The sequence below is a fragment of the Dreissena polymorpha genome, chromosome 1 (genome assembly GCF_020536995.1).
Source record: "Dreissena polymorpha isolate Duluth1 chromosome 1, UMN_Dpol_1.0, whole genome shotgun sequence".
Classification (NCBI taxonomy): domain Eukaryota; kingdom Metazoa; phylum Mollusca; class Bivalvia; order Myida; family Dreissenidae; genus Dreissena; species Dreissena polymorpha.
This window is the reverse complement of record NC_068355.1, coordinates 1,177,688-1,249,776: the sequence shown is the minus strand read 5'-3', so window position 1 is coordinate 1,249,776 and position 72,089 is coordinate 1,177,688. Positions and strand designations below refer to the sequence as shown.

Sequence of the window (72,089 nt, the reverse complement as noted above, 5' to 3'; positions counted from 1 at the left end):
AACAAGACCTGCATTTGTGAATCACAATGCCCCACCTGAAGCCACACCTTTTTTAGCTATGTTAGAGAAAACATTTAAGTCAAAGGCCGATATTTTCACAAAAAATCAATTGACCGGAAAGAAACTCACACTTCATCTGTAAGTCATGTAGGCTAAGACTCAAATACTAAAAATCAGCTCAATATCTGAAAGCGTTCTGTATAAACCTCAGAAAAACGGTTATTATAGAGAAAATGTCTAAGTCCAAGGCTCATTACTTTGCCAAAAATCAGAAGAAATTTCACACTTCATCTCAAGGTCATGTAGGTAGACTCACATACCAAAAATTAGCTCAATATCTGAAAGTGTTGCGTAAAAATACTCATGAAAACGGAATTCCGGGCGGACGGACAGACTGACTGACAGACGGACCAACTGCTATATGCAACCATACCTTGGGCATACAAAATTGCTACCACTCTAGAACCTTCCCTTGTAAAAAAAAAACCCACTTTCATACCAAAACACACTTAAACCAACATAAAACTGTGTTTTTTCTGAGTTTTTCTCAGCGGAAGTTGGTTTTTGCTATTAAAAGCGAGTTTTATGTGCGCTAAACTGTGCTTAACTGAGTTTAAAGTTGGTTATTTTAAGAAGATGTGTGTTTAAGCGAGTTTTTTTCTGTAAGGAGTCAGTTTTTTTGTGTCAAAAGTGAGCCTTTTTATTTATGAGTTGGTTTATGTGTGTTTAAGTGTGTCTTTTTGTTTTATAAGCGAGTCTTTTACAACAGAAGTTGATCCTTTTTAAACAGAAGTGGGTTTAAGCGAGTTTAAATTGGTCTTTTTGTAAATAATTTGAGAGCTGAAACCAGGCTAAAAGACTCACTTAAACACACTTTTCAATAAGTTGGTCTTTTGTTTAGAAATAATACTCATCAATAAAACAAGAATTCTTCAAATAGGTCTTTGTTTCATGTTTATAGCCATTATATAATACAAGTCAATTGTAAAGGGGCTTTTTTACAGCTTGTTTGCCTTTGTCCCTATTGTAAATGTGTGTGCTCCCCATAATTTTTTAGTGAATATTGGATGAAAATGGCTCTTTCAGAACATCACAGGTTCACAGATGGACAACAAGTATCACTGCCAAAAACTATAAAAATGATAAAACTTAGTTTTATACCTGAAAATGAAAGAGTTCATGTTTCGCTTTGATTTTTTTCTTTATATTTGTTTTTATTATAAACAATATCTTATGATTGTTTTATGTCTTAAAATTTTTATTTTTTTTTAATTTTAAAACAATCTTATATGATTGTTTATATTTGTTTAAAACAGTATTTACTCGTTAAATCTGCATATTTAAATAATTATGGTATTGGAAACATTATTTTGGAAATAATCTATTAATTTGTGTACATAAGTTATGCAAGATTTTGATATTTTCATATGATACCATTGTATCCATTTTCTTAATTTGCAATAAAATAATAAGATGCCAAACATGACCTGTGTTACATAAACAGTCAACAAAATAACAAGACAATACCTAAAAACACCCCTTTTCACACCACTAACAATAAACAGATAACAATCTGTCAGGCATTCAGAGCTAAACAGGGTACTGATTATCAGGGGCAGATAAGGCTACTGATCGGGTTTGCCCAGACATTAGGCTGGAATGAGGTATAAGACTTTTGATTGGTTCAATTTTTTGCACAGGAAATTATTTGAAAACAACAACTTTTGAAAAACAAGCTGGTTTCAGCAATTGAATTGAGCTAAATTAAATTAACATTAAGACTTATAATTGTTCTGTAAAATGTATTGAAATACTGTCAGCATGAAGTATTGTGTGATGAAAACAATGTGTATTTTACTACAATTTGGAAATCAACAATAAGTTTGTTGGAAAAGAAGTTCAACTGTTTTTTTTTGGAATACTGAAGAACAGTTTTAACAGGTTTGTATTGTCATTTCTTCATCCTTTTTTTATTTAGTTTACTGAATTAATTATGATCATTATTATATTTATGTATTGTCACTGGGAAATGTAAATTGATAAGTTAATGTATTGCAACTTAAAGGAAAAACAACACAATTTGAAGCAAAAATAGATGAACATACACATGACAAAGTGTAAATGTTGGGTACAGTGAATTATTGTGGTTGTGTTTTATGATCATTGTCATCTTTATTGTTATTTATAGATATTTCTGGTTACTACTGAACAGATTTCTTTCCCTCATATTTTAATTTTGAAGGTTAAACTCTTGCCCCAAGAGCAAAAGGGGTAATCATACTACCTGATGTATGGACTTTTACACCAGGCTTTTACCCTGCACGAGCTGGCCAACTTGAGGGGAACTGAAGTGGGCAAACCTCGCCCTGTCGTTGAACAAGAAAGCTGGATTTGTTGAGAGGTAAAACTATACAGGTTATTGCATTTTAAAAGCGTCACAATTTTGACCAATGTGACAAAGAATTTTAGAGTTTGAAATGTGATGAAAGTAAATTACAAGCTTTGGAAAATTACCAATTGTAAATATTTTGTCAAAACTCCTTTTCTTTTTTTGGTTCCAGAGTATCATTTAAGCTGAAATCCAGCATGAAACCAGGGAGGTGATGGCCATCGCACAGGCCATGTGCCGACTATTCACTTTCCACCAGCTTGTGACTTGCTCCATGAAGGGAGCAACAACTACAAAGGGGTCACCAAGACCAAGCCTCCCCGCTGCTGAGAGAAATGCAATCATTGGTACTTTTTCTTCATCATAATTTGAAGTACCAATTATCCATATAGAAATTCAATACACATTCTACAAATATTTTTCAGATCACTTACTGTTTACAGTCGCATAAATGATCATTTTATTACATCATTTGTGAAAAGGGGGAGTTTTTATAATCCAAGTGACAGTTAACAATAGTTGTTTTTTTTATTCATGAAGACAGGGATTGAAAAACTTTGTCTGTGTCTCTAGTCACTGTCTCCAGGACAATCAGTAATAAACTCATTTGTGTTGACTTCCTTAATATGCAAATATTTAACCTCTTTTTCTGGCTAGAGTATTTTCTTTTTAAGAACAGATTTTGTTGTTTTTTTGCATGTTTTTAAAATGAATAGTCTATCATATTTTTTCAGATGTCATAGCCAAAACCTTTGACAAGCCTTCGGTTGATGTTGAAGAAAAGATGAGAGGTTGTTTAAGGCATCTGCGGCTGATGCACAAGTAGACTGAAGTCTTTGTAAATAAAATGTGCTGTTAAAATGATTATTTAACCATTGTTTTCACTTTGTTATATAGATTTGCACCTGTTTCAACATCATTAACATATTTTTGTGCTCCCGGTAGGGTCTCATATAGCAGTTGAACTGTCCGTCTGTCTGTCTATCCGTCCGAAAACTTTAGCATTGGTCATAACTTTTGCAATATTGAAGAAAGCAACTTGATATTTAGCATGCATGTGTATCTCATTGAGCTGCACATTTTGAGTGGTGCAAGGTCAAGGTCATCCTTCAGGAAGAAATAAGCAAAGAGAGATAATTTCTATACCTGCCAAATGATAAATAGAAATTTTATTTCAAAGCGGTGCAGTAGGGGGCATTGTGTTTCTGACGAACACATCCACATCTCTTGTTTGTATTTATTCCATACAATCTTACTTTTTTCAGTTCTTTCTTTGTGTTCAATGTTATGTTATAACACTATTATATTTTATTATAACAATGCCATGTCTGTCAAAATAGTTTTATCATGCTGTGTATATGGATATATATGTAAAGTTTTATGTTTTATCGTTTAAAAAAAAGTAATTAGAATTTAATTTATGATATTTTTGTTCTTATCATAAAAAAGTTTTTCAGTTTTCAAGTGGGTGAAAAGTGGGTTTTTACTGAGCATTTAACAGGTTTTAAAGCTAGTTTTAACTGCGTTTAATCTGTGAAAAGCACACATTTAGCTCACTTAATGCTCAAATAAAACCCCACTTTTAACTCGCTTAAGAACAGGAAAAACCGACTTGATGTGTAGAAGCGGGTGTAAAAGCCAACATAAAGAAGGAGAGCACACTAACTTTTAACCAACTTAAGTTGGTAAATCTCGGTTTTAAAGCGTGTTTTAACTGCGTTTAATCTGAGTTAAGCACACATTTAGCTCACTTAACACTCAAACAAAAACCCACTTTTAACTCGCTTAAGAACAGGAAAAACCGACTTGATGTGTAGAAGCGGGTTTAAAAGCCAACATAGAGAAGGAAAACACACTCACTTTTAACCCACTTAAGTTGGTTTAAGTTAGTTTTAGTTGGTTTAAGTTGGTATAAGAAGGTATAAGCGTGTTGGTTTATGTGAGTGAAATCCAGGTTTTACCTACAAAAAACCAAGTCGGTAAGCAAAAAGTGTGTTTAAAAGACACGCTTTAACCCGGTGCCAATACCGCAGGGTTTAACACGGTTTTAACACGGATTAAAACCGGGTTTTGCCCACTTTTTTGACAAGGGTTGCTGCTACTCTAGAACCCAAATGTATTAACAGTCTTGATGAAAATAGGTCAGAATGTTAATATTGACAATTTATTGATAATATTGTGAATTAAGTACAAATTTGATATTTGCTTAATTTAAATTACCATTAATAGAAGTAGCTTAATATGAGAACATAGCCATAAAGTATGAACACTCTGGTGCCGACAATGTGTAAAATATAAATGTGCACACACACACACACCCACACACGCGCACACACACACGCACACTGTATTGATTCCTACGTTAAATGTTGAACTGCTGTATCTGCTTAGCCTTTTTCTTCAAGACAAAATAGTTTCATGCTGAATGTTCTTTCAACACATAGCAAAAGGCAATGCTGAACCCCATTATTAAATGAACCCAATGAGAACTTTGTTAACACTATAATAGATAATCAATTCATGAATCTATTATGGTAAAAGTGTCTGATTGTTTAGTAGATTGCAGGGTTTCTTTTTTGTTGTTTATCACAAATATGAAAATTCCATTAATTTATTTGAGCCCACTGTTAATAACAGTTACTGTTCTCAAGAATTTATTGGACAGGTTAAGTATTGTCAAAACCTGGATTGGACAGCTACACCAAGAAAGCATTATTGTTATCCCCCGCCATAGGTGGAGGGATATTGTTTTGGAGTTGTCCGTCTTTCCTTCCGTCTTTCCGTCCGTCCGGCACTTTTGTGTCCGGAGCCATATCTTGGAAGTGCTTTGGCGGATTTCATTGAAACTTGGTATGAGTATATATATGGATAAGAGGATGATGCACGCCAAATGGCATTGTAAACCATCTGTTAATAACGGAGTTTATAATGGCCCTTTGTATCTTGAAAAAATGCTTTTTGTGTCCGGAGCCATATCTTGGAAGTGCTTTGGCGGATTTCATTGAAACTTGGTATGAGTATATATATGGATAAGAGGATTATGCATGCCAAATGGCATTGTATGCCATTGGATAATAACGGAGTTAAGGCCCTTTGTATCTTGAAAATTTGCTTTTATGTGTGTCCGGAGCCATATCTTGGAAGTGCTTTGACGGATTTCATTGAAACTTGGTAGGAGTATATATATGGATAAGAGGATGATGCACGTTGGCGTTGTCCATCCGTCCAGACAGCTTTTTGTGTCCGGAAGTATGTTGGCGGGGGATATCAATTCAACGAATTTGCTTGTTAATTTGGCCTTACCCCTTGGTGACTGCCCTGGTTGAAAGCTTTGCATTTGATTAAAGCCACTTCCTTGCATGTGTGGAGGTGGAGGACCTTGTTGATACCATCCATGCTGACCACTCCAGTCTGTATCGAAGAGGATCAATGTTAAACCATATTTCTTTATAGGGATAATACACGTTTTGGAGGGCATGATCATCTGAGGGCGCTCGAATAATCCGTTTGCACTCTGAATTGATTTTCAGAGCGCCGGCAGATGATAATGTCCGAGAAATTGTGAATTTTTGCTATTATTGCATAAACAAATCACACATACCAAAATAAATTAAAATAACATTGAAAACAATATGTCTTGTTCATTCGACATCGACAAAGTAATTTGATTATTTCATATAAGACGTCATACAGATCAAAGTTGTGTTTTACATATGCCTCACTCGGTCATCATCAGAAATGACGAGGCTTTACCTTCGGATAGACTGTTTTTTATTTAAAATGTGTTTAAACAGTGGATATATTTAAAATGTGTTTAAACAGTGGATTAATGCAATTTGAAATGCAGCCGCGCAAAGTAAGAAATGAGGAATTATTTTGGAATTCACTGGTCGTGATGGATAAACATATCGTCAGAATAAGTCATTGTTTTCATAGATGTTTCTTTTGTACAGGTCTATATTATTTCGTTCTGAACAACTAAATTTTCTAAAAATTAATACTGCCAACATTTTGTCACTGAAGTATTTCAAGGCTGGAGTTATTAACAAAGTTCATAATAACATTGAAGGGAAGTTACTGCATGTGGACCAATTTGTGGATATGAAAAACACATAATAGGGCTTGAAAGGCACGTGAATCGCCTTGTTAATACACGATTTTTACCGTTCAGCCCTCCTTTCGCCAAGTTTCTGCACCTCGCCACAGGGCATTATAGATAGAGCAATTATAATTAATGATCCTGAGATTTTAAAGTGGAATCTTCTTATTTAAAAAGTTTGTTTGTTCAAGTGTTGAGTAGTGTTACCTTTCTGTGACTGTCCTGGTGGAAAGCCACTTCCTTGCATGTGTGGAGGTGGAGGTCCTTGTTGATACCACCCATGCTGACCACTCCAGTCTGTAACATCAAATTAGGAAAGTCCATGCAAATCAAATAGATTGTCCATGTTAATTATGAGTTACTGAACTGACATTTCTCTTTCTCTTTTGACTGATATAATATGAAACTTGGAAAAAAGTAATAATAACTAAATATAGAGAAATCAAGAAGAGTGATTTTAATGATCCCCTTTGTCTTATTATATAAGGACTCTCGAAATCAGAATGACATTTATTTATAACCCCAATTTCCCCACTTTCAAGTTGTCTGTCAGGACATTGGGTTTCTTATCCGGGGCAAAACTATTTGAGTTATCATCTTCAAACCTCATTTATATATGGATCTCCTTGAGGAGAAGTGCTGTGAACAAGAGCCATAACTATTTCTTCCATTTTTTAAGAGTTATTGCCTTTCACGTAAGGTTTTACTTTAATTTTGTCCGCAGCCCATCTTAAAATTAAAAGTTATCAATTTGAAACTTCATAGGTAGGTAAATCATGATTCACATTGAGAAGAAACACATTGCACAAGAAAGATTACTCTTTTTTCCATATTTTAGAGTTATTGCCTCATATCAATTTCCATGCATCCCTATCAAAGAAGGCGGCACATAGCAGGTGCATTGTCCATCTGTCTCTCTGTCTCTATGCCTGTGTGAAGTTTAATGTCTAAGCCATTACTTTGCCATATATACTAATCGGTTTTAAAATAACTTCCACAATTGTCCACCATCACAATACCATGTGTTGCGCCTAACACCTATATCCCTACCTAAATGGCCAAAGTCACAGTTGGAAGTCAAGGTAAAATATTGCCATAAAACAGCTTGAAAATTCTTTTCTCAGTTATACGTTTGCCATACTCCGAGGGATTTTGGAAATAACTGTGTAAACCATTTTTCCGCGTAGCCGTCTAAACCCCGCTTTTCAGCTTAGCTGACCTTTGTAAGCAACCAATCTATTTGAATATAAAAATTCCTGCCAGTGGGCCTGAAATTTTTTGAAGTAGAAAACTTGCAATCTACAAACTGTTTTCATATTAACATTAATATATTATTCAATCGACTTTTTAGTTTTGGGAAGTATAGGGTATGAAATGGGATACTACAGTTCGTTTAGCAACGATGTTGACTGCGTATTCAGCATGAAACGATTCCATCTCTAATGATAACGCTTGGGAGATGGAACAGTTCACAATCAACTCTCGACATCAATACAGTTTGTGTGTGCCCCTTTATGTTTAGAATATTGTCAGCGACAGAATGTTTATACTTAAAGGCTGTGTTCTTATATTTGGTAATTACTACGATATTGCATTCTGTGCATTCATAAATTTAAGATCATATAAGTATCGTTGTTCAATAACCTGATATACACTTTGTCAAAATATTTAAATTGTTTTCGAAATTGACATTTAAACACATAAATGTATAAAGCTTTAATCAAGCCATCATTCCAGCTGTGGATTCATTACCTCACTTAAATGCCTTGCATTCCATCCCGCAAGGTATCATTGGCCGTTGGCAGTCAATCGCAATGGTTATATAAACGCTATCGCGTGAACTATATGCACTTGATGTTTATTTTGATCAGAAAGATATTAAATGAAGATATTATTATGATATGTCAATCATAGTTTCTTAATGTTTTGTTAACTACCAGTTTTGATTAATTTTATTTAAAATATTTAACCATATAGACCAATTTGTTAAGCATGAGCGTGATGATTCACAAAACTGCATTTATTGTCCCCTACCGGTGAAACCAGAGGGGACTTATGGTTTGCGCTCTGTGTAACCTTGAGTCTGTCTGAGTCTGTCACACTTTTCTGGATCCTGCAATAACTTTAAAAGTTCTTCATATTTTTTCATGAAACTTGAAACATGTACAGATGGTAATATGGAAATTATGCATGTCATTTCATTTTGTTCCTACGTCAAGAATTCTGGTTGCTATGGCAATAAATAGACTAGAAATATTGCTGAAAATGGTGGATCCTGCAATAACTTTATAAGTTCTTCATATTTTTTGTGCCCGCGAAGGAGGGCATATCGAGATTGCACTGTCCGTCTGTCTGTCTGTCACACTTTGCGTTTTGGTTTGCGAAAAATGCTCATAACTTCTATGTCGCTTCAGATGTAACATTCATATTTAGTGCATGTGTATATTGACAACGCCTTTCCATATGCACACAAATTTTGGCCCCTTTGACCTTGACCTTGAACTTAGGGTCGGCGTTTAGGTTTCGAAAATTGCGTTTAGGTTTCAAAAAATGCTCATAACTTCTATCAAACTGTTTATCAGGAGCATATGTCATCCTATGGAGTCAGCTCTTGTTTCATGAAACTTCAAACATGGATAGATGGCAATATGGAGATTATGCACACCATTTCATTTTGTTCCTACGTCAATAATTCTGGTAGCTATGGCACCAAATAGACTCGAAATATTGCTGAAAATGGTGGATTTTCCCCGGTAGGGGACCATATTGCTTGACAATAGTCTTGTTAATAAAGGAATCAAATAAGAATTCTGACAAACCACAAAAACAGCTTTGTTTGAAGAACGCGCATATAAATATTTCAAATATAAAGTACAATGTACAAATGATTTGTGTGTTGCCCGCAGACCTACATGCTTTAATTTATGTTCATTCTTCTTGCGATTTTCTATTCTGTAAATATAGATACAGTAGATTTGGCTTAATTGAATAGCCCATTTGTCACGTCCAAATATTCAATTATCCGGAGTATTCAATTATACAGAATATGTTATATTTCCAATGTTATCACTTACCGGGTGTAATCCTTTGAAAATTGTACTTTTCATGCATAATCAAAACATCGTTTCGACACATAAAGCGTTTAAAAAAAGTTAATATTGGAATTAAAAATTGAATCCATTATAAATATAATATAAATGTTATGTTGATTCCCAAATGAGAATACAAATTTTGTAATCCAAAACACACTTTCAAGCTTTAAATAAAACGTCCACATGTATTTCCTTTACCCGCAACAAAAAGCTAGCGAAAACCATGCAGCAATGTACAATGTCACGCCATACGGTGTGTGTAATGATTTTTTCCATTTTCATTTTATTGCTTACCCAACGCTTACGCTAGCAACATCTATTGCTCATGTATTGTCCTGGTAAAAAGCGCGCGAAAATTAGCGTGGGTGTATATACACTGTCGAAGGAAAACTTTGTAGCGAGGACAATGCTGTATCTTTGACGTTACACTCTTTCAGGTAGTTTAGTATTGAAACAGATAATGTACTGTGTACTGATTTACCGGAAAATCTGGTCAATACTGGATTTAATTTTGGTTAATGTGAAAACATGATCAGCAGTGTTTAGACTGCGATGTTTTGACAAATGTGCGCGTTTGCGTGTTCGACATCATGTTTAGATATGATTTACTGTGACGCAGTTGTGTAGGTTTATAATCATGAACTGAGAATATAGTGTAACATTCCATCACCTATTGCAAACTGTCGAGCAAGACACGTCAACACTTTGTTTCTAAACAGCAACACACTCTTTAATTGTTTCTAAGCGACAACAACAGGGCTCGACATTTACTTTTGAAGCCACTTGTCCCGTCTGTCAAGTAGAAAAAAATTCCACTTGTCTTGACCCAAAAGCAACTTGTCCTGACCATTATATCTTTTAAACAAAACAAAAGTGTGTTGTTCAGGTAACCCGACCCTACCTACAATTTTGGTCCCGACCCTCCTTTTTTTTCGTCTTGCATAAAAAAAACGATCTCGGAAAAAAAACGCCCGAAAATATTTACGCATCTGCCACTTACGCGTTCGTTATCAATCATCCGACTGCACACTATAATCAAGCATAGAATCTCATAAATCTCCATGGATATGCATCTTTTTGACGATTTTGACAGACACGCTCCATCATCCGCAAAGAGTCGCTTTCGCACATTTTAATCCCTTTTGTTGAAACATCGCAGTCTACACAATAGATCAGTAGAACCGCTAAGCGTGTTTTCGCAACACCCAACACTTAATCCAGTTTCGTCCAGATTTTCTGTGCATCAGTATACAGTACAAGAACTGTTTCAATAATGACTTATGTAAACTACCGTAGCGATAAAGATACAGCATGTTTGATTTGCAATTAATTTTCAGGAAATGTCCATTCCAAATCATTCGTGATAGCATTCTGTTAAAATTCACCACGAAACATTTAACGGAAATTTAATACACGCTAGCTTTCCATGCGTTTGACGTGGTGTTGTACATGTAGGGAATAATTTGCGCGCGCTTTTCTCTAGAGAAAGGATTAAAACACACTGTACATTTGCAGTTTATTTGAAGAATGTGATAACGTCGATTAAAAATTTAATTGGGAAGAGTGTTTCAGATTACAAATTTAATTATGCGCATTTGAGAATTCAACAAAAAAGTAATACGGACAAATTTCTAGGACGCTCATACTTCGGTATGATGCGTTTTTTTCCACATAAATAACGGATTTAAAGGCATTTTTTTAAGTTATAAAATATTAACGACCACTTGTCCTGTCGGACTAGCTGATTCTTTATTTACTTGTCCGGACTAACAATTTGGTTGTCCCGGGCAGTCGGTCTACCGTTAATGTCGAGCCCTGAAAAACTGTTGAAGTGTGTTACTCGACAGTTTGCATTCGAAAGTTTGCACCTGACTTCACACCGGAGACTACAGTGTTTGCATTGTACTTGCTCGCATACTACACCTGTTAGTCACGTGACCCTTGACAGAAGCTGCATACATGCATGCATGGTGTGAAATGAAAACAAAGGCAGTCGATTGAGCGTGTCTGTCAAAATCGTCGATACCATGCGTATCCTTGGAGATTTGTGAATTCTTTGCTGGATTATAGTGTGGATTATAGTGTGCAATAGCAAATTGGCTATTCAATTTACCGAAATACGCCATATTTGCTATCAGAATATGTGGAGTTTTTTCAACGGGAAGAGATGCAAATGGTTTGGTGTTTTCAATTTCTATTCAATTAACTGAATTATTCGATTATCCGATATTCAATTAAGTAGAATCTACTGTATCTGATCAAATATATCTAATGAAGTGAAATAAGCCACGAAATCTGGCACAACAACTCGTAATTGATTTGCGTGTGATACAGCTAAGAACTGCGCAGAAAAAAGGCATTCACTTTCTTTGATCTCATAGATATAACTTTTAATCGTTCACCCACACCAACCACAATCAACGCCATATATCTTTTTTATGCCCCCCCATCGAATGATCGGAGGTATATTGTTTTTGGCCTGTCTGTCTGTCATTGCATGTGTGTGTATGTGTGTGTGTGTGTGTGTGCTTGTGTGTCTGTCTCAAAACTTTAACCTTGGTCATAACTTTTGCAATATTGAAGATAGCAACTTAATATTTGGCATGAATGTGTATCTCATCGAGCTGAACATTTTGAGTGGTGAAAGGTCAAGGTCATCCTTCAAGGTCATAGGTCATACAAAATATTCAAAGCGGTGCATTAGGGGGCATTGTGTTTCTGACAAACACATATCTTGTTTAAAGATATTTCTTGTTTAAGATGATGTGTCATGTGTTGCGCAGTTCTACCTACTTTAAAGGTCAAGGTCACAAGTTGAGGTCTAAAGTCAAATCCCAGACAACAGCTTGTCTGAACTGTAACATTGTACCCCTCCAAAAGAAGGGGTTGGGGGGTGATTGTTTACACATGTGGGTAGGTTTAAAAGGTTGGTCAACGAGAACCCTTCGACCTACACACAAGTAAACTTGTTAGGGTAACTTGAGAGGAGATGATTTTGAGATACCCTGAGTTACCGTGTATAAAGCGCAGTTTTTTACTTCCAAATTTCCAATTTAAAGCTTGTGCGCGTTATACATTAATACAACACTATCCAGGCTGCTATTGCAAAAAATGTGTTATGTAATCGTAAATAATCGAAATGGCCGCCATTTTTTTTTACAGAAAACAACACCTTATAATCTTACTGACTGAACCACAATTTCTTGTTGGCAAATCACAAGAAATCGGTACCGGTAGATATGAATGGGTTAGAAAATGTTTTGGGCAAAATTTTTTGTTTGAATAAAATATGGGGACATTTCATTGTTTGTGTTTTTTTGCCCCCAGTAGGGTGGCATATAGCAGTTGAACTGTCCGTCAGTCAGTATGTCAGTCTGTCCGTCCGTCCGAAAACTTTAATGGTCATATCTTTTTCAATATTTAACATAGCAACTTGATATTTGGCATGCATGTGCATCTCATGGAGCTGCACATTTTGAGTGGTTGAAAGTAAAGGTCAAGGTCATCCTTCAAGGTCAAATGTCTAATATATGGCGTCTGTCCGTCCGTCTGAAAACTTTAACATTAGCCATAACTTTTTCACTATTGAAGATAGCAACTTCATATCTGGCATGCATGTGTATCTCGTGGAGCTGCACATTTTGAGTGGTGAAAGGTCAATGTCAAGGTCATCCTTCAAGATCAAAGGTCAAACATTAAAAAAAAAATAATTGTATTTCTCCTTTCAATCTCTTACTTACTTCTCGTGGAGCTGCACATTTTGAGTGGTGAAAGGTCAAGGTCATATTGCAAGGTCAAAGGTCAAATATATGGTTTCAAAGCGGCGCAATAGGGGGCATTGTGTTTCTGACAAACACATCTCTTGTTAAACTTCTTCATTGATGAATTTCGATAGGGACTGTTGGCAACGTAGGGGAGAGCAGGTAAAGGTAGATCTGAAACGGAGTTTTTTTGCACTTGGTAATTGATTGGCAGCTGTTATTGAGTAATTTGTGCCACGACTTGTTGAGTCACTAATTGACATTTGAGACACTAATTGACACTAAGCTGAGAACGTGAACATAATTATGCAATTGCACATTAGTGTGTATAAATATTGAACTTTCAACGGTATAGTGTTTTAAACATTCATTTGCAATCGTCAGTTGTTTGAGAGTGACAGTGATGAAGAAGAATTTGAAGGTTTCGACGCATCATACATAGATGGAAGACCATTCTAGATGATGGCAAAAAAAACACAAAGACGACAGTGGCCCTTTTCAGGGCCACCCATATTCTTGAGAGAATAGTCTTAAACATGGTTAAAAATATAGTGCTATGCAACCCATGATCCTGATCATATAAACGCTCTTTGTTGAAGAATGCATAATTAAGCTTTCCAATGACCCGTATTAAATGATTGCACAATATAAAAATGGCGGCCATTTTTTTCTGATTTTCTGTTTTTTTTGTCTTGAAATCTTTTGTTTTCAATTTTGTCTTTAAAAAATCACATGCACTTTACACATGGGGGGTGTGTTATACATGTTAACTTATGGTAAACAAGTCATGGTACATGGGCTTCTAAAATGAATGTATATGAGTAAACAAGTCACTTTTATTACAGTGAATTCCTATAATATGCAGAAGTTAATTCTTATAGACAATCCCAGAAATCGATACCTCCCGGATTACCCGCCCCTGAATACTCTCGCGCGCCTCCAAAACGGTACTGAAGAAATAAACATGGACCTATATATGTGTGTATAGGTCCCTACGCAAAACAAGGAAGCGAAACGGGTTTATAAAATATATTTGAGGATTTAAAGAGTTTCTGTTATCGATCTGACAACCACATAATAGTTCGTGTTTTTTTTTTATTAATATAAATTACGTAATTAGTAGAAATAAGGTTCATCTGCATTCGTTTAAGAGTAATAACACACAGCATGGACATGGACCTATTTGTGTAGGTCCCTGGAATTAATAAGGTCTTGATTGTCATTTAACATGTTATTTAAAGGTGACGCATGATATCTTATCTAAATTTCGGTATTAACACATGTGCAGACATGTGGTGTCACGGGCAAACGCATAGACGCTTTTAATCCACACTTGGAACATCGCCTCCCAATGAACATTGGACATTTCAATCGTGAATTAAGATGTTATTAAGAAAATTTAATAATATTTAAGGCAACATGTAAAACGTTATTTAAATAATAATATAAGAAAGTTGTAGACAAAAGCTGATATGTCCTTTTCAATAAAAAAGTATGACATATCCTGACATTTTACACAGTTTTGCAAGCGAATAACCCCGATACTTGTTCATTAATATCACAAAATTCTTTTCCGGCTAGTTATTTATGTATTAGCTTGAGAGCGATTTTTAAATAAAAGATTGCTAAAAACCACTTTAGTTTTAGACTAAACTAGATAAATAATTTTAATTTAAAAAAAATCTCTACCTAAAAATCTTACAGAGTTTAGATAGCAAAGATTTACGAAACAATTTTAGAATCACAAACTTCATTTCGGCTATAGATTTGTATATTACCTTTAAAATGACACTTACAAGGGAAATGTTAATAGCGAAATGGTAACTGTTTAGACAAACAAAGAGATGTATTATTCAATTAAAGAAGTCGTCCTTAGTCTTTAATCTTACAACGTTTCTTAATGAATATCTCCGGAAAGTATAGAAAGTACAACATTTAATAAGAAATAATATAGGCTTAAACAAAGGCAGATATCAATTTAATTGTCTACATCGATCTTAAATCTATCTAAGTAATATCAAAGATCTGTCCAAAAAATATGGTCTGAATGGATGTTTCCAATCTTTATATATTGATAGATCTTTGTTAATATCTCCGGCACTATTTACGCTAAAATCACAACGTTTACTTCACACTTTAGATATTTCTATACCTTTATAATTATGCTTGAATAATTTTATTCCGTAAAGAAATAATTAAATTTTATACAAAGGCATTATGCTGAAAGGTATGCTTAAAAATGCCAACTCGGCCTTATACATTACGTGTTGTCACTGAATATTGTTGCAGAGACACATATTTTATGAATCTATCGTGTATATTTTTAATTTTAATTATATTGATTTACGATGTGATACATATCGACACTTGGTTTCATGTTTCATTTGTTTTCAATCCTAATGTGCGAAGTCATAAAGTACTGTTTATTGGAATAAAGCAGGTGTACACTATGATAATGTTGTAATCTGTCAAATTCTTCAGTACCGTTTTCAATCGCGGGTTACGTAATAGCCAATATGGCGGCGCCCATATTATCGATTCTGGGATTGTCTATAAACTATATAAACATGGGACCCTATATTCCCTTATTAGTAAATAGGTTATGGTACTCTTTCAGAAAATGCATTCAAGCATAAAATCCTTTGAAAAACAAAGCCAGTTTAATTCACCATACATGGATGTTGATTTCTGGTTAATTTCTAGGTGTGGGTGATTGAAATCATTAAAAAATATGTGAAAGTTATGTGGAGGGCATGTGTGTTGTTCAAACATTGCATCTGTTGTTTATGTTTATGCATATTCCTTAAATAATAATATGAATAATTGATTGAATATTATATTTGCCTTACCTTTCTGTAACTGTCCTGGTGGAAAGCCACTTCCTTGCATGTGTGGAGGTGGAGGACCTTGTTGATACCATCCATGCTGACCACTCCAGTCTGTATGGAAGAGGATCAATGTTAAAATATATTTCTTGAATTAATGATCCTGAGATTGGACAGTGGAATTATCTAATCAAAAATAGAGCGGTTGAAGTGTTGAGTAGCGTTACCTCTCTGTGTTTGTCCTTGCATGTGTGAAGGTGGACCTCCTTGTTGATACCATCCATGCTGACTGTCCCAGTCTGTATTAAAGAGACTTTAAAGTGGGTATGCACGATTTTTATATGTGTTAAATAGTAATATATTGCTAAAAAAAATGTTACAAGAACACAAAATAGGCAAGAAAAATTATACATTGAAGACGAATTTCATAAAATGCAGCAAAGACAAATTAGTACCTGAGCCGATTGTGACAAAGATATTTCGTACATACAATAACTGAAGCATTTGTCTTTTTATGTCCCCCACTATAGTAGTGGGGGACATATTGTTTTTGCCCTGTCTGTTGGTCTGTTGGTTTGTTGCGCCAACTTTAACATTTTGCAATAACTTTTGCTATATTGAAGATAGCAACTTCATATTTGGCATGCATGTGTATCTCATAGAGCTGCACATTTTGAGTGGTGAAAGGTCAAGGTCATCCTCTAAGGTCAGAGGTCAAATATATGTGGCCAAAATCGCTAATTTTATGAATACTTTTGCAATATTGAAGATAGCAACTTGATATTTGGCATGCATGTGTATCTCATGGAGCTGCACATTTTGTGTGGTGAAAGGTCAAGGTCATTCTTCAAGGTCAGAGGTCAAATATATGTGGCCCAAATCGCTTATTTTATAAATACTTTTGCAATATTGAAGATAGCAACTTGATATTTGGCATGCATGTGTATCTCATGGAGCTGCACATTTTGAGTGGTGAAAGGTCAAGGTCATCCTTCAAGGTCAGAGGTCAAATATATGTGGCCCAAATCGCTTATTTTATGAATACTTTTTATTAGGATCGGAGTTAGTGTTCGTGTGTCTTATGAATAAATATCGTTGCAGGAAATTAAAATGATCCGTAAAACTTAAAATTTAGATTCACATTGTACATGCATTCTATACATACTGGCGAATTCAACTGTACAGACATTTTCCATTTCAGAATTAAATATCTGGCTTATTTTGCATTTTTCAACACATGTTCTTCTTAACTTTTATTATAATTTATATTGAAATATAATGTATAATAAGTATTTTACACATTTTATAAAAATTCATAAATATTTGACGAAAATGTGCATACCCACTTTAAGGGTATAAGACATGTAGTGCAATTGGATTATAAGAAATCATGCATTGATGACATTTATTTCATTAAAACAACGACATTATATATATTTTTTAATCTCACATGTTTTCACTTTGTCAGTCCACCACTGGTTTCACCAGAGGGGACTATATGTTTTCCCACAATTTGCCCGTCCTGTCTGTCCATCAGTCTGCACAAATATTGTTCCTGCAATATTTTTGTAAATACTAATGCTGAACTTATTCAGGGCAAGGTATTTTTGATTATGTTCTTTTCAAATTATAAGATAATTAATTCTGGTTATTCAATACTACCTGACTGCTTCCCTGGTGGTTGTGGTAAGTCATCTCTTAATGCTTGACCATCATCATCTGGAAACATGATTCAAACTGGTTGTCAGCACGAAATTTTTTATCAAATATTTTCAGCTTTACTACCCACCCTTTTGTCAGATTCAACCTTAGCTCAATTCTGTAGTTCAAGTTGACATGCAATATCTTCATATAAATGTTGTACTACAGGTAATCCAAATGAAAACTTCACACATGTTCAAGGTCATTGCGTGAGATCACTTACAAAGTTACAACGAGAGCGCCAATGACATTGAAAGTCCATTGGCAAGATACAGTAACTTTTCTGCTGAAGTAAATGTTAAACGAACAGTTGACTGAATGAAAATCTAAAAGACTATCAAAAGGAAAGGTTTTTTTTGGCGTAGCTGTTTAACTTCACATTTGACCTTTCAGGACCTTCACAGAAAGCCAATAGAATTTAAAAGAGATTTCCCACCAGTAGGCCCGAATGAATTTAATCAAATTGTACGTTGGTCAATTAACTCTATCTACCTTAGTTTTTGAATTATCTCCCTTTATTTAATTTTAAAGTATATTTTGGTCCGGAGCATAACTCTAAATCTACCGAATGGATTTACTTGAAACTAGAAATATAAACAGATGGCAACTAGGAGAAGTGCAGTGAACATGAACCATAACTCTATCGGCCCTAGTTTTTCAATTATCTCCCTTTATTTAATTTCATAGTAAATTTGTATCCTATTTGTCCAGAGCATAACTCTAAAGGGATTTAGATTTGCTTGAAACTAGAAATATAAACAGATGACAACCAGGAAGAGTGCAGTGACCAAAAACCATAACTCTATCTACCTTAGTTTTTGAATTACCTCCCTTTATAAGCTCCACTGGCCAGAGGCCAGCTGGGCTTATGTCATGGTCCTGTGTCCGTCGTGCGTGCGTGCGTGCATTAACTTTTCCTTAAAACATCTTCTTCTCCTAAACTACTGGTCCAATTCTGATGAAATTTCACAGGAATGTTCCTGGGGTGAACCTCTTTCAAATTTGATCAAATTATGCCCCTGGGGTCAAATTTGACCCTGCCCCGGGGGTCACAAAAATGAAAATTTGCTTATATAAGGCTTATTTTGTGAAAACTTTCAAAATCTTCTCGTCCATAATCATTGGGCCTAGTACTATCAAATTTGGTATGTAGAGACATCTAATAGTCCTCTACCAAATTTCTTCAAATTATGCTCCTGGGGTCAAATTTGACCCTGACCAGGGGGTCACAAAATTAAACATATGCTTATATAAGGCCTATTTTGTGAAAACTTTCATAATCTTCTCTTCCATAACCATTGGGCCTAGGGCTATCAAATTTGGTATGTAGAGACATCTAATAGTCCTCTACCAAATTTGTTCAAATTATGCCCCTGGGGTCAAATTTGACCCTGACCAGGGGGTCACAAAATTGAACATATGCTTATATAAGGCCTATTTTGTGAAAACTTTCAAAATCTTCTCGTCCATAACCATTGGGCCTAGGGCTATCAAATTTGGTATGTAGAGACATCTAATAGTCCTCTACTAAATTTTTCAAATTATGCCCCTGGGGTCAAATTTGACCCTGCCCCAGGGGATCGAAAAATGGAACATATGATTATATAAGGCCTATTTTGTGAAAACTTCAAAAATCTTTCTGTCCATAACCATCCAGCCTAGGGCTATCAAATTTGGTATGTAGTGACATCTTATAGTCCTCTACCAAATTTGTTCAAATTTTATCCCTGGGATCCAATTTGAACCTGCCCCGGGGGTCACAAAATTGAACATGTGCTTATATATTGCCTATTTTGTGAAAACTTAAAAAAAAATCTTGTCCATAACCATTAGGCCTAGGGCTACACAATTTGGTATGTAGTGACATTGTATAGTCCTCCACTTAGTTTGTTCAAATTATGCGGATCAAATCAAATTTGACCCTGCTCTGGGGGCCACAAAATCGATTATATGCTTATATGTGCCTTTTTTGTGAAAACTTTAAAAATTCTCTTGTCCTTAACCATAAGGCATAGGGCTACCAAATTTGGCATGTAGTGACATCTAACAGTTCTCTACCAAGTTTGTTCAAATTATGCCCCTGGGGTCAAATTTGACCCTGCCCGGGGGGTCACAAAACTGAACATACGCTGATATGGGGCCTATTTTATGAAAACTTTAAAAATCTTCTTGTCCATAACCATTGGGCCTAGGGCTACCAAATTTAGTATGTAGTGACATATAATAAATCTCTACCAAATTTGTTCAAATAATGCCTCTGGGGTCAACTTTGACCCTGCCCTGGGGGGGTCACAAAATTGAATTAACTCTTATAAAGCGCCTATTTTGTGAAATCTTTAAAAATCTTCTTGTTGAAAACCATTCAGACTATTGCTACCAAATTTAGTATGCAGTAACATCTTATAGTCTTCTACCAAGTTTGTTCAAATTATGCCCTTTGGGTCAAATTTGACCCTGACCCGTGGGTCACAAAAATGAACATTATATACGCTTATATATTGCTTATTTTGTGAAAACTTTAAAAATATTCTTGTCCTTAACTCTAGGACCTAAGGCTGCCATATTTTGTATGTACATGTAGTGAGATATAGTAGTCCTCTACAAAGTTTGCTCAAATTATGCCCCTGGGGTTAAATTGGACCAAGCCCAAGTGGTCACAAAAGTGTACATGTGCTTAAATAGGGCCTATATCTAAGTATTTGCACATGCAGAGAATATTTGTTTCAGCCTTTTTTCAGCAGTGGAGCGATACAGGGCCATCATGGCCCTCTTGTTTAATTTTAAAGTTAAAGTGAAGTATTCACTGTAAAAAGAATAGATGTCAGTTTAAGGAAAAATACAGTGATCAAGAACAGTAACTGTTTATAGTCTTCTTTTTTAATTACCTCCCTTTCTTTCATTTCTATGTATTTTTTATCTACAGCATTACTCCAACACTATCTAACTAATTGATCCTTGAAATATAAATAGATGACACAGGTGCCATGTTTTACAAATATTATTCTACTCTCTAAAATAAATGTTTTCATACAAGCTAACAATTTCGGCGGGGATGGCCTTGTTAACATGGCTCTTGTTATTATCAGTATTATAATTATTATATCCATTATTATTTGTATTGATATATATACTTTGTTTATTAAATTGTGTGTGTTGTTACTGTGCTCTCCTCCCCAAGAGAGGTGTAGGTGGGGATTCGAGCGGAATACAGGAAACGCCCCGATTCCAAAGGTGTCCCAGGTTCTTTTAAGTGCCCAGTGTAGAGCACCGATACACTGCACCCCTATTTAATGTCTCTCGTAGGAAGACATGTTAGTCAGTTAAGATAGTATTTACAGCATTAGTTAATCTTCTCAATGATTAAATCTTACATGTAATTATGTGATTATCTGTGATTACAACTGACATGTGAATATCTGTAAGCTGATTGGCTGAAAATGCGGGCTTTATGTTTTATGGTATTTTAAATCAGATAAAATCATGCACTTACCAGTTTTTTGTAATATAGCAGGTATTGGTTCACTGTCACTGGCTTTAAAATCCGCCTGCTGTCCACTGATATGAGTCTTTTCCAATGCTCCAGTGATTTCTTTAATAAGCCAATATTTAGGGGATGTAATTACGATATAATTTAGATTTATGAAAATTAGCAAGAACTTTAAGAGCGGTGTTCACAGATTGGGAAACAAGACCTTTAAGGGACAATGCCTTATCGTGATATGTTATCAGTTGGGAAAACTGAAAAAAAATAACCAACAAGATATGTGTACAGTACACACTGATACCTAAAGTTGCAGCCTTTTAAGTTGCAATTCATTGGCCAATTTGAATAAGTCTTATTCCAAACTAATGTCAAGGTCAAAATGGGGTCTTGAGTGGGCTTTAGTGTTGTATCAATAAGTGCTGATGTTAATGGAACAGTCAATTTGGGCTAACCAAGACTTTTGACTTTCTGAAATAGAAAAGGTCTTAATTTGATCAATATCAAGGTCAAAATGAGGTATTGTAATGTGGGTGTGTTGATTGTGTTAGAATTTTACATCCCTGCAAGCCAGCAGTATTGATGTAAGACGAAACAAATCATTTTGGATTACCTGTTTTTAGGAATAAAGTCTTCTGATAATGGTTAGGTCCAAAGGTAGGTCATGGTCAAAATGAAATACGTGATATATGAATGTATTGATAGTATTCATAGATTATAATCATGCATGTATCAAAGCTTTGAAGCCTTTGATATTTATCCTAAACAAAACACACAATTGGGCAAAATGGCCAAGAATGTGGACCTTCTGCATTAGTCTAGGAGGTTGCAGTATTCATGTATGACATGCATCCATCTGTCAAAGCTGTTAAGGACTTTTTATGTGTTTAATGTCATTATTCAGATGAGCAGAGGAACAAACAAACAAACTCATGAAGAGGACAATTGCTATGTGCCTCTGACTGTAAGACAGTGGTTAAAATATTGATTTGGTTATGGTTAATCATTAACTTAAATCAATAAAATACACATAGTGTTCCTTAAGTGCTCACCTGAGTTAAAGGTCTACCAACTGTCAAACACTTTACCTGAATACCTTGTTTTTTTTTACTACACTTGACTTGTATTTAAACATGTCCTCCATATTGTTAAGATTGACATACTGACCATGTCTTATCAACATTTAGTCACAAATGTTGCATGTAGAGTGGTAACACCGATTTTCTAAGATTTGAGCTCTGACTATAATTATATTGTCAATATAAACATTCTGACCAAAGTCAATCAAGATTGATTAACAGATGTTGCATCTAGAGTGTTAAAAATACACTGTCAATTTCTGAAATCTGAATGGTCCAGTGATTACACATAAGATTTAGTTTCCAGTGTGGTCCCTTAAGTTCAAATCCAAAGAAAGGCAGTATTTTTATATAACTTATATATTTGTTGGTATACACATTTGATATCAATTTTCAAAAAAACAAAAACCTGTGAACAAGTTCCTTTTAGACAAATGCAGTTTCTTATTGGGTTATTTTAAAAACGCATGCCCCCCCCCCCCAAATGGGCTGTCAGTTGTAGTGGCAGCTATTGTGTGAATACGTAAGAAACCATTTTACTGCTTCAGGTCACTGTGACCTTTGATCTAGTGACCTGAACATCAATAGGTGTCATCTGCCAGTCATGATCAATGTACCTATGAAGTTTCATGATCCTGAGGCCTAAGCATTATTGGGTTATCATCCAGAAACCATTTTACTGTTTCGAGTCACTGTGACCTTGACCAAGTGACCTGAAAATAAATGGGGATCATCTGCCTGTCACAATCGATGTACCTATGAAGTTTCATGATCCTAGGCCTAAGTGTTCTTGAGCTATCATCCTGAAACCATTTTACCGTTTCCAGTTACTGTGACCTTGACCTTTAACCTAGTGACCTGAAAATCAATAGGGGTCATCTGCAAGTCATGATCAATGTACCTATGAAGTTTCATGATCTTAGGCCTAAGCGTTCTTGAGTTCTCAGCCGGAAACCATTTTACTGTTTTGTGTCACTGTGACCTTGAACTTTGACCTAGTAACCTGAAATTCAATAGGGGTCATCTGCCAGTCATGATCAATGCACCTATGAAGTTTCATGATCTTAGGCCTAAAGCATTGTTGAGTTATCATCCGGAAACCTTTTTACTGTTTCAAGTCACTGTGACCTTGACCTTTGGCCTAGTGACCTGAAAATCAATAGGGGTCATCTGCCAGTCATGATCAATGTACCTATGAAGTCAGAGCTCCAGATAAGGGCCGTACAGCCGTAAATACGCCTTTTTCATGAAGATTTATGCATTTATTTTTATAAACTGGACGTACAATTACGACATTAATATCCATTTTATGCATTTATGAAAAAAATCTGGCCGTACTGATACGTCTGCGTCAGCGAAGCGTGATTTGTTGGTCTCTAACCTAACGGCGCTTTTGGTTAATTTAAATTACCAAAAAGTTGTAGACTGGGTTCATATATTATTGTCTATTCTATCGCGTGATTTCCTGTAACTTGTAAATCCGTCCAAAACGATATGTCTGCGCGCAATTGAATGCCGGCTTAACCGAAAGCGGCTCAAAACAACACTTTATTGTCATATAATGACTACATACGGTGTCTTCTAACCATCCTGACATTAAATCTGTAAACCCAGAAAAAGACATTGTCGCCCCGATATTAAACGATTTGATTGCATCGGTGGCGTAAAACGTTAGAAAACACGATGGGAAACGGATGAGACAGTGAAATAAGTGTTCATTTACTTAGCTTACTAGTTGGTTTGTGTTTTCTTGTCAAGAAAATTGAAGAAATAGTATTAGTCATGAGTTTTAATGTGTAGTTGTATTAGCATCATAATTCAGAATGGAAAACCTAATACAGTAACTGTTTAAGAAGCTACATATATTTATTATAATTGCTGCAAATGTTTCTGTAAAGTCAGTTATATACCCTTCAGTATCCAAGAACACGGGTAGTACAGTACTACCTGTATTTTTGGATATGGTAGTACAGGTACTAATTGATTTTAAGCGTTACTCCTTTTCTTTCTGTCAGTGGCAGTACCATTACTAATTTCACAAATCCTTATCTGGAGCTCTGGAAGTTTAAAGATCCTAGGCTTAAGCATTCTTGAGTTATCATCTGGAAACCATTTTACTGTTTTGAGTCACTGTGACCTTGACCTTTGACCTAGTGACCTGAAAATCAATAGGGGTCATCTGCAAGTCATGATATATGTACCTATGAAGTTTCATGATCCTAGGCCTAAGCGTTCTTGAGTTATCATCCAGAAACCATTTGGTGGACGGACGGACCGACCGATGGACCGATGTGCAAAACAATATACCCCCTCTTCTTCAAAGGGGGGCATAAAAACATTGTGGAATTAAATGCATGTTGTTGTTTCTAGTTCACTTGATCACAAAGCACTATAGATGAGTTATAGTGTCTGTCTATGTATTTCATCCTTGTATTGTGTCAAGCATCATGCAGAGAGGGCGTCAACTGTCACAATGTAACCACTCTGGAGGCCACATTTTTTATCCGATCAGGATGAACTTTGTTCAAAATGTTTTTCGATAGATTATCTAGGCCAAGTTTGTATTTAGGTCAAGATGTCCAAGAACTAGGTTACCAAGTAAAGTCTTAGAAAAATCTTGTTTCCTTTTTGGGTAGCCACAGTCATGACTCAATCTTGATGAAGTTAAAATTTAGTCCTTACTTGTGGCAAGTGACCACTTGCCATATATTGAAACAAAGGGGAAAATGACATTATGTTAACAAACACAAATTAATAAAACTAGGGTCACCACCTTGGAACTGTCAATCCAATCCATATAATAATGGAGGTTTATTAACTAGTGAAGCAGCATCATAACAACACACCTTACCTAGCCTAGAATAATCTCTAAAAAATAATAAACAGGATACTATTTAACAAAATACTCAGAGATAGTAAAATGATTTGTCCTTGGGTCACAGTCTTGGACCAGTGAATGCATAAAAAAATGGTGGGCTTAAAACCAGTTTAAGGGCGTAAAGAAGAAGCAGTATCATTTGAAACAGCCAAATTGCATAACTTCTGGTTGCATACATTTTTATTAAAATAAAACTAAACCAATTATTATTTTATAACATAAACTTATCGAAAAAATAAAAATCTTCCTGTCAACAAATACTTGATTAAAAGTGAACTGATCCCTTAAAATTAATTTTACTGACACTGTAAAATGACTATGATATTGAAGCAATCATCTAAAAGCACAATGCACCTAATAAGTAATAATTTTGACATGCAAAGAAGTTAAAGCTGCTATTCCATGCCTCTTTTATATGGTCATGGTTTCACCATTATACTTTGTCAAATATCAGCTTTTCAAATGGACATACCTGTAAGCTTTGCTCCACAATGGGAGCAAAATTTTGCATTTCCCAAAAGTTTACCTCCGCACTCATGACAGAACATTCTGAAATAAAAACGCACTCATGACAGAACATTCTGAAATAAAAACGTAAGAAGACAAAGATTAATTGATTCAAAGACAATACACTTCTGATTTTGTGTAGGAACTCAACATTTGAAGAATGTAATCAAATAAACAGTGGCCTTAATTGCAATGACCTCTTCCTCTGATTTTAACAGGGACCCAGGAATGGACAAAATTTTGGTCCTGTTCGAGGAACATCATGTTAATTGAGGATTAAAGTCAATAGAATAATTATGTACAGAGGAAACTGACCTAATGGCCACTGGAGAATAACAATGACAACAGTCATTCTCCTAGACATAAATCACTCTATATTACACTTGAGAATAATGGTCAATCGTCCATATATAACGGCCAACGGCCACTATATTCCACTGCGAAAGTCATGCTTGAACTGAAAACAACAGTCACACGTCAGTCGTTTCCAGTCGCCAAAATTAAAAACACAGCATATCATTTGTCTGTCTATGTTGAGGGTAAAGCATCTGATAGTGGTAATTAACTTTAATATTATAAAAGCAGCCCACTGCAAGTAAACAAATAATAGGGTGTTGAGAACGTCTGTTTTTCAGGTATAATGATGAGGGGGGGGGGGGGGAGAAAATATGTCAGAGTTTGTTACACCTTTAAAGTAATTATCGCTAATTAAATGACTGTTAATTAGTACATTGTACTTACAACTTTGAGTATGGGTTTGAAAATAACATTTTCGGATCATTCTTTGAAAGAGCTTTCTAGTGTACACAACACTTTTACAAGCAATCACAATAATAAATTACGGAATAACAATGAGTGGTAAACGTATCCTCACGTTAGAGGAGAGAGTCAAGTGTTTGGCCGTTAGGTCAGTTTCGACTGCTTTTAGACTTGTTCAGACATGACATGAGTGGCATGTGAAAAGCTTTATTTACTGAATGAACGAGATGCAGGAGTAAACAATTATACTAACGTCAAAAAAGTCATTAATTTAGGTTTCAGGTTTATTCCCACACAGTATAATATAACTTTCATTATGTGAATCTGAACACATTATTACTTTAATGTATCAAAAAAACGTTTGCATTTGATAATTATAAACAAAGATACAAACAACCAGAATAAATGATAAATAAATGTTAATAAAACATATTTTAATGTACAGGCCTTCCAGCTTCCTACTTTTTCTTACTTTTTTAATAGCTTCCTACTTTTTCCTACTTTTTGCTAAAAAACTCCTACTATATATATTCCTACTTTTTGAAAAATAAAGTCCTCAAAAAAATAATAAAATATGAACTTTGTGCTAGTTATATTTGCAGAAAATGAACAAAAGATGTCAAACTGACTGGTTTCTGTTGTTGAAAGATGTGGCAAACATGTCCCTCCCCATGTGCATCATCTTTCATCATCATGAAGGTGAGTCTCTCAGGTATTTTATATCTTTTTTGGCTGAACTCCAGAAGCATAGAATCTTCACAATGCTATACAACCCCAATTGTATAAACCCAATGATGCCATGCTGAGGGTATTTTTGGTTATTTTCAAATGTTGTTTTCATTTCCAAAAAAGTATGTATCAAATATTAGAGATGTGATTTCTTTGATTTCCAGTTATAGAAATACATTATCATTTGAAAATCACCTAAACAATTTGCAAAGCTATTACCAGCTAAAGGAAAATACTATTCCAATTTTATAGCTGCAACTTTGCATTTCTTTTGCTGTCACTAATTACTTGCTTGGGAACCTCATTTTCACTGACATACATGTATGTTTTTGATTTTATGTTTGTTAAAGAATATAAAAATAGCCATTTGAATAGTGACAGTAAAAGAATTTTATTCTACTAACATACAATGGCTTTGAAAAAGTTGCTTTTTATTTGCAGATCATAGATGTAGTTGCTTTCCACATGATATAACCGCATGATATAAACTAGCTATGCCAGGTGGAAAAACTAAGTTCAACAGGTCTTGGCTTGTGAAGCTTGACAATAATCGAAATAGTATTGGTGACTGGTGTGTACAGGATTCCTCAAATGAATTTGCTGCATACTGTTTTGTGTGTTCCAAGAGCATCTCTTGTGCGAACAATGGTTTATATCAGGTTATCAACCATGCTGATGGAGCAAAGCACAAACAATGTATAAAAGAAAAAAAGACACAGAAACAACTAACATTCTCTTGTGTTTAACCATTACCATTATTTTCACAAGGCCTCCAGCCTACAGTATACAAGCATATTACTCCAGTGACCAGTCTATTTCGCTGTTTTTAAAGGTCAAAATTTTGACCTTAACCCACGTGATAACCATCTATAAAGACGACGAAATGCACGAGGCGCTCATAGTTATTTCAGCGACCGTTGTCTATGTACAGATAGCTCTAGAACGTAGGCTGTGTACGTTCTTTGGGTGAGTAAAGACCACGTGTATTGATATTTCTTTTCTTTCAACCTTTTTAAAAAAGTTTTTTGCGTTGTCATTTTGAATGATCTTTCTACATGTTTTGTATGCCGGCGTTATTGTTTTGTTACAGGAATTATACGGCGAGGTTTAAAAATATACTGATACTTTTTGTGCATACTTTGGTGTTGTGCACGTGCCAGCCGGCATACTGTTTACTGTGTTTTTGCTTGACGATGTCAAGTAGGTCTAAAAAACACGACAAGGACGATGTCCTGTCAATCTTTGAATCGTCTGAGGGCGAATTCTCTGGCTTCGAGTACGATGAACCTATCGAGTCTGGTGCCTCCAAGAAACTTAAATCTGTTGTAAAAAGAGTTAATGAAAATACAAACAAAAGTGTCACGATTGAAAAGTCATTGCCAAATAACCTGTTGGGTGCCTCACAATCTAACAATAACGATAAAAACAAAAAAGTTCCAAATGTTGAGTCTTCTTCCGGTAAAAAGAAAAACAACGAGGCTGTTTCGAATGGTAATTTTGTTGATCTTGATAATTTAAATGAAGATTCCGACAACAAATTACGATCAATTTTAGGTTTAGATGCATTTTTCGGACAAACTAATTCTGTGTTCGTTGCTCAAACTTGTCCAGAGGAATATGCCTCGTTGCATGGGAATTCGGATATATCCGATTCGGACAATAATTTGGCACATAACATTCGTGATTCATTATTCAATGAGAACGAGAATGAGGGTCACGATGATCCTTTTACTTGGGATTTGCCAAAATTGAAGGTCCCTGACAAGAGAGACCCAATTTCTGAGACACTGGCATCATTAATCAATACCGCTTGTACACAGCAATGTCAGATTAACAAAATTATTGACAAATATAAAGTTCCCTCAAATTGCGACTTTATGTCAGCTCCTCGTGTAAATGAGGAAATTTGGAGTGATTTTATGAAGTCTAGAAGGGTTCAGACAACAGACAAGTCTTTGAGAGACATTCAAGGGCTGATAACAGCTGGAATGATCCCAATTTTGTCATTGGCAAATATTATTAAGCCACATATTGCCCAACTTCCTGGAGCTAAAGACTGCATTTCAAATGCACTGACATTGCTGGGACAAGCTCAGTTTCATCTGAGTATTAGGAGGCGATATTTGTTAAGACCCTCCCTGAAATCAAAATATTCAAACATTTGTAGTCTGAATACCCCCATTTCATCATATTTGTTTGGAGATGATGTTACAAAAGAATTGAAAAAATGTGAGACTACTGTTAAAGTCGGAAAATTTGACCCAAATAACAGATACCCTAAATATTCACAGGGCTTTGGCCCAACCAGGAATCGGGGCCATATGGGAGCTGGACGCTCGAGGCCATACAATTATGCCACACACGGCTACAGCTTTAACCCAAGGGAAATGGGCAGACAACACAGTCAATATGGACAATTTGGTTATCAGCACAACCTGCCAAGAGGGGGCATAAAACCCGCAGCAGTGGCAACAGCAACATCAGCTGGCCCAAACTGAAGGCGAATGATTTTGATGCTACTGTAAGTAATTCTAAAAGATTAATGTTATGTTATGATGAATGGAAAAATATAACTTCAGATTCATGGGTTTGAGACACTGTTCAAGGATACGAAATTAATTTTGAACAGGTTCCAATACAAATAAATATTCCAAATCAAATCAAATTTTCAGAGATTGAAAAATCCTTGATTGATCAAGAAGTAAACAAAATGCTAAAAGAGGGTGCTATAGAGTATTCTATTCATGAGAATGGAGAATTTATATCAAATTTATTTTTAATTCCAAAACCAAATGGTAAATTCAGACCAGTTATAAATTTAAAGCAGCTGAATGAATACGTTCACTTAAATTCAAACAAGAAACTTTTGCGTTTGTTTTGGAACTAATACAACCAAATGATTGGTTTATTTACCTGGATTTGCATTCAGCTTATTGGTCTATTCCCATTCATCAGGACTGCATAAAGTTTTTAAAATTTCTATGGCAAGATCAGTTCTATGCATTTGTGTCTTTGCCTTTCGGCCTAAGCTCTGCACCTTTTGTATTTACAAAAACATTGAAGCCAGTGTATGCTTCTTTTAGGAAACTGGGAATAAGATGTTCTTATTACATAGATGATTCAATAGGAATGAATAATGACAGACAATTGTGCAAGTCAAATGCTGAACTAATGATTAAAACATTGGAGTCTTTGGGTTTTATTATTAATGACGAGAAATCTGTCGTAGAGCCCGTTAATAGGATTACCTATTTTGGGTTTGTGATTGACTCAGAGCTGTTCAAGATTTTCTTGCCAGAAGATAAAATACAAAAAATTAAGACCATGGGTGTGAATTTATCAAGTAAAAAATTCATTTCAATAAGAGAGCTGGCATCTTTCATTGGGTTGATCATAAGTTCATTTGATGCTGTCCTTGAAGGACCGTTACATTACAGAACATTAGAAAGGTTCAAAGTTCAGGCTTTGCAAAAGAATCCAGATTTTAATTCAACAGTTCAATTAAATCCTGCCTGTTTGATGGAGATAAATTGGTGGATTAAAAATGTTCAAAACAAACATGGCAAAAAGATACGCCAAAATCCGATTACACTATGGATTCAAACTGATGCCTCCAATGCTGGTTTTGGGTCCTATTGTGTTCAGGAAAAACTATCAACAAATGGAAGATGGTCTATTAAGGAATCAAAAAACCATATTAATTTCTTAGAATTACTTGCAATATTTTTTGCATTGAAATCTTGGGTATCGGATAAACATGACATACATGTAGGAATTCAGTCAGATTCTATGGTAGCCATTACATATATAAATGATTTTGGTGGAATGGCAAATACCTCTTTAGATGATCTGGCAAAAATTATTTGGGAATGGTGTTTGGCAAGAAATGTTTTCATATCGGCATATCATATACCAGGAAAGAATAATGTAGAAGCAGATTTCTTCTCAAGACATTTTTCAGATAGCACTGAATGGATGCTTAAAAAGAAAAATTTTACGAGACTCATCACACAACTTGTACGTCCAAATATTGATTTATTTGCCTCAAAGCTTAATTGTCAATTAGAGGTGTATGCTTCATGGATGCCAGATCCAAATGCTTTTGCAACAAATGCATTTTCATTGAACTGGACCAAATTTACTCCATACATTTTTCCACCCTTTTGTCTTATGGGAGCTATTTTAAATAAAATCAGAGAAGATAATGTCGAACAGGCAGTGATTGTATGTCCTTTCTGGACAAATCAAATTTGGTTTCCATCCTTACTACAGTGTATGATTTCTTTGCCTGTTAGATTACCACGTCACAGGGATATTTTGACGCTTCCATACGACACACAACATCCAATGGGAAAGAAGTTGCAGTTGATTGAAACAGTTGTGTCCGAATATCCCTTGCTGATAGAGGCATTTCACCGCAGATTGCGGAAGGCATCCTCGACAGTTGGCGATCAGACACAAGAAAGCAGTATTCATCAGCTTGGAAGAAATGGACTTTGTGGTGTAACATCCAATATAGAGATCCCATTTGTCCAACTCATGAACTAATTTTAAAATATTTGTTTTATTTGAAGAACATGAATAAATCCTTCAGTGTAATAAGTACACATAAATCTGTGATTATGGAAACATTGAAGCTTCTTAATCCTAAGTTCAATGGTTCTAGTATGATTATTATTAGGTTTATGAAGGGATTATACAACACTATTCCACCAAAACCAAGATATAATTTTACTTGGGATATGTCAGTAAAGTTCTTAATTTGATTTCTACATGGATGCCTCTTGATAAGTTGTCTATACAAAATTTAACATGTAAACTAACAGCTTTAGTTACTTTGTCGACTGCCGCAAGGGTACAATTAAAACATTTAAATCTCTTTGTGTAGATTGTTGTGTTTTGGAAGCTGATAGGGTCTTGTTTAATTGTGGTGATAAGTTAAAGCATTCAAAGCCAGGTAATGATCATATTTTAATTTTGAGGGCTTTTTAAGATCCTCGACTCTGTTCAGTAAGGACTTTGAAATGTTTTCTGTCTAAGACAAAGGATTTAAGAAAATCTAGACAATTGTTTGTTTCTTATTCAAATTTTAAGGCTGTGTCCACCAGTACCATTGCAAGATGGCTAAAATATGTGTTAGATCTTGCAGGTGTTAATACAAACATTTATAAGGCTCATTCATTTAGAGGAGCCTCTGTTTCTGCCGCGTTCATGAAAGGTTGTAAAGTGTCTGACATATTAAAAACTGCTGATTGGTCATCAGTTAAAAATTTCAAAAAATTCTATCTTAGGAATATTGAGCACTCTGAAAGCGATCAGGCTCAGTCATTTAGTACTGCTGTTTTGTCTAGAGAAAGAACATAGTATTACTTAAAGAAACATGTTGTTTCCACTATGTTCTGAAAATGATCACAAGTAACAGTTTGATTTGATTACCCATTGTAGAACTCATATCTGCTGTAATATGAAGATTGTTTTTTGTCTTTTCTGATGTGCATTTACATTATTGCTTTAATTAGTGTTTTTCAAATATCAGTTACAATTGTATTTGTTTGACAAGGTATAAATAGTCATATAGGAATGCTCTATTTTTGACTATGAATCTCCACTATGAAGATATTTTGCCAAAATGACGTTACGAAAAATGTTGCTAAATGTCCCTAAAAGACACATCTTCAGTCATTTATTGATCATATTTGTAAAATTGTAATTTTTATGATGAACAGATGAAAGGTTTAAATGGAAGAAATTAGAATCTTATTAGAAATTATGTCAATATTATCATTGTTATGATATGAAAATTGCTCTTATTGCATAATAATGTAACGTACAATTTTCGTACGTTAAGGATTATATGATATGTTGAATACAAATTTTGTAAAATAGACATTCAAATAGTTTGTTTTTTCCTTTTGGGTGTTTATGTTGGCGTCTTTAAAGATGCTTGTATACTGTAGGCTGGAGGCCTTGTGAAAATAATGGTCCCCCATCCAAGCACTTGTGTGATGGATGAGGGACATTATTGGAATAAGGCCGGAGGCGGAAAGTATACAAGCACCCACCCTTACTTTTCCTTTTGTAAAATGAATTATAGAGTTTCTCCCATCTCTAATGATCTGGGGAAATAAAAATAACCATGTTATTCAAATCTATGAGCGCCTCGTGCATTTCGTTGTCTTTATAGATGGTTATCACGTGGGTTAAGGTCAAAATTTTGACCTTTAAAAACAGCGAAATAGACTGGTCACTGGAGTAATATGCTTGTATACTTTCGGCTTCCGGCCTTATTCCAATAATGTCCCCCATCCGTCACACAAGTGCTTGGATGGGGGACCATTTTATACAACATGTGTACTGTATAGATCTGCATTAGCATTAGTGCTCTAATCATTGTAAATCATCTGGTTTACTAACTCACTATACTGAATATAGTCTTTAACATGTAGCTTGTAACCACATACTAATTTACCATTAACATGCTTGTAAATGCTTTACTAGCATGGTTATGTTACGTTTGTTAATTTGAGAATAAAAAAAAAGTTTCAGGCTGATGGATGATGACCACACAGTTCAGCAACAGAAACTGGCCAGCATTGGTATACAAGAATAGTCCACATGGCATAAAGAATGGTAGGGTTTTACATTTAGAACGCCTCCTCGGGTAAGTTATTTGCCATGATTAATTAACAATTTAACTGAAAATATTCCTACTTTTCCTGCTTTTTTTGGAAAAAATATTCCTTCTATTTCCTACTTTTCTGTCAGAAAACCTCCTACTTTTTTCCTACTTTTTTGTGAGTGGCTGCTGGAAGGCCTGAATGTATTTCATTATCGGTCAAAAATGACGTCATATATTGATCGAGAAAAGGAAATGTTTGGACTGGGTGATATAGTTTTAGGACGCACATGAACCAGATTCAACACTGTTCATTTGGTCCTAAAACTGGGTCATCCAGTCAATTCATAGAAAAACCTTGTAATTCTCTAGAATCTTCATCTTGATAATATCTAGACCTGGTCTTGTGTGTTTAAGAAAACTAGATCACCATTTAAGGTTGCATTTTCTAGGCAGAATTGGAATCTTGGTAAAGTTAATCAACAAACAATGTTAGCAGGTCAAATCTTGTAACAACTTGTTCCCACTCTAGAAAAAATATTAATCACATAATCTTGATGAATCTTAGTCAGAATGTCAGTCATGCGATTTTCTAGGCTGTGTTCAAATCTGGGTCAGGTGCATCAACAAAACTTGGTCAACATGCCAAATTTTAGATATACCTTGTTACCATGCACTCTAGAGGGCACATTTATTTCTTAATCTTGATGAAAACTGGTCAGATTATTTATCTTTACAATATCTTGGAAAAGTTTGATCTGGTTCAGATGCATCTAGAAAATAGGTCACCAGTTCAAATCTTTAACAAAATTTAAATCACTCTAGGGGCAACATTTATGAATATTTTTATAGAAAAGTGTTAAACTCAGTAAAACATGATAAACTGTTTCATATGTATCTTATTTGACCAGTCCTTTAATCTTATATACATGGTATGTGACTTTGTCAGTAGATTGTCTCAAATTGATCTATAAATAATTCACAAGTGACCTATTGCATCTTGTGTAGACAGTCTTGTTTACAACAAGCCACACAATGTGCTAGCAGATTTATCCACAATAAATTAATAGTATGTTTTAATATGTGCATGTGCAGTCAGTAGTGGAAATATTTCAATTTTCAAAAGTTTGTCATAATTATGTTCCTAGAAATGAAATATTAATTCCCTTACAGAAATGAAAAGGTTGCCGCTATGTAGTGGCAATGTTGTGGCTACAAAGCTGCTAACATTTTTGTAGCCACAACTACTAGCCAGAAAGAAGCCAATAGTAGCCACTTGGGGCGACCTTGTGGCAATCTTATGGCTATTAGTGGCCGCTAGTGGCTCTTATAACCAGTAGAGGCTCATATGTAGCCGCTAGCGGCTCATAGTAGCCAGAAGATGGCCAGAACATATTCTTGTATAAAAAAATTGCAATTATGAGCCAGAAGGGAGCCACAACCAATACTTTAATATTAATCTTGAAACCACAAAAGGCTTATAGTAGCCACTAGTGGCTCAGTAGCCAGAAGGTGGCCAGAACATTGTCTGCACAGTATACGTCATTTACATGCTCTCTTATAAACTTACAAGCCTTTCCCGCTAAACACTTCCGACAAATGGCAACCGGTTGTGTTTTGTTTATTCAATTCTTAAACAAAATTTTCGGTCATTCTCAGTCTGAATTTTGATTAAATATTAAAGTGCTGCATTCAGTAATTATCTGGGATAATCAGGTAATATATGCAAGATGTGAAAATCATGTGGAAGTTGTAATAATTATACCCCCACAAACAAAGTTTAGGGGGGTATATAGGAGTTAGCTTGTCTGTCAGTCGGTCGGTCAGTATTAAGTATCCGCTCTCTAATTCAAGTTCTTTTCATTAGATCTTCACCAAACTTGGTTAAATGTTGTATATAGATGATGTCTAGGTCAAGTTCAAATATGGGTCATGCCGGGTCAAAAACTAGGTCACTGGGTCACTTAGTGCGTTTTAAACATCGAGAATGGTGTCTGCTCTCTAATTCAAGTAGTTTTCATCCCATCTTCACCAAACTTGGTCAGAAGTTGTATCAAGATGATGTATAAGTCAAGTTTGAATATGGGTTAGGCAGGGGAAAAAACTAGGTCACAGGGTCACAGGGTCACTTAGTGCATTTTAAACATTCAGCATGTTGTCCGCTTTTTTGTGTGGAGACAACATGCAAAACATTTTGTGTCAATGCGACATGTGGAGGTATTCGTCACGTCTGTGACAAAGCTATAGTTGTAGTTTGGTTGGGCCATTGTCTGCATTGTGTACATTGTCTGCAAATGTAAACAATGACATGGGTACCATTTTACTAAGCTACTTACGCAATTCTTAGACTTACGCACATATTTTGAATTCAGTATAGTTCCTTCAAATTCTTGCTATATTAAAAATGGGTATGTTTGAAATGAAAATCATAATATAATGTTCAATTCTAAGTAAAGATTAATTTGCCTCAATCTGAAATAAATGAACTTTAATTTTAAATCGTTAAAAAATAATTAATATCACTGAAAATGTTCACACACAAAAATGACTGTCTAGGGCTTGTGAGACTTTTAAGGGCTTAAACAAAATCATTAATATAATAAATAAAGTTGGTATTGTATTGAACTGTGTCATATTGGACATGTGAAATATTACATGTTTAATACTAGAACCTGTAAACTATAATTTGACTTTAATAGTTCACAAGTTTTTTTTTATTTTGTGATTGTCTAACTAATAGTCATTAAGCTACATCTATATGATAGTTATTAATTTATAATTATCACATATTTTGAAAATGTGAATAATGTCTTTACATAATGGCAGAATGTTTTTATGCCCCTGGTAGGGTGGCATATAGCAGTTGAACTGTCCGTCTGTCTGTCAGCTGTGCGTCTGTCTGAAAACTTTAACATTGGCCATAACTTTTGCAATATTGAAAATAGCAACTTGATATTTCGCATGCATGTGTATCTCATGGAGCTGCACATTTTGAGTGGTGAAAGGTCAAGGTCATCCTTCAAGGTCAAATGTCAAATATATGGCTTCAAAGTGGCACAGTAGGGGGCATTGTGTTTCTGACAAACACATCTCTTGTTCTTTAATAAAATGTAAGAGCAGAGCCAGAACTATTAGCTGCAACATAGCCGCAACTAGTTGCGGCAACATAGCGCCAACTAGTAGCGGCAACATAGCCGCAATTAGTAGCGGCAACGTAGCCAGAGCAGAGGCAGACCTAGTAGCGGCAACATAGCCAGAACTAGTAGCTGCAACCTAGCCGCAACTAGTAGCCAGAAAGCTCATTTGCATATGAAAAACAACCTTGCCGCAACGTTGCGTAAATGTTCGTAAGGGAAGGTTTCATAATTATACTTCATCTAAGGTTCATCTTCTTAGAATAGTTTAGTTCCTTTGGGTTTCAGATGAGTGCCTTATGGCCCAGGGCCAGCTTGTTTCTAAATAAAAAAATATACTATGAGACATGTAATCCTTGATGTTTCGACTATTTTTCTTTATTTACTTACAGTGACCTTGACTGTTTACCTTGAGCCACTTTGCCTCTTATGCAAACAAAAATGAAGTTTTGTACAATGTCTATATTATTTCATCACAATAGCTATTTGTTCTGGAGATCTTAGAAGCTAAGACCATTTTCTGCATTAAGTAACAGTGACGTTTACCTTAGTTATACCCATCCCAAGTGCAATCACTTGACATCTAGGTATCAAATTATATTACACGTGCATAATTTAATTTCAAATTATTTAGTACAAACAATTTTTAAATATCCACCATCAGTGACCTTGACATACACTCCAAACAGCCCATATGCTTCCTGATGCTAGATATGGACGTAGCGCATTTATGTATGTAGTTTTGATACAATAGATTATTGTGTTTGAGTTATTGACAGAACCGTCTATATTTATAAACAGTGACAATTACTAAATCTAGAATCTCAAATTAAGTTTTGAACACATCTGTGTATTTTGTTGCATGACAAATGCATTTTTTTTTTTCGGTTACTAAGCAGAATCCATTTTTCTATTTTAGAAAAGTGACATTAACCTTGACCTCTCACATGTCACATGCAGCCCTAGCAAGGTCTGGATTTAAGGTATTTATATAATTATTTTATGACAATAGTTAATAATGATTTGTGTTATTTAGACAAAACGAATTTTCTATATATACATTACACTGCAACGCCGATATATCGCGGACCGGTATATCGCGCTGTCCAATATATCGCGCTTTGGCTATGGCTCCCAAAAATCCGACAAGCATCATCACTAAATGACATGTTTTAATCTGAGAGTTCGCTAACTTAAGCAAAAAACCGGTTCTAGCTAGTGGTAACACCCTATATTTTGAGGCTTACTATGGAACGGAGTGAAGCGTGAACAACAGTCGATAAGTGACAGTGTTGTTTACACTAGGCTGGGGTTGTTTTTAACACTACAGAAATAACCAATTAGTGTCATTGTTAAGGTAATATTGGCAGTTTACTGGTATATAAATCGTTAAATTTCGGTACTGGTCATGAATTACTTTGTCCTGATAAAAAGCGCGCGAAAGTTGACGTGGGTGTATTTATTTGTAAATAAAAATTTCGTAGCGGGTACAACATTGACATAATTTAATTTCCATTAAAAGTTTCGTTGTAAATTTCAATTAGAGTACCGCGGTATCTCGCGAATTATGTGGCATTGACATTTCCTCTTAATAAAAAAAAATTCAAACACGCTGTATCGTTACCTTTACGCTGTTATAGTTCCTTCATTAGGACTAGTTGTAAGAGTAAATTCGAATCTATGCACAATTATATTTTATACGTTTTTGACGGCAAGAATTCTTCTTTTTAGCTGATTCGCGAGCGATATTGTACATGAAAATAAAAAATGTAATTTACATTTTGGTTTTTATGATAAATAAGATACGTACGTAGTTATGAAAATGTTTATTGTAGAATTGGTTTGCAATTATTACTATACAAATATGTAGCAGCGCCGTATATAAAAATGAAAACATTGGGAAATTTGACAAATTACCGCAATCAAATTAAGTTCGACATTTCTAGAGTTATATCGCGCGCCGGATATATCGCGCTCGCGATCTTTGGACACCACCAACCGCGATATATCGGCGTTGCAGTGTACCATGACCTTCATCGCACCCACCTTTTATGTAGTCCCAAGCTACATCTGGAAACTTGGAAGTTATGTATTTTCAGTACAATTACTCAATTTTTTGGCAAGAACTTCAGTTGAATTCATTTTGCAATTTTCATTTTGGTAATTCAAAGTTACCTTGACTTTAAACCTATGCGTCCAATAAAATACGCTATCCAAAGACGGAGGGGGGGGGGTGTAAAGTGGCCCTTAATTATGACTAATTTCAAACTAAAGTGACCAAACTTGGATTATGCTGTCATTTCAATATGGGGAATATATTTTATAAATATCAGTGATATCCCTCTAGCCATTATAACTGAGAAACTAGCTTACCAAAATCTTTATCCTGCCTATTGTGTATATAGCGCATTTCTGAAAATTTAAAGACCCTTTAACTTTATTTTACTTGTGTTATTAATTTTTTAAAGCACATGCCTTGTTTATATCTCAAGAGAAATTTCCAAGGTTGTTGAATAAGATGTTTGATTAATCAAAAGTATAAAATGATGTTCTCTGTAATTTTAATTGTTTTTTGGTTTGAAGCTCGTCTATTTTTTTAAACAAAATTATGAGCTATTGTCATCACCTCGGCGTCTGCGTCGGCGTCCGGTTATGTTTTTTTTTTAGGCCCACTTTTCTCATTAAGTATCAAAGCTACTGCATTCAAACTTGGTACACTTACTTACTATCATGAGGGGACTGGGCAGGCGTAGTAAGATAACTTGGGCTGGCATTTTGACAGAATTGTGTGCCCTTTTTATACTTACAAAATTGAAAATTTGGTAAGTTTTGTGTTTAGGTCCACTTTATTCCTAAAGTTTCAAAACTATTGCTTTCATACTTGCAACACTTACTAACTATCATGAAGGGACTGTACAGGACAAGTTGCATAACTCTGGTTGGGATTTTGACGGAATTATGGCCCTTTTTTGACTAAGAAACGTTGCATATTTGGTTAAATTTTGTGTTTAGATCCACTTTACTTCTAAAGTATCAAGGCTATAGGTTTGAAACTTCAAATACTTCCATACTATCATGAGGATACTGTACCTGGCAAGTTGAATTTGACCTTGACCTTTGAATGATCTTGACTCTCAAGATCAAATTATTACTGCTGCTAAAATTACCATAACTTCCTTTATTTATGATCAGATTTGATTCATACTTTGACAAAACAACACTTACCTGACATACCACAATAGACTCCACCCAAACCATCCCCATGCTCCATCCAAGAATCCGCCACCCACCCCCCCCCCCCCCCAAAAAAAAAATAAATGTTTTTTTTTCCTTCCATTTCATCTCATTTTTTAAAGATCACCTAATAAATGACCACACCCTCACACTTTACTCCCCCCTCTCAACCCCCTCCCCCCCTCCGACCCTAGTTGCAATAATACAACTCCCAGCTATATTGACCCTCCAGGTCCATTTTATTTCTTAAGTATCAAAGCTATTGTTTTCATACTTGCAACACTTACTAACTATCATAAGGGGACTGTGCAGGCAAATTAATGTAACTCTGACTGGCATTTTGACAGAATTATGTGCCCTTTTTATTCTTAGAAAATTGAAAATTTGGTTAAGTTTTGTGTTTAGGTCCACTTAATTCCTAAAGTATCAAAGCTATTGCTTTCATACTTGCAACACTTACTAACTATCATAGGGGGACTGTGCAGGCAAAGTTATGTAACTCTGACTGGCATTTTGACGGAATTATGGGCCCTTTATACTTAGAAAGTTGAAAATTTGGTTAAGTTTTGTGTTTTGGTCCACTTTACCTCTAAAGTATCATAGATATTGCTTTCGTACTTGGAACATTGGCAAACTATCATAAGGGGACAGTAAAGGACAAGTTGCATAACTCTGGTTATCATTTTTACGGAATTATGGCCCTTTTTTGACTTAGTAACTTTACATATATGGTTAAATTTTGTGTTTTGAGCCACTTAACACTAAAGTATAAGGCTATTGCTTTCAAACTTCAAATACTTTCATGCTATCATGAGGGTACTGTACCTGGCAAGTTGAAGTTTACCTTGACCTTTGAATGACCTTGACTCTCAAGGTCAAATTATTAAATTTTGCTAAAATTGCCATAACTTCTTTATTTATGATTAGATTTGATTGATCTTTTGACAAAACAACTCTTACCTGACATACCACAATAGACTCTACCCAAACCCCCCCCCCCCCGCCCGAATAGCCCCCCCCCCATTATTTTTTTTTAAAGATCATCTAATAAATGACCACCACACCTTCACACTTTGCCCTCCCCCCCCCCCACCCCCCCCCCCAAAAAAAAAATAAATAGAAACATGGTTAAAAAACACAAATATTAATTTGTATTATTTTATTTTTGAAATACCGTCCAACCATCCCACCCAAGAATCCCCCCCCCCCCCCCCCCCAAAAAAAAATTATTTTTTTTTTGCATTTTTTTTTGCATTTTGGAAGATAATGTAATAAATGATCACACCCCCACACTTCACACCCCTATCCACTCCACCCCTCCTTCCTTTGTGATTGAAATTGAGATAGGTCCATTCACCTTTAAAAAGAAAAATAGATGAGTGGTCTGCACCCGCAAGGCGGTGCTCTTGTTATAACTTGTTTTTGTCGACATGTTGACAAAAGAATAAACTTATAAAATCAACACATGGCTGTTACTGTGCAATTTGCATTTTTAGCTCACCTGAGCATAATGTGCTTATGGTGATCTTTTGTGATCGCCTTTTGTCTATCGTCCGTCGTGCGTTGTGCGACGTCAACATTTGACTTGTTAACTCTCTATAGGCCACATTTATTGTCCAATCTTCATGAAATTTGGTCAGAAGATTGGTCTCAATGATATCTTGGATGAGTTCGAAAATGGTTACGTTTGCTTGAAAAACATGGCTGCCAAGGGGCGGGGCATTTTTCCTTCTATGGCTATATATTGCTATAGTAAAACCTTGTTAACACTCTAGAGGCCACATTTATTGTCTGATCTTCATGAAACTTGGTCAGAAGATTTATCCCAATAATAACTTGGACAAGTTCGAAAATGATGCCGGTTGGTTGAAAAACATGGCCGCCAGGGGGCGGGGCATTTTTCCTTATATGGCTATAGTAAAACCTTGTTAACACTCTAGAGGCCACATTTATTTTCCAATCTTCATGAAACTTGCTCAGAAGATTTGTCCCACTGATATCTTGGATGACTTAAAAAATGGTAACCATTGCTTGAAAAACATGGCTGCCAAGGGGCGGGGAAGTTTTCCTTATATGGCTATTTATGGCTATAGTAAAACCTTGTTAACACTCTAGAGGCCACATTTATTGTCTGATCTTCATGAAACTTGGTCAGAAGATTTATCCCAATAATATCTTGGACGAGTTCGAAAATGATGCCGGTTGGTTTAAAAACATGGACGCCAGGGGGCAGGGCATTTTTCCTTATATGGCTATATAGAGTAAAACCTTGTTAACACTCTAGAGGCCACATTTATTGGCTAATCTTGATGAAATATGGTCAGAAGATTTGTCTTAATGATATCTTGGATGAGTTCGAAAATGGTTACGTTTGCTTGAAAAACATGGCCGCCAAGGGTCGGGGCATTTTTCCTTATATGGCTATAAAAGGCTATAGTAAAATCTTGTTAACACTCTAGAGGCCACATTTATAGTCCGATCTTCATGAAACTCTGTCAGAAGATTCATCCTAATAATATCTTGGAGGAGTTCAAAAATGATGCCGGTTGGTGGAAAAACATGGCCACCACGGGGGCAGGGCTATTTTCCTTATATTGCTATAGTAAAACCTTGTTAACACTCTAGAGGGCACATTTATTTTCCGATCATCATGAAACTTGGTCAGAAGATTTGTCCCAATGATATCTTGGATGAGTTCGAAGATGGTTTTGGTTGCTTTAAAAACATGGCCACCAGGGGCGGGGCATTTTTCTTTATATGGCTATAGTAAAATCTTGTTAACACTCTAGAGGCCACATTTACTGTCAGATCTTCATGAAACTTGGTCAGAAGATTCATCCCGATAATATCTTGGACGAGTTCAAAAATGATGCCGGTTGGTTGAAAAACATGGCTGCCAGGGGGTTGGGCATTTTTCCTTATTATGGCTTTAATAAAACCTTGTTAACACTTTAGAGTGAAACTTGGTCAGAAGATTTGTCCCAATAATATCTTGTTATCTCAGGTGAGCGACTTTGGGCCTTTCAGGCCCTCTTGTGTTATTTTACATTAACTTCTTCATTTCTGCACCGATTTACTTCAAATTGATACTGAGCCTCTCTTATGACAATAAGGTCAATCTCAACTATGCATGGCCCCATTACCAACCCTGGGGCGCCTCGGCCACATAGGCCACGCCCACTCAAAATTGCCTTTTACTATAATTTCTTCATTTCTACACTGATTCACTTCAAATTGATACTGAACCTCTCTTATGACAATACGGTCAATCTCAGCTATGCATGGCCCCATTACCAACCCTAGGGCACCCCGCCCACATAGGCCACGCCCACTCAAAATTGCCTTTTACTATAATTTCTTCATTTCTACACCGATTCACTTCAAATTGATACTGAACCTCTCTTATGACAATACTGTCAATCTCAGCTATGTATGGCGCCATTACCAACCCTGGGGCACCCCGCCCACATCCCGTCTGTAGATCTGCCATAGTCATTAGCACTTTTCTATGGAATTCCATAGAAAATATTATAGAATTCTACGGAAATCGATGGAAATCCATGGAATTTGATGGAATTCCATCCACTTGCCAATTTTCCATCTGAAGCTGTTATGGAATTCCACGGAATCTCGACTAAAATTCCATGCATTTCCACGGAATGTATGGAAAACACCATGGAAAGTTGGACTTAGCCATTTTTTTCAACGGAAATCGTTATGGAAAATAACTTATACATTTTCTTGGATGGAAATCAATGGAAAATAACTTAGAAAATTTTCGCTGGTTGTCTGAAATGTATTTGTAGTTTAATACATGTATGAATTTATTTGCGTCATGTATTTTGTATTTAAAAGAAAATGCAATAAAGATAATTACAAAATTTGTTCTAGAAATTGGAACAGTTCTGGAACTGTTCCATATTTGTGTTCTAAAACGTATGTTCTGGAATTGTTCCAAAACAGTTTTTTTAGAATAAATCCAGAACATTTGTGGAAAATGGCTTAGGACTGAAACTGTTCCAATAATTTCAAGAACCTTTTTAGAACATTTCAAGGACAAAATATGGTAAAAAATTTCTTAAAATGTTTTAAAATGTAGTTCTAGAACACATCTAGAACGCTTTAAGAACCAGTAAGTTCTACAAAAGTTCTTATGGGGAATAAGAACACATATAGAACACCTTACACTTACAAATAGTCAAATAGACTTCATAGTAGCGACAGCAGCAGCAGCAGTAGTAGAAGTAGTTGTAGATGTAGTAGCTGTATTAGTAGTAGTAGTTGTTGTTGTTGTAGTAGGTGTTGTTGTTGTAGTAATTGATGTAGTAGCAGTAGTGTTTTTTATATCAGTAGAGGTTGTGGTGGTAGTAGTAGTAGTAGAAGTAGTAGCATTAACAGTTTCTGTAGCAATAGTAGTAGCAATAGAAGTAGCAGTAGTAGCAGTTGTTGCTGTAGTAGCAGTTGTTGCTGCTGCTGTTGCTGCTGTTGTTGTTGCTGCTGTTGTTTTTGCTGCTGTTGCTGCTGTTATTGTTGCTGTTGTTGTTGGTGGTGGTGTTGTTGATGCTGTAGTAATTAAAGTAGTAGTTCTGCAGAAGTAGGAGTAGTTGTTACTTTCAAAGCAATTTCTACAAGTTTAAATTCCTTAACCCTGTCCAAGTGGTATACACACTGTTTTTTCTCAATATCAAACTCAGCCAGTCCAGGTTGTCAAATAACAATCTATCTGATAAGCCAAGCATGTGTTATACATCAGATGTTGGGTATGTTTACTGCAAATCTATTGGTTATAAGATATAACAGCCTTTTCTAATTGGCTGAATTCAAATACAGAAAGTTTACCTGTTAGATTGAAACATGAAACATGGTGGACAATGTACTGGTTTAACTTGTTAAAATAAAGTTAAAGACATTTAACAAACAGAAGAGTTCATTAGTTTTTCCATTAAAAACACTTTCTTAAAATACTTATGTATTTATATCATTTGGAAAGTGACACGAAATATTGCTAAAGAGTGATGCATACAGTGTTTGAGCAGTCTGTCTAGGAATAGAACAACAACTGAAGGTTTGTGATTTTTATTATTTCTAAATATTCCTTTAAATTTAATCTTCTTATGACATTATTGTAGACCTTTTTATGTGATATTTGAGGTTTTAGTATGGCAAATATTAGTTTAAAAGCAGCTGTCACCCAAATTTTCACTTAGTGGAGTTTGCAGGTTGAAAAAGGAAGTAATAAGACCTATGTGGAGAAATTAATAACGTTGAATGTAGTATTGGAATTTTATCATGCAAGGTTATGGAACTGCAGGCTAAGGAAGTTTTTTACTGTGCATGTTGAGTACTCAATGCTCATTAATGGTGTTAATGTTTATTATTATCCCCCGCCATAGGCGGAGGGATATTGTTTTTGGCATTGTCTGTCCATCCTTCCATCCTTCCGTCTGTCCGTCTTTCCATCCGTCCGTAGCCATATCTTGGAAGTGCTTTGGCAGATTTCACTGAAACTTGGTATGAGTATGTATATGGATATGAGGATGATGCATGCCAAATGGCATTGTACACCATTAGTTAATAACAGAGTTATGGCCCTTTGTATCTTGAAAAAATCCTTTTTGTGTGTCCAAGGCCATATCCTGGAAGTGCTTTGGCGGATTTCATTGAAACCTGGTTCGAGTATATATATGGATAAGAGGATGATGCACGCCAAATGGAATTGTACACCATCTGTTAAAAACAGGGTTATGGCCCTTTGTATCTTTAAAAAATGCGTGTTTGAGTGTCAAATATAATACTTATGTGTCCAGAAGCATGTTGGCGGGGGATATCAATTCAACGTATTTGCTTGTAAATAAAAAATTAAACCAATGGAATTGGTTTTTAGGTATTTGAGTGTGCATTTTCATACCAATAGAATTACACATCATTCTAATTATAGCAATAATAAATTTGTACTAATCATACCAACAAATTAAGTTATGCTTTGTGCTTTGCGATGTATTCACTTCGTTTTTAGTTCTCTTTTGAAAGACCATTTAACAACTTAATATTTAAAACAATTCATGAATTACGTTCCCTATACATTTTCATTATGTGCTTTAATTACCATTGACCAGTTGATGGAAGATACTGCAGAGTTTGGCAGGGAAATAATCCAACAGCAAAGCGGCTCTTTAAGCGCATTTACCTAGAGGACTTACAGGGCCACAAATTCATGGTAAATATTGTCATGCCCTGGGCTAGATAAGTTATTTAATGTTAACCACCTGAAAGTATTTTGTCTTTTTGGAATTCAATATATTGGTCTAAGTCAGTTACACTTTTCTGGATCCTGGGATAACTTTAAAAGTTCTAAGTATTTTTTCATGAAACTTGAAACATGAACAGATAACAATAAGGACATTTTGCACGTCATTTCATGTTGTTTATAATGCAAGAATTCTGGTTGCTATGGCAACAAATATATTTAACAAACTTAAAATAGTGAAGTTTAACAGGTAGGGGACCATATTGCTTTGCAATCTCTTGTTATAGTTTGAATGTAAATAACTCTTTGCTTTAGACATTTTTATGATTTTTTATTCTGTAGAGCACATGTGAGCAGTATACAATGTACCTCATACCAAAAAGGACCCGGAGGCAGTGACTGGTGTTCAATATTCTCAGAAGAAAAGGAAAATGGCAGTGGAAGACTTGGACAAACATTTTTAAAAACTAGCCTCTGTGTTAAGCCTGGCAGTCTGTGGCTGGTGACATGTTTTATTTTGGTTACTTCTTGTATAAAAAAGACCAGTTATTTATTTTGTGAATTGTATTTTGTGTTTGTTTTTTGTCTTAATATATTTGTTGTTGTTTTTTAATTTAGGAAATTAAAACTTGGATAATTGAATTAAGTCCGTGTTCAACAGTACTGAGCATAGTATAATAAATAACAAATTTACAACAGTTGTTAATTTGTTATGTATTATTATTAACTATGCTCAGTACTTGAATACTGGCTGTCTGCATGGGAATTTGTTTTCTAGAAAGTTGGTTTCAGACTTAAATATTAGAAGTTAACCTTCGGAACTTTTCTAGAATTGTACTGGAACACATCAACTAGAACTGAACTTCTGTTATCATACTGAACGTGTTCTAGAATTAATAAGGAACAGTTGTTGAACTTTAAAATTTATGAGAAAAAACTCTAGAACAATTGTGCGTGATGTGTGTGTGCATGTAATTGTGTGTGTTTATGAACATATGTGAGAAAGGAAGTATACTTGTCATAAGAGAAATGTAAAATTCTACTTCTATGTTTTATATTGTGCCTTTTATAAGTTGTTCTTTTCTCACCTGTATATGCGTGCATGTTTATGGATGTGTTTTTGAATGTGTGCATGCATGCCTGTGGTTAAGAGAGTTGGTACTTTATGAAAATGTAAAACCACTCATTTTTGAATATGTACTGTGACTGCATGTGTGTGGTTAATGATTGATGCCAGATCTTGTTCTTGTTTAACTTCTATGATGAAACCTTTAGTTACATTCACATTTGTTTTTCAAAATCAATAAACTGCCTTTGATCTATAATCTGTTTTTTTTTCTATTTTATTCCAGCTTTTTATTAAATTCCATAGCTTTTCACGGAATTCCACGGCATTCTATGGAATTCCACGGCATTCTATGGAATTCCACGGCATTCCATGGAATTCCACGGCGTTCCATGGAATTCCACGGCATTCTATGGAATTCCACGGCATTCTATGGAATTCCACGGCATTATATGGAATGCCACGGAATTCTATGGAATTCCACGGCATTTTATGGAATTCCATCCCATATCAAGTCCCCCTTCTGTTTTTTTTTCACTTTTCCATTGATTGCATGGAATCGGATGGAAAGTTAGTGCCAATACTCCACGGAATTCCATCTAACAATTTCCATAGAATTCCATATGATTCCACGGCAGATCTACAGACGGGATAGGCCACGACCACATAGGCCACGCCGACCCAAAATTGCCTTTTACTATAATTTCTTCATTTCTACACCGATTCACTTCAAATTGATACTTAACCTCTCTTATGACAATACAGATAATCTCAACTATGCATGGCCCCATTACCAACCCTGGGGCGCCCTGCCCACATAGGCCACGCCCACCCAAAATTGCCTTTTACTATAATTTCTTCATTTCTACACCGATTCACTTCAAATTAATACTGAACCTCTTTTATGACAATACGGTCAATCTCAACTATGCATGGCGCCATTACCAACCCTGGGGCAACCCGCCCACATAGACCACGCCCACCCGAAATTGCCTTTTACTATAATTTCTTTATTTCTACACCGATTTACTTCAAATTGATACTGAACATCTCTTATGACAAAACAGGTAATCTCAACTATGCATGGCCCCATTACCAACCCTGGGGCGCCCCGCCCATAATAGGCCACACCCACCCAAAATTGTCTTTGACTATAATTTCTTCATTTCTACACTGATTCACTTCTAATTGATACTGAACTTCTCTTATGACAATATGGTCAATCTCAACTATGCATGGACCCATTACCAACCATGGGGCGCCCCTGGGTCAAACATGCGGCGTGGGGATACGCGTCGGCCTCTGCCGCGCCATTTCTAGTTTTAATTCAATTGTTTGCACAAATTTGGACACTCTTCATGACTGGGATATGCGGGGTAAAATGACCTTTGAATCAAAACAGACATCTTTGAATCTGCGATATGTAACAGTTAAAGTTTAAGACGTGTACAATACCAGTATATAAATCTGAAAATATCCCACTAAACTAGGATGTACACCCTCAGTAATTTTATGCCATACAAGAGCAAAGATGGTATGAAATACCTATCTCTTGTGACGTATTTTCTTTTTAAATCTGGATTTTAATGACGACAAGTCAGATGTGCAGTTTAATATTTGTGTACGTATATTGTGTGACGTAATCTCATTAAAACTCTAGATTTTAATAATAACAAGTCCGACACATTATATTTAACAGTTAAATATTTTTTAAAGTATCAAAAAAACAAAAAAGTTTACTGGTAAATAAAACTCCTTCATTCCGTATAAGGACTGTACATTACCAGTGATTTTTTCTGCCCATAATTACAGCCTCTTACAGGCCGTTTCCCAATGGCAAAAAGTTTCAATTTTTCCCAATCGGACATAAATTTCCCCCAAAATATGCAAAACTTTTACAATAAACCAAATAATTGGTTTATTGAGTTTATTATACAGCAATTTAATGCCCCAGCACTTTATGATATAAATTTTAAAAACCATGCATTAATAAATAATTGGTCAACTGTAATTTATAATCATAATCATATTTATGATGCTAACTTTTTCCCAATTGCATGGACTATCTCGCTTTTTCCCAATCCATAAGGCACAGGCTGTAAATTATAAAGTGAAAAAAATCACTGGTTACAGCAATGTGTGAAACAACGTCATTAAAAACAAAAAAATATGTTTGACCAAACTGATGGGTAATTATGTTTACGAAAAATACAAACAATATAGATTTATGATATAACATGTTAGATTTTTATCACCCATAATCACTCATAAAGCGATTTTAATATATATGTACATGCTTAGACAGTTTGTTAAAGCCAGTGCCTTTTGGATTCAGAAAATAAGCATGATAAACCATGAAATTGTGAAAAATAGCCGCTAAACCATACAATTGAGAAAAATGAAGAATAATTAATATGATTAGAATTACAAATGTTTTTAAGTGCATGTTTGTGTGCATTTTTAAATTTATATTATAAAATGCTGCTTCAATTTCTTCTTACCTTTCATAAGTAAACAATGAAATATCATCTGCTAGTGCCAAATATGAATGGGAAAGCTGATTTATGGTCATATTGTAGCAAAAGTGAAGAAAATAAGTGCATTAAATGAATGAATTCAGATTTTGTTATCTGGAATAGTTGTATTTCAAATAGATCTCCCACCCTATTATGGCCAAATAAGGGCTAAATTGCTTTGGGACTTAAAATCAAAAGGCATATTGGTTGATCGTGTAGCATTAATGTGCTACATGATGTCTGAATTCATCGCCAGTGACTCTGTGAGCCACTAACGCAACAATAGCTTGTGCGTATAGCATGATCATTTAAACAGAGCCCCATTCCACCAACATGGAATGGCGGACATATTTACAATATGGACATTGCAGCAGGCATTCAATTGAGCCAGCCTGCATAATTCATAAAATTATTAATATTGCAAGCTTTATCACTTCCTTTTATTCATAAAAAACACTTAAAATACAAAAATGCATGTTTTTATTTGTATTTTATATCTATTTCGATTGGGTATTTTTACTTTTCAGGTAGCGGAATGTCTGCGGCTTATCTGAGAGCCAATTGATAAAGGTTATTGATGCCAAAACAGGTAATAATAATAAATTATCAGGTACACAAGCAAATAAAAATATTTTTGATGCTAAAGGTTTGGAAGACTGTCAAATTCAGGTTTGGAGTCCCTAAAATCCTTACCGTCGTGTAATTCCTGATGCAGAATGTATTGATAGTGCTGCGTCTTGACACGTAAAGCTTGTGCTTTGTTGGCAGCGTTAGTTTGCTCTGAACAGATTTACCCTTATTCCTGCGATTAATGCAGTCCAGCTGAGTTGATTTGCTACTTGTAAACCTACAATTAGCTTAATATCCCCACGCTTTTTGAAAAGCGTGGGGATATTCTGGTTATCTCCGCTGTCCGTCCGTCTGTTCGTCCTGGCCACTATCTCTAGACTACCTACACTTTAAGAAAAAGAACCTTTAAACTTACACACATGGTAGCTATATGAGCATAATGTGCGACCCTGCACTATTTGGAAATTTGATCTGACCCCTGGGTCGAAAGCTATGGAGGTTGGGGTGGGGCCGGGTCTGAGATTTTCACTAATTTTTAGCTCACCTGATTGCTCAGGTGAGCTTTTGTGACCGGTCTTTGTCCGTTGTATGTCTGTCCGTAGGTCCGTTAACATTTGCTCGTAAACACTCTAGAGGCCACATTTCTTGTCCCATCTTCATGAAACTTGGTCAGAAGCTTTGTCCCAATGACCCCGAGCTATTTCAGCAAAATAAAATCCAAACCGGTTTGGTGATCGAGACCCCGAGCTATTTCAGCATAATTAAAATCCAAGCCAGTTAGGTGGTCAAGACCCCGAGCTATTTCAGCATTATTAAAATCCAAGCCGTTTTGGTGGTCAAGACCCCAAGCTATTTCAGCAATTTTTTTTTTTCGGCATAATTTTTTCTTACCCAATTGTTTTCGTACCCACATTTTTTTATACACAAATTTTTTTCGTACTCATTTTTTTTCTGTTTTTTGACAGTGTAATGCCCCCTTTTATAGTTAGAAAATTGAAAATTTGGTTAAGTTTTGTGTTAATGTCTACTCTAATCCTAAAGTATCAAAGCTATATCGTCTACTTAATGTTAAAAGTCATGTAACTGACATTTTTATACATTTTTAGCTCACCTGAGCACAACGTGCTCATGGTGAGCTTTTGTGATCGCCTTTTGTCCGTCGTGCGTCGTCCGTCATGTGTCGTGCGTCGTCAACATTTTGCCTTGTGAACACTCTAGAGGCCACATTTATTGTCTGATTTTCATGAAACTTGGTCAGAACATTTGTCCTATTGATACCTCGACTGAGTTCGAAACTGGGTCATGCTGGGTCAAAAACTAGGTCACTAGCTCAAAAATAAGAAAAACCTTGTGAACACTGTAGAAGTCACATTTTGATGCCCAACCTTCATGTAACTTTGTCAAAATGTTTGTCTTAATGATATGTTGGTTGAGTTCAAAAATGGTTCTGGTCCGTTGAAAAACATGGACGCCAGGGGGGCGGGGCAGTATTCCTTAAATGGCTATAGAGAAACCTTGTGAACACTCTAGAAGTCACAATTTTTGCCCAATCATCATGAAACTTGGTCAAAACACTGGTTTCATTGATATCTCGGAAGAGTTCGAAAATGGTCCAGATCGGTGAAAAAACATGGCCGCCAGTGGGCGGGGCATTTTTCTCTATATGTATATAGTGACAGTTTTCCCTATTTGGCTATAGAGAAACCTTGTAAACACTCTAGAAGTCCCAATTTTTGCCCAATCATCATGAAAATTGGTCAAAACATTTGTTTTATTAATATCTCGGACGAGTTTGAAAATGGTCGGGATCGGTGAAAAAACATGGCCGCCAGTGGGCGGGGCATTTTTCTCTATATGTATATAGTGAAAACATATGTGAACACAGTAGAAGTCACATTTTTGGCCCAATTTTCATGAAATTTGCTCAGAGCATTTGTTTCCTTGATACGAGAGTTGAGTTAAAAAATGGTTCTGGTCAGTTGAATAACATGGCTGCTGGGAGGGGGGCAGTTTTCTCATTATGCCCCCACCCCCTTTCCAAGAAGAGGGGGTATATTGTTTTGCTCATGTCTGTCCGTCCGTCCACCAGATGGTTTCCAGATGATAACTCAAGAGCGCTTATGCCAAGGATCATGGAACTTCATAGGTACATTGATCATTACTCGCAGATGACCCCTATTGATTTTCAGGTCACTAGGTCAAAGGTCAAGGTCACGATGACCCGAAATAGTAAAATGGTTTCTGGATGATAACTCAAGAACACTTATGCCTAGGATCATGAAACTTCATAGATACATTGATCATGACTTGCAGATAACCCCTATTGATTTTCAGGTCACTAGGTCAAAGGTCAAGGTCACGATGACTGGAAATAATAAAATGGTTTCCGGATGATAACTCAAGAACACTTAGGCCTAGGATCATGAAACTTCATAGGTACATTGATCATGACTCGTAGATGACCCCTATTGATTTTCAGGTCACTAGGTTAAAGGTCAAGGTCACAGTGACCCGAAATAGTAAAATGGTTTCCAGATGATTACTCAAGAACGCTTATGCCTAGGATCATGAAACTTCATAGGTACATTGATCATGACTCGAAGATGACCCCTATTAATGTTCAGGTCACTAGGTCAAAGGTCAAGGTCATGGTGACCTGAAATAGTAAAATGGTTTCTGGATGATTACTCAAAAACGCTTATGCCTAGGATCATGAAACTTCATAGGTACAATGATCATGACTCGCAGATGACCTCTATTGATTTTCAGGTCACTAGGTCAAAGGTCAAGGTCACGGTGATCTGAAATAGTAAAATGGTTTCTGGATGATAACTCAAGAACGCTTATGCCTAGGTTCATGAAACTTCATAGGTATATTGATCATGACTCGCAGATGACCCCTATTGATTATCAGGTCACTAGGTCAAAGGTCAAGGTAACAGTGCCAAAAAACGTATTCACACAATGGCTGTCAAGGTCACGGTGACTCAACTTAGAAAAATGGTTTCCGGATGATAACTCAAGAATGCTTTCGCCTAGGATCATGAAACTTCATAGGTACATTGATCATGACTCGCAGACGAAATAATAATGAAACTTGACCAGGATGTTTGTCTGGACAATATCTAGGTCAAGTTTGACATTTGGTAAAGATTGAATGAACCGACTACTCTCAGTTGAGCGAACTAGGGCCATCTTGGCCCTCTTGTTATATGTTATTTTACATTAACTTCTTCATTTCTTCACCGATTTACTTACAATTGATACTTAACATCTCTTATGACAATACGTTCAATCTCAACTATGCATGGCCCCATTACCAACCCTGGGGCGCCCCCTGGGTCAAACATGCGGCGTGGGGATACGCGTCGGCCTCTGCCGCGCCATTTTTCACCAATTGACCTCAATTAATACATGAACTAAAGATCTCTTATGACAACACAGTCTATCTCAACCATCCATGTCCACATTACCCACCCCAGGGCCCCGTCCACTTTGGTGGTAAAGATCCCAAGCTATTTCAGCATAATTAAAATCCAAGCCATTTTTGTGGTCAAGACCCGAGCTTTCTCACCATAATTAAAATCCAAGCCAGTTTGGTGGCGGAGACCCCGAGCTATTTCAGCATAATTAAAATCCAAGTCAGTTTAGTGGTCAAGATCCTGAACTATTTTGGTATAATTAAAATCCAAGCCAGTTTTGGTGGTCAAGACCCCGAGCTTTTTCAGCATAATTAAAATCAAAGCCATGTTTGTGGTAAAGACCCCGAGCTTTCTAACCATAATTAAAATCCAAGCCAGTTGTGTGGCGGAGACCCCGAGCTATTTCAGCATAATAAAAATCCAAGTCAGTTTAGTGGTCAAGATCCTGAACTTTTTCGGTATAATTAAAATCCAGGCCAGTTTGGTGGTCAAGACCCCGAGCTTTTTCAGCATAATTAAAATCCTAGCCAGTTTCGTGGTCGAGACCTCTAGCTATTTCTGCATAATTAAAATCCAAGCCAGTTTGGTGGTGAAGATCCTGAACTATTTCGGCATAATTAAAATCCAAGCCAGTTTGGTGGTCAACTTTTAACAACAACTTTTAGTTTTTTCAATTTTGGACCAATGTTTCAAAAATGGATATTTTTGTTCTTGCATAATACCATGGCTTCCATACAAATAAATGGATTCTTGTCAGATACTTTTTGTATAGAAAGGGGATGTCGTCAAGGAGACCCAATCAGTGCTTACATTTTATTATCTGTGCAGAAATTCTTGCTATTAAAATAAGGGAAAGCAAAGAAATTAAAGGTATAACTATAAATGACTTAATTACAATATAAAATATCACAATTTGCAGATGATACATCTTTATTTCTGGACGGATCGGAATCATCTCTTAACTGTACATTAGATATGCTTCATGAATTTTCAATATACTCTGGACTTAACATAAACTATGAAAAAACTAATTTAATTTGGATAGGATCTATGAAATATAGTACTAGATCGATAAAAACTTAATACAAACTGACATGGGGAGCTACTACCTTCAAAGTTCTTGGTGTTTGATATCAATTTAGATAAAATGGTCATGTCAAATCTTGAAAACAAAATCGAAAGTATTAAAAGATCAATAAGTCATTGGAATCGCAGAAACATTACTCCTCTAGGAAAGATAACCATTGTCAAATCATTGTTTCTACCTTTACTTACTCATTTATTTGTATCATTACCAACACCAAGCATAGACACCATGAAAACTATAAATCAACACTTTTATGACTTCATTTGGGCAGGACCAAGCAAAATTAAAAAAACAGTGATTGTTAATGATTATAACGAAGGTGGGTTAAATATGGTAGATATATGTTCTTTTGAAAATTATATGAAAATAACATGGCTTAAAAGAATAGTGTCAGGCAAAGGAAATTGTTATTCACTTGCTAGATCGTTAATAGATTTTAAAATAGTATTCAATACTGGTAAAATGTATGCCGAAAAAATATGCTTGCACTTAAAAAATAAATTTTGGCTTGATGTTTTGAAAAACTATATATTGTATATTGAAAAGCTGCCAATATTGAATTGTGATGATATTCTGGATATGCCTCTTTTTTATATTCATAATTTTAAAATTAGCAATAGCTATATCTATATTAAATGTCTATATGAAAGAGGTATTCGGTTTGTGAGAGACTTAATGGTAGAACGAAACTGCTTTATTTCCAAAGAATCTTTGGATACACAAGTTGGAACAAACGTAAACTTTCTATTGTACCAAGGATTAATAAACATAATAAAGAAATACATTGACAATTTTGAAGACCTGCCAAACTTTGACAAAAACACTCAAGGACCTATATATTACCAACTTACATAAAAAAATGGTAACCATCCCTAAAGAAGAGAAACATATTTATAAAACATTAATTAAAAACAATGACATTCCAGCTTGTAATACTAAATGGAATTCAGAAATTTTAAATATTGAATGGAAAAAAGTACATGCACTTGTATTCAATATAACTAAAGAAACTTTTATCAGATGGCTCCAGTTCAGAATAGTCCACAGAATATTGGGGACAGTATCCCTAATGTTTAAAATGAAAATTGGCGCTAATAATTTATGTACATTCTGTAATTTGGAAGTTGAAAATATAATGCACTTGTTCTGGTACTGTCCACATACCCAGGAAATTATTAAATTTGTTGTTGATATTGTTCGTAGAAGTAGACCAAGCTTACATATTCTAATTACATGTCAGGATCTAGTACTTGGAATTATTAATACAAAAATGAATGATTTAAATATAGTATGCCTAGAGCTTAAACGGTATATCTTTTATTGTCAAAGAAAAAACAGAATTCCTTCAAAATACAGACTTGTAATCAGTATGAAACAAACTTTTGAAATTTACAGAAATACAATAAAATCAGAAGAAGAATTAAAAATATGGTCTCTGGTTAAAATATTTACTGACATCTCATATAATGACATAACCAATCATAACACATAATATAAATAATGCTTATAACATATTTATTTGTTGTCGTTGTTGTAAACTCTGCATTATCAGTTTTTCGTATACAATGCAATGCAGCACTTTCTATTTATTTCTCTTATGTGCAATATTTTATGTTAAATGATATACAGTCGAAACTGACCTAACGGCCACCTGAATTTACCGGTCACCTGCAGACAACGGTCAGTCTGGAATCCCCCCGACGAAAAACACTATAAATTACACTTGAATTCAACGGCCACCTGTCCATAACGGCCAACGGCCACTACATTCCACTCCGAAATTCATGTTTGACCTGAAATCAACGGTCACGCGTCAGTCGTCTCGAGTCGTCTCGAGTAGCGAAAATTAAAAACACAGCACATCATGTGTCCGTCTATTTTGCGGTAAAAGCGTCTGATAGCGGTAATTGTCTTTGATACTATAAAAGCGGCCCGCTGCGAGTAAACAAACAATTTGTGCATCCATGACCGGTATGTAAAATTGTTTCACCATTATAATTGAATTTTCATTTTAATTGCATTAAAAGACCAATTGTCTGCAACTCATTTTGCTACCAGTTGTTTATTAAAAATATATTTTATATTCGTTATTTTACATGACTAACCCACTCCTCTAAGCCGAAATGATCCGTAAAACAAAATTGTGTCTTTGTGTCGTATGAACGAATCTGCACTTAAACTAAATTTAGGTTCACATCGTACATGCATGATCAGTTGTTTAACGAAAAGACGGTTGATATTCAAATGCATTTTTTTCTCTCTCCGGGATATTGTTTTAGTATGTTGATGCTGAATTAACAAATATAAGTGTACATTGTATATGAAGTGAAAATACCAAAAATAAACAACGGTTGCAATAGCCAGCTATAAACTGTTAGATGCCCATAATATCACTTTAAACAGGTGACATTAACAATAACAATGTTTATTAATAGCAATTATCGTCTGCATGCATAACGCATTAGCGCGTGACAAAGTCAATTGGTCTGTATCGCTGATTAAGTGTTAAAACAACATTAAGCTGGCGAGTGTTTTGATAAGAAGGCGATAAGAGGATTAGTGATTAGCTTTAATGGCAAAACATGGACTGATTTGCAACATTTAAAGCGTCTGAAAGCGGTAATTGTCTATGATATTATAAAAGCGGCCCGCTGCGAGTAAACAAATTATAAGGTGTTGAGAAGGTTTCTTTTCCGGGGATTATTGTGGGTGTATCTTCTAAAGAAAATTTATCAGAGTTTATGACTCGTTGAAAGTAATTATCGTGAAATTAAATGACCGCTATTTCTTTGAATTAGAACGGTACAATTACACCGTACTATCGGTTTATGACACCGAATCCGCTTTTTAGACTTTTACGGACGTTATTTACTGAATGAATGAGATGCATGAGAAAAAAATTATACCAGCGTTGATAAAGTCATTGTTTAATTTAACATTATGAAATAAAATCAATCTAAAAGATATTATTCTCTATTATTCAATATGCACGCGTAAGTTAATGCTGTTATTATGCTTTGTTAATGCAATGAGCATTTGTTTTACACTGTATGCAAACGACTGGGTGGGGTAACGACGTAGTAATACTACCAACTGGCCAACCTTCTTAAAATTGTGATCCGAATTCAACGGTCACCTGTGGACAACGGTCACTTTGATCATTTCCCTTGACTGACCGCTGAATTCAGGTTTGACTGTACATACTTATATTCAACATTAATTTAGTTTGTAACAATATAATGTACAAACTGGTGTTTTTTTCTGTTGTAGTTGTAAAATACTTGAACTATAACACAATTATAATGTGATATGAATGTATGTTGAATGTATTACAATTATATTTATTATATTACATTTATGTACCCATCAAAAAAGCTATACATGAAACACATGGCCGCCAGGGGGCGGGGCAGTTTTCTCTCTATATATATATATAGTGAAAACATGTGAACCCTCTAGAAGTCACATTTTTGGTCCAATATTCATGAAATTTGGACAGAACATGTGTTTTCTGGATATGACGGTTGAGTTCATAATGGTTTGGATCGGTAAAAATGCAAGGCCGCTGGAGGGGGGGGTAATTTTCCTTATACTTAAATAGTAAAGCAGCTTGTGAACACTCTAGTTTAGCATGTCAAGGGAAGTAACTGCAAAATGGCTTTTGAAAAATTATGTTGAATTGACAGAGTTGTCTCCCTTTTTAAAATATTTTTTTTTAAGCACAAGAAGATTAAGTGGAATTAATTATAAATGTTTTTTATTGTTTGATGATTCTGTACAATTTGGCATTCTTTTGTCAAACGATTAAAGCGAGACTATATGATTTTTATATGCGTTAAATTGTAATATATTGATAAGTACATGTTACAATAACACAAAATAGGCAAGACATTGAAGACGAATTTCATAAAATGCAGCAAAGACAAATTAGCGCCGTGAGCCAATGGTGACAAAGATATTTCGTACATATTTTCCTACAATAACCGAAGAATTCGTCTTTTTATTAGGATCGGAGTTAGTGTTTGTGTGTCGTATGAATAGACATCGCTGCAGAAATTTAAAAACAACCATAAAACTAAATTTAGATTGACATCGTACATGCATGATATACATTCTGGCAAATTCGACTTTACAGACATTTTAGATTTCAGATTTAAATATCTGGCTTATTTCGCATTTTTCGACACATGTTCTTCTCAACTTTTATTTTAAATTATATTGAAATGTATGACCTTGTTAACACTCTAGAGGTCACATTTATTTTCCTATCATCATGAAGCTTGGTCTGAAGATTTGTCCCAATGATATCTTGGATGAGTTCGAAAATGGTTTTTGTTGCTTTAAAAACATGGCCACCAGGGGCGGGGCATTTTTCCTTATATGGCTATATATGGCTTTAGTAAAACCTTGTTAACACTCTAGAGGCCACATTTATTGTCTAATCTTCATGAAATTTGGTCAGAAGATTGGTCTCAATGATATCTTGGATGAGTAAGAAAATAATTATGTTTGCTTGAAAAAAAAAGGCTTCCAAGGGGCGGGGCATTTTTCCTTATATGGCTATAGTAAAATCTTGTTAACACTCTAGAGGCAACATTTAATGTCTGATCTTCATGAAACTTGGTCATAAGATTCATCCCAATAATATCTTGGATGAGTTAAAAAATGATGCCAGTTGGTTGGAAAACATGGCTGCCAGAGGCAGGGCATTTTTCCTTATATGGCTTTAGTAAAACCTTGTTAATACTCTAGAGGCCACATTTATTTTCCGATCCTCGTGAAACTTGGTCAGAAGATTTGTCCCAATAATATCTTGTTATCTCAGGTGAGCAACTTTGGGCCTTTCAGGCCCTCTTGTTATAAAAATAGGGTACAGATAACCAAATAAATGCTAAATACAAATATGTGTCCGTGTTAACCCTTTCCCTGATAGACCTCTTATCTGATCTGCCACTCCAGGCTAATACCACTCCTGCTGTTCTGATAACAGTGAATCCATATACATCTGAAAAGCCTGACTACACCATCTCAATAGGGTTATTGGGAAAATAATGGAAACATTCTCAACTGTTACATCTGTCTTGTTTAGGCTTAATTTTCACTTAGTTGCTTGCATTTCACATTATTTGTGTCAATGTAAATATTGTAGAGAAATAAATTCTTATTCCAACCATATAAATTTTAAGTCTGTATTCTAATAAATAATACGAGGATATAAGTTATAACATGTAATACAAGCGTTTGCGAATGCAACAAGAATTGCAGTGAGAACCCCGCCTTAAAATATTGAATTGTAACATTAGGCAATTAATCTTTTGATTTGTCGGCATTTTGTTTTATTTCAGACTCCATGCAGTTGTAAGATCATAATCTCTTTGCTTTATTACCAAAACTCGTTAGTTTCTGAACGCATGCTCTACTAAAAATAGCCACCTGGATTGCGTTTTATGGCCCAAACAAGCACAAAGTGTCTAGGACCCGTGTTTTTTATCCCTAAATGTTAGATAAGCACGTGCACTATTAATTATTATGTTGGTCAGTACTGCGTCATTGTTTTATTGCTCAATCAAGCACCAAAAATCCAATATCCTGTGTATTACCAAACACAAACTTAAGCTTAGCACGTGTCGTCTGTCAAAACAAGTATTATACATGTCAGTTAACATCGAAGTAATTCTCGTGTATGATCTCGGAAAGGGGACTTGCTTTAAACATTTACCATTACGATATTATTTTTTCATAAGATTTGCTAAAAACAAATGAGAACCAAACAAACATACACAGACAACACGAAATATAAATAATTATGACAAATTAAATGAAAAAAAACAATGTTGGTTTATTTTCGAAAAATTGCTTTTACTTTCTCCCAATTTCCAGACAATAACTTATACATGATGCATGAAATCTAAATATAGATTACGCTGTTAATTGGTTGTTGTAAAAAAATATGAACTGTGCACGGTACTTTGTGTGCAATCAGATACAGTACAATAATTGTTCCAATATTGAACGAACTAAAAGATGATAATGATACAGCGTTTTTGACTTTGACTACACCCATGCCTATTTTCGCGCTCTTTTTGTCCAAACAAAGACCTGACACGAAAATATCATGGGCATATACATGTATTTATTTCTGGCCACAATTTGTAACAGAACATTAACTGTACACGATGCACGCACACCACATTATGTTATTTATGCTAGTTTGAATACCATTGTCCCGATTGGACACCTATTTCATCAAATCTTTAAATAGAAACATATGCCGAAATTTATTTGATACTTTAGAAAAATGTCGGATGTTTGTGTTTATGAGTTTTCTTGAGCACTTTTGTCATCAATATCAATCAGAATTTGCATTTGATAATGGACATTGGGAATATACGGGATTATCGAGTAATGGATAGAGACGGAAAAATTCGCATGTATGCAGTAATCGATAGAGACGGTAATAAACGCATGTATCGGGGAATCGATAGACTCGGGATTATACGCATCTATCAGGGAAAGGGTTAAGGACGAATGTGTCCGTGCTAAGGACAAATGTGTCCGACTCATGGGCGAATTCAGTGGGTATTGTTATTCAACTATTTTTCAATGAACATAAGCTGGGAATCAAATAATTATTTGCAAAATGGATTCAAATGATATGACATTTTAAGCCTGCACAAGCTGAGCCCCGGCTTTGATCACAAAGCTTTTTATTATAGACTTATACCGCATACCCGTCCGACTAAATATTTAGTTACCCTAAATATTTTAGCTTTTCAATTTTTGATATCTCCCTATATCTAATTATTTAATATTTAAATTTGAACACTGAAGTATTCACTGTAAAATGAATAGATGAGTTTAAGGAAAAATACAGTGATCAAGAACAGTAACTGTTCATAGTATTATTTTTTAATTACCTCCCTTTCTTTCATTTCCATATATTTTATTCTCTACAGCATAACTCCAACACTATCTAACTAATTGATCCTTGAAATATAAATAGATGACACAGGTGCCATGTTTTACAAATATTATTCTACTCTCTAAAACAAATGTTGTCACATAAGCAAACACATTTCGGCTGGGATTTGGCACTACTGTGACAAGCTCTTTTTTTTCTTTTTATGTCCCCCACTATAGTAGTGGGGGACATATTGTTTTTGCCCTGTCTGTTGGTTGGTTGGTTGGTCTGTTGGTTAGTTGGTCTGTTGGTTGGTTTGCGCCAACTTTAACATTTTGCAATAACTTTTGCTATATTGAAGATAGCAACTTCATATTTGGCATGCATGTGTATCTCATGAAGCTGCACATTTTGGGTGGTGAAAGGTCAAGGTCATCCTTCAAGGTCAGAGGTCAAATATATGTGGCCAAAATCGCTCATTTTATGAATACTTTTGCAATATTGAAGATAGCAACTTGATATTTGGCATGCATGTGTATCTCATGGAGCTGCACATTTTGAGTGGTGAAAGGTCAAGGTCATCCTTCAAGGTCAGAGGTCAAATATATGTGGCCCAAATCGCTTATTTTATAAATATTTTTGCAATATTGAAGATAGCAACTTGATATTTGGCATGCATGTGTATCTCATGGAGTTGCACATTTTGAGTGGTGAAAGGTCAAGGTCATCCTTCAAGGTCAGAGGTCAAATATATGTGGCCAAAATCGCTTATTTTATGAATACTTTTGCAATATTGAAGATAGCAACTTGATATTTGGCATGCATGTGTATCTCATGGAGCTGCACATTTTGAGTGGTGAAAGGTCAAGGTCAAGGTCATCCTTCAAGGTCAAATATATGGGTCAAAATTGTTCATGTAATGTCACTTCTGCAATATTGAAGCTAGCAATTTTATATTTGAAATGCGTGTGTATCTCAAGGAGCTGCACATTTTGAGTGGTGAAGGGTCAAGGTCATCTTTCAAGGTTAAATGTCATGTAGGGGGACATTGTGTTTCACAAACACATCTTTTTTTTCTTTTTTTTGGAAGATAATGTAATAAATGACCACACCTTCACACTATACACCTCTCTCCACCCCTACCCCCTCCCTCCTTTTTAATTGAAGTATTGATTCAGGTCCCTTCACCTCTAAAAAGAAAAATAGATGAGCGGTCTGCATCCGCTAGGCGGTGCTCTTGTTTACTTTTTGCTATTTGTTTTGGCAAGCGGCATAAACTGTATTTAAGCTGTACACAAAAGAAAAGATTGGCTTGTGAAATAAGAATACAATTTCAAAGTATGTTTTAATTTGTCCAATTTTATGTTCGGCGTTCCATTTAAACAAAAGATGAAAAAAAGCGCCTAATTATTAAACTTGTGTGTACATATGAAAAGATATAATAAGGTTTATGAACAACAGTTTTAATTCCCTACTGCATAGTTGGTTATAAGGGATTGTAAGGGTGCTCTTCTTCTGTTCAGTCTGTCTGTATTACTCATGTGTCAGCTCCTATACACTTCATGAAACTTGCTACAGATAAGGGTATTGATTCACAGGAAATGCGTCAGTCCCACCAGCTCAAGATAAAGGTTGTACTTCAAGGTCAAAAATTTGAGCCTCCATTTTCATGACCACTCCACCCTTTAAGTTGTTTTTTTCAGAAAACTTGGTTAAAATGTTTAGGTCATTAATATGATGTTCAGAAGGCAGGTGGCAGTCATGCTTGCTAAAGGTCACTTTAAAGTCATATGTTTGAGCCTCCATTTTGGTGTCATACCCTTTGATGGATTTTCATGAAATTAAATCAAAACGGAAAATTCTACAGCGTAAAAAGTTTGAATATGTAATACACTACTTAGCCTGATTTTTAAAATAGTGCGAAATATGTTGAACAAAACATGATATACCTACTTACCCAGCAGAAATCTGCATGTATATTTTTTTTTAAGACTTCCTGTTGTGAGTGCCACCCCGGAAGCATCAATGGCTGGTTTATTAAAGCATCTCACAAAAGAAATGCCACCCATTGTTAACGTCCATAATAATTAAAATGCTTTTTAATTAAACTTTGGAAGAGGAAGAAGAAAATTAGTTAAATTTAGATCATTAAGTTAAAACACAAATACTTTAAAACAGAAGAGACACACTTGAGAAATTTTTCAAGCCAAGTAAGTTTTTTTATTATGTGGAAAAGTGTTTTACATTGCACATTCATCCAATTTATAAGTGATAATCAAAAACTTTGTGGACTAACAAAAGAAACAAGCCATCTGACAAATTCCAATATTAGTCTGTAAATGCCTTAATATGGTAGCTCTATAAAGACACTTGTTAAACCCAGTTATATAGTTAAATGAAACTGCTTGCTGCAACTTGTTTAAGCCCAAGTCTCCCTATTGCCGGTAGAGCCCTGGTCCATCCTGGTTCGACCGGCAAGAACCGTGATGATGCATATCAATTTGTTAAAGCGGTCACACTATGTCCCGGTGCCGCCCTGGTTGAAGCCGGTCAACAACTCGGCAGAGTCCCGGTCAAGCCCGGACTAGCTACGGTATATCCCGGTGAAGCCCAGGCAGAGCCAGAGTTGTCGCCGGTAATGTCCAGATGGAGCTTCGGTGAAAGCCGGCAGCGTCCTGGCAGAGCCCCGGTATACCGTAACTCCACTTGCACTCACCAGGGCTATACCGGAATCAGACCCCGGCAGAGCTACGGCAACGCCCCAGTTAATCACAGTTGTCGCCGGTAATGCCCAGGCGGAGCCCCGGTGAATGCCGGTGGCATCCCGGCAGAGCGCCAGTTTACCGTAGCTATACCAGGACTCTGCCGGCATTCACCGGGGCACCACGGGCGACAACCGGGGCATTGTCGTAGCTCTGCCGGGGTCTGTATGGGCCCCCTTGCTAAGGTGCCGTCCCGGTTGTTCCCGGTGCCATCCCTGTTGTTACCGGTGCCCGGCCGGTCCTTGCCAGTCCTTCCCAGTGACTCCCAGTTCATCCCAGAGGTATTAAACATTTTATCCCGGTAGAGCCCCGGTTCATTCCGGTAGAGCCCCGGTTCATCCCGGTAGATCCCGGATCACGCACCGGGGCACCACCGGCATCATAGTGAGACTGGGCCTTTAATGATAATGGCACTCTTCCTATATTCACATATACCCAACCTTAATCTGAGACCTTAACCTGGTCTTAAAAAAAGACAACCAGTGCCAACTAGGGAATCTGTGTCAAACACAGATTCTAGTTCTAATTTAAACTTTCAATATAACTTCCTCAAATTCAGTGTAACTACAGCATTGTGTTGTCAACAATTGGACATGACATGACTTGACATGTCAGCATGGACTTTGATTTTGTTGGTTTAGATAAAGATCAAAATGATGTAATTGCAGTATTTGAATGCACTACTTGATGCCTTAATGTTACTGAAATTCATAAGTATTTTTTGTTCATAGTAAATTCAACAATCAACCATTTTAAAAGGGTATTCAATAATTATGAACCTAGGTGATGCAATTTGCAGCAAAATTTTGCTGTTAAAGTCATTACCTTTTATTTATGTGTTTGAAAATAAAAAAATCTTACCTGTATTCTTATTTCTTAATACACCTTTAAGTCAGTAATTTGAAAGAGTCCTGAAATGAAACAGGTATCTTTTGCTTTCGAGTGCTTTGAATGCCCTTCAAAATGTCCTTCTGCTTAAAATAGCAAACAGTTGGTTCTGTCGGCAAATCAGAGTATAAATGATTGTATCATGCAGGCAAAATCAATATTTCATATCTTTTAGCTCACCTGAGGACAGAGTATACTGTGGTGATATTTATTAAAGCGAGATTAAACCATTTGTATATTTCTTAAATTGTAATATATTGATCAAAATATGTTACAATAACACTAAATAGGGAAGAAACATTATACATTAAAGAATATTTTCATAAAATGCAGCAACGACAAATTATTGCCCCGAGCCGATTGTGACAAAGATATTTTGTACATATTTTCCTACAATAACCGAAGCATTCGTCTTTTTATTAGGATCGGGGTTAGTATTTGTGTGTCGTATGAATAGATATCGTTGCAGGAAATTAAGATGATCAGTAAAACTAAATTTAGATTCACATCGTACATGCATGATATACATGCTGGTGAATTCGAGTGTACAGACATTTTTTTCGAGTTCAGAATTAAATATCTGGCTTATTTTGCATTTTTCTACACATGTTCTTCTTAACTTTTATTTTATTTATATTGAAATATATGTATACAAGTTTTTTACACATTTTATATCAATTCATAAATATTTGACAAAATCGTATAATCTCGCTTTAATTACCATGTACTAAATTTTCAGCTTTCAAAAATGTATACTCCCTTAACTGATTGTCACCAGAATTAAATTACATAATACATTATCCTTTCAATCTGCTGGAAATGTTTTCACCAGCCAAAGTGGGCCTGTTTGAAAAATGACTGCGGCCTGTTTGAAAAATGACTGCATTATGAGAACACTGTTGCAGGCAGCCTGTTGGATGGTTAGGCAGGCATGCAGCAGGAAATATGTTTGAACCATGGATGGATTTTTATCCCCGCCAAAAAAAATTTGGAGGGGCTATAGTAATAGTCTCCGTCTGTCTGTGCGTCTGTCTTTTCGTCTGAAACTTTGTCCAGAGCATAAATCCAAATCTATTCAACGGATTTACTTTAAACTTAGAATATAAACAGATGGCAACTAGTAGAAGTGCAGTGACTAAGAACCATAACTCTATCTACCTTAGTTATTGAATTATCTCTCTTTATTTAATTTCATTGTAAATTTTTGTCTGGAGCATAACTCTAAATCTATTGAAGGAATTTACTTGAAACTAGAAATATAAACAGATGGCGACTAGGAAAAGTGCAGTGAACATGAACCATAAATCTTTCGGCCGTAGTTTTTTAATTATCTCCCCTTTTTTATTTTTTTTTATTCATTTATATGTTTAAATTATATTTAATTTCATAGTAAATATTTTAGCTTTTCAATTGTTAATATCTCCCTTTATCTAATTTTAAAATAATACTATATAACTAATTGATCCTTGAAATATAAATAGAAAACACATGTGCCATGTTTTACCAATATTCTACTCTCTAAAACAAATGTTGTTATACAAGCAAACACATTTCGGCGGGGATTTGGCACTACTGTGACAAGCTCTTGTACAACTTGCAATAATTAATAAGCATATTGAAAGGAAGTGTTGCCCACAAGAACCAGGTCCAAGGTCAAGGCAATATTTTAATGTCTTATTAAGGATAGAAGTAGCATAACCTTGAAATAACTTGGTAAAAGTGATCTGCAGCATGATGAGACAAAGTGTATCATGAAATAAATAGGTCCCTAGGTCTGAGGTCAAGGTCACAATTCAACTTTAAAGGTTCAATTGCAGAAAATATTCCTTTACACTTTGTCCAGAGCATAACTTTCACCAGCATTGATGGTTTTTAGCTCACCTGATTGCTCAGGTGAGCTTTTGTGACCGGTCTTTGTCCGTCGTATGTCCGTCCGTCCGTCCATTAACATTTGCTCGTAAACACTCTAGAGGCCACATTTCTTGTCCCATCTTCATGAAACTTGGTCAGAAGCTTTGTCCCAATGAAATCTCGGCCGAGTTCGAAACTGGGTTGTGCCAGGTCAAAAACTAGGTCACTAGGTCAAAAAAAAGAAAAACCTTGTAAACACTGTAGAAGTCACATTTCATGCCAAATCTTCATGTAATTTTGTCAAAATGTTTGTCTTAATGATATCTTGGTTGAGTTCAAAAGTGGTTCCGATCTGTTGAAAAACATGGCCGCCAGTGGGCGGGGCAGTTTTCCTTATTTGGCTATAGTGAAACCTTGTAAACACTCTTGAAGTCACAATTTTGGCCCAATCATCATGAAAGTTGGTCAAAACATTGGTTCAATTGATGTCTCGGACAAGTTCGGAAATGGTTGAGATCGGTGAAAAAACATGGCTGCCAGTGGGTGGGGCATTTTTCTCTATATGTATATAGTGGCAGTTTTCCCTATTTGGCTATAGAGAAACCTTGTAAACACTCTAGAAGTCACAATTTTTGCCCAATCATCATGAAAGTTGGTCAAAACATTGGTTTTATTGATATCTCGGAAGAGTTTGAAAATGGTCGAGATCGGTGAAAAAACATGGCCGCCAATGGGCGGGGCATTTTTCTCTATATTTATATAGTGAAAACATGTGAACACAGTAGAAGTCACATTTTTGGCCCAATTTTCATGAAATTTGCTCAGAACATTTGTTTCCTTGTTACGAGTGTTGAGTTAAAAAATGGTTCCGGTCAGTTGAATAACATGGCTGCTGGGAGGGGGGCAGTTTTCTCATTATACCCCCCCCCCCCCCCCTTTCGAAGAAGAGGGGGTATATTGTTTTGCTCATGTAGGTCCGTCCGTCCACCAGATGGTTTCCGGATGATAACTCAAGAGCGCTTATGCCAAGGATCATGAAACTTCATAAGTACATTGATCATGACTCGTAGATGACCCCTATTGATTTTCAGGTCACTAGGTCAAAGGTCAAGGTCACAGTGACCCGAAATAGTAAAATGGTTTCCAGATGATAACTCAGGAATGCTTATGCCTAGGATCATGAAACTTCATAGGTACAATGATCATGACTCGCAGATGACCCCTATTGATTTTCAGGTCACTAGGTCAAAGGTCAAGGTCACAGTGACCTAAAATAGTAAAATTGTTTCTGGATGATAATTCAAGAACGCTTATGCCTAGGTTCATGAAACTTCATAGGTATATTGATCATGACTGGCAGATGACCCCTATTGATTATGAGGTCACTAGGTCAAAGGTCAAGGTCACTGTGCCAAAAAATGTATTCACACAATGGCTGTCAAGGTCACGGTGACTCAACTTAGAAAAATGGTTTCTGGATGATAACTCAAGAATGCTTACGCCTAGGATCATGAAACTTCATATGTACATTGATCATGACTCGCAGATGAAATAATGATGAAGCTTGACCAGGATGTTTGTCTAGACAATATCTAGGTCAAGTTTGACATTTGATAAAGATTGAATGAACCAACTCCTCTCAGGTGAGCGAACAAGGGCAAACTTGGCCCTCTTGTTTGAATAACTTGGCAGAAGTGGAGAGCACTATAAGACAGATTTTTTTGCTTACAAAAAGAAGGTCATAAGTCACAATTCAATGTCATTGTTCAAATTAAATGAATCAGTCCTTAACACTTTGTCTAGAGCATAACTTTTTCAAGCATGTAGTGATTTTGAAATAAGAAGAATAAGCATGATATCTTAAAGTCATAATTTCAATGTTTAGGATCCAATCAAAGAAATGCAATCCAAGAAATTTGTTAAGAGCATGCCTTCATTCAGTAAACATGAATTTTGAAATGACTCTGCTGAAATGTTACGGGTGATAAGTAAGGGTGTCTCTTGCAAAACCCAGTTCCTAAATCAAGGTCCAAATTTGATGTCAAAGGTTTAATGAATGAAATCAGTCCATATTTTTTTGTGATCATATCAGCATGAATGGATTTTCAAGTTTCATGACACAAGTGATCAGCATGTTAAGACTGAGTGTTGAACTTAAAACCAGGTCCATAGTTTCATGGTTAGGGTCTTAATTGAATACATGTTTAATACATGCACATTTAGGAAATCAGTTTAAACACTTGATAAGGAGAATAACTTAAGCCTGAATGAGTTGATTTTCTCATATCTTACCAAAAGAGATCAGCATTGTGTGACAGGTGTTATTTCTTTAGCTCACTATGTCTAAGTTCTAGGTCACAAATTAAGCCCAAATGTCAATTAAGGTAATCGCAAATAAATGGATAGAACATATTTGTTCTTGTAAATTTTTTAGCAATTGTGTTGTATTTGAAAATGCATGCTTATTGTATTATTCATTGTCAAGGTATGATTTAATGCTAAAATTTTGATGTTTATTTCTTTTGTCACAATAAAATTAATGATGTAAATGATTGCCTGATTTGTTAAATCAGCTGTAATTTGGCAGAAGTTGAATTGCCCTCAAAATTATGTCAAAATCAAAGCATCAAGCTTGAATATGTTTATAAGTGATATTTTTCATGTTTGTTGTATGCCAATCTGATCATTAAATTTTTATGCCCCCCTTCGAAGAAGAGGGAGTATATTGTTTTGCACATATCGGTCCGTCCGTCGGTCCGTCCATCATGACTCACAGATGACCCCTATTGATTTTCAGGTCACTAGGTCAAAGGTCACGTAGACTAGAACCAGTAAAATGGTTTCCGGATGATAACTGAAGAACGCTAACTCCTAGGGTCATGAAACACCTAAGGTACACAGAGCTCCAGATAAGGGCCGTACAGCCGTAAATACGGCTTTTTAATGAAGGTTTACGCATTTATTTTTATAAACTGGACGTACAATTACGACTTCAATATCCCTTTTACGCATTTACGAAAAACATCTGGCCGTACAGATACGTCCGCGTCAGGGCGGCGAGATTGGTTGGTCTGTAACCTAATGGTCGTTACTTAAAATTACCAACAAGTTTTAGACTGGGTTTTGGTATTAATGTCTATTCCCTTGCGTCATTTCAGATAGCTCGTAAACCCGTCAAAAGCAATATGTCTACACGCAAGGGGAGACCTACTAAACTGCTTTTGGTTCAAAAAAACACTTTATTAGGCTACATACGGTCGTCTAACCATCCTGACAAAAGTGACATCCAATCCGATGGTTAAGTGACATGAATAGGAGAAAGAAAAGACTTCGTGAAGCATATAAACCAAGGAAAAAGGCTATAACATGTTAATATCAGATTGACTGTATGACAGTTGAAGTGTTTGCTTAAGCATTTAACTGTCTGACAGTGGCATTAGTTACTTAGTTTACTGGTTGGCTTGTGTGTTCTTGTCAAGAAAAATGAAGAAATAGTATTTAGTTATGACTTTTAATGTGTTTTGTATTTGCATCATAATTAAAGAAGCTAAATATGTTTATTATAATTGCTGCAAATGTTTCTGAAAAGTCAGTTATACACCCTTCAATATCCAAGATCACGGGTAGTACAGTACTAGCTGTATTTTTGGATATGGTAGTACAGGTACTAATTGATTTTCAGCGTTACTCCTTTTCTTTCTGTCAGTGGCAGTACTGGTACTAATTTCACAAATCCTTATCTGGAGCTCTGGGTACATTGATAATGACTTGCAGATGACCCCTATTGATTTTCAGGTCACTAGGTCAAAGGTCAAGGTCACGGTGACTCGACACAAAAAATGGTTTCCGGATGATAACTCAAGAACGCTTACGCCTAGGATCATGAAACTTCATAGGTACATGGATCATGACTCGCAGATGACCCCTATTGATTTTCAGGTCACTAGGTCAAAGGTCACGGTGACTCAAACCAGTAAAATGGTTTCCGGATGATGACTCAAGAACGCTTACGCCTAGGATCATGAAACTTCATAGGTAAATTGATCATGACTCACAGATGACCCCTATTGATTTTCAGGTCACTAGGTAAAAGGTCAAGGTCACGGTGACTAGAACCAGTAAAATGGTTTCTGGATGATAACTCAAGAACGCTTACGCCTAGGACCATGAAACTTCATAGGTACATTGATCATGACTCCCAGATGACCCCTATTGATTTTCAGGTCACTAGGTCAAAGGTCAAGGTCGGTGTGACTCGAACCAGTTAAATGGTTTCCGAATGATAACTCAAGAACGCTTACGCCTAGGATCATGAAACTTCATAGGTACATTGATCATGACTGGCAGATGACCCCTATAGATTTTCAGGTCACTAGGTCAAAGGTCAAGGTCACGGTGACTTGACACAGTTAAATGGTTTCCGGATGATAACTCAAGACAGCTTATGCCTAGGATCATGAAACTTCATAGGTACATGGATCATGACTCGCATATG

General features: G+C 35.7%; 3 long non-coding RNA genes across 3 annotated transcripts; 2 read left to right on the top strand and 1 right to left on the bottom strand.

Moving 5' to 3' along the window:
• Window positions 1–1,670: 1,670 nt before the first annotated feature.
• On the top strand, window positions 1,671–3,298 carry LOC127868627 (uncharacterized). Its single transcript, XR_008044207.1, has 4 exons — window positions 1,671–1,941; window positions 2,243–2,401; window positions 2,562–2,736; window positions 3,124–3,298. It is a non-coding gene; the product is annotated as an uncharacterized LOC127868627 (long non-coding RNA).
• An 18,059-nt stretch (window positions 3,299–21,357) lies between these two features.
• Window positions 21,358–65,778, bottom strand: LOC127868648 (uncharacterized). Its single transcript, XR_008044215.1, has 3 exons — window positions 65,717–65,778; window positions 25,778–25,854; window positions 21,358–21,456 (listed from the first exon to the last, which is right to left on the bottom strand). It is a non-coding gene; the product is annotated as an uncharacterized LOC127868648 (long non-coding RNA).
• On the top strand, window positions 44,808–47,098 carry LOC127868619 (uncharacterized). The gene is made up of 3 exons (XR_008044203.1): window positions 44,808–45,349; window positions 46,401–46,501; window positions 46,874–47,098. It is a non-coding gene; the product is annotated as an uncharacterized LOC127868619 (long non-coding RNA).
• Window positions 65,779–72,089: the final 6,311 nt, after the last annotated feature.